Raw genomic sequence first — 72089 nt, 5'->3', positions numbered from 1 at the left:
TAACAAATCATCCTCAAATGCATGAACTTAACCATTTTACCTCCAAAATGCAACCCATACAACTAGTCAGAAACTCTATTTCATATTTATGAAACTGGCAACCTTAACCTTTTATGACAAAACACCTTTTGCTTTTAGCTGTGTATTGAAAAAGTACTATTTTACTCTCTCTCTGCCTCCATCCACCTTCCCTTAAGCCAATTTTCGGTAATTCAAGTGGAAAATTTCTGATCTGAACATATGGGAACAGTGTACTATTTTCATGGTTAGATAACTCAAAAAAAGCTTGAATCTTTCTTTGAGCAGAGGTTAAGCAAGGAAAAATTCACTCCAAGAAAGTCAGAAGAAAATGAAAAAAAAGACCCTACCAAAATCTAGGATAGAAGGTGCAAATCAGTACAGTTTAGTTCTTACAGCAAACAGCATATGTAGGTGATAAAAACCTTGGCCTTATGGAAGTCAGCAGCAGAGCTTCCATTAACTTTGGTGGGGTAGAAATCTTATTGAACTTTCCGTTTGTAAACCTTCTGTACAAATAGTAATGACAACTTCCTATATTTCTGAAAGCAAAGCAGGTAGTTTTACCTCCTGTTTTGTACATGGAGAAACACAGAAGGATTAAGAGTGTATCTACCTGCCACAATACAGATAGTGGCAAATTAGCTGCTGGGTAGTACCATGCTGAGGAATTAACTTGAGCCCTGGGAACAGCAACCATATCCCTGTGCTGATACAGCCCTGCTGCCTCTCAGGTCGAAGGACCAGGCAGTTGTGATACAGCAACTTGGGTTATGGTCATACATTACTACTTCTGAATTAGTTGCAGGATCCCTGCTGTGTTTTGCTCACCCAGTGATGTGTTGATCACTGATCACAGAAACACTCCACAGAAAAACTCAGAGTGCATCCAAGAGCAGTCAGGACAGTCCCCATTTCCCACTGCCTCACTATACTGAACCATTTCTGTGAGACTGTAACCTAGTCATGACCTAACTTTTCATGAGGTTTTACCTTTGTTTTTCAATATGGATGAAGCTGTGTTGTGAATAAAGAAGGGCTAATGAGAATGGAGGCGTGGAAGTGAAAATTACTTCTGAGGTAAACTCATACTCAGTTCTTTAACTGAATGCACTGGAATAGGGTAATTATTGTCCCTGAATGTTAAAACACTTCATGCATTAAAGCACAACTCCAGTAGCAAATGTATTCTATGAACTTGTGACAATGACTTCTGCCTTTTAACTGTACACTTTTTAAGGGTCAAAAAAATTCATATTGATTTTGTTTTAAACCTGCTTCCTGACAATTGAATGAGCACTCACTACTCTTTATGTTAGCATGTGGTGGGTTGACCTTCGTTGGCTGCCAGGTGCCCATCAAGCCACTCTATCACTCCCCCTCTTCAACAGGACGAGGAGAAAATACAATGAAAACTTCATGGGTTGAGATAAGGGCAGGAAGATTGCTTACCAATTACCGCCACAGGCAAAACAGACTTGACTTGGAGAAATTAATTTAATTTATTGCCAATTAATTGTAACAGAGGAGGATGGTGAGAAATAAGAACAAAACTAAGACCACCTCCCCCCCACCCCTCCCTTCTTCCCAGGCTCAACTTCACTCCTAACTCTTCTACACCCTACTCCCGAGTGGCACAGGGGCGTGGGGAGTTGGGTTACAGTCAGTTCATAACCCTTCATCTCTGCCTCTCCTTCCTATTCATGCTTTTCCCCTGCTCCACCATGGGGTCCACCCATGGGATACAGTCCTTCATGAACTTCTCCAACATGGGTCCTTCCCATGGGCTGCAGTTCTTCAAGAACTGCTCCAGCATGGATGCTTTCCACGGGGTGCAGTCCTTCAGGAAGGGACTGCTCCAGTGGGGGTCCCCCACAGGGTCGCAGGTCCTGCCAGAAAACCTGCACCTGCATGGGCTCCTCTCCATGAGCTGCAGCTCCTGCCAGGCAGGAGCTTCCTTCAGGGCATATCTGCCTGCTGCAGTGTGGGTCCTCCATGGGCTGCAGTGTGGGTATCTGCTCCACTGTGGTCATCCATGGACTGCAGGGGGACAACCTGCGTCACCATGGTCTTCACCATGGGCTGCAGGGGAATCTCTGCTCCGGCACCTGGAGCACCTCCTCCCCTCCTTCTTCACTGACCTTGGTGTCTGTAGAGCTTCTTCTCTCACATTGTCTCACTCCTGTCTCACAGCTGCTGCACAGCATTTTTTACCCTTAAATATGTTATCACAGAGATGCTACCAATGTCATTGATTGGCTCAGCTTTGGCCAGCAGTGGGTCAGTCTTGGAGCTGGCTGAAACTGGCTTTGCACAACTTGGGGGCAGTTTCTGTTTTCTTCTTACAGAAGCCCCCTTACAGCCTCCCCCACTAGCAAAACCTTGCCACATAAATTCAATACATAGGAGAAAGAGTGAATAATCGTTTCTTATTCAGCGTCTCCATTACTTTCATGATTTTATAGACAGGTAGCATACTTTCCTATCTGCTGACTTTTTTCCAAGATAAAGGGTTACAAGCTAATTAATGTCTCCTTGTATGGAGACCAGTTTTCCTTTGAGCATTGTTTTCACTATTTGCTGGGCTTTCCTAGTTCTGATGGTTTCTGTTTTAGATGGAATGACCTGAACCATATGTTGTATTTTAAATGTGAATTTATATAGTAGCAGAGTCATAGTGAGTTCTAATTTATTCTCAATTCTCTGCTGTTTCCTAGTATTTTGTATGACATTTTAGATGTTGTTAAGGCTTGAATTGACCATTTCAGAGAACTACTATACTCTTTTCTGATTAATAATAAGGTGTCATTTTCTTAGTATGTTTAGGCTTATTTTTTCCATGTAAATTACTTTGCATTGACAAAGACTTTGTCTTGACAAATAACTTCAACATAGTCATTCACCGTTGTAAGATCCTTCTGCAACTCTTCACAGTCAACTTTCATTTGGGTTATCTTATTTATCAGCAAATTTTGTAACTTTACCATTGACCTTCTCTCCTACATTAGTTTTGAATACAATCTACTATCACAAATCCCCATAACTGCCATTATTCTTCTGTGAACACTGGCATGTTGAATATTCAAAGAATGTTTTAGATTGTGAAAATCTTATTATTTTTTCCCCCAGTAGTGTATAATAATCCAGATGATCAAATTCTTTACCATAGTAGGAATCGTACTGCTACTTTGCTCACTGCAGAGGTCAGAAATAAAGGGTCGTAGTTCTCTGGAACTTTCATAGATCCTTTTCTGAAAATTGATGTCACACTTTGTTTACTTTCTGTTCTTTTGGTATAGACATTAATGGTAGTGGTGGGTTCCACATCATAGCAATTTAGGATTTTTGTTCCTCTGGAACACTTGAGTGAAAATACCATCTCATTATTGCAATTTGTTACTGTTCATTTAACCGGTTTATTATAAATTCTATTATACTGACATTTTAATATGAACCCATCCCTTGTCCTCTGTGAACAATAGCTCTGTCAGGAAACTTCTGTAAGAAATTTTGTAGTAGATACTGACACAAAAAAAAAATATTTGGCTTTTCTGCTATGGATCAATATTCTTTGATATTCCCTCTACACCTTAATCACATATTGGCCTGATCAACTCTGTGGCATGTGTTTGAAAATACTGCCTTTTATTAGCTTTCATGGTTTTAGCAGGTTGAGGTTCAGAATAATTTTTGGCTTTTCTGATTGTGACTTAACATTTTCCCTACCAGGCTATATGTTCTTGTCTTTTCTTTGTTGGGAACTGGCTTCTCTTGTTTAAAGGATGCCTCTTTGCTTCCAGTAGTCTCCTTTTCCCTTCAGCTTAACTTATGCCAGCCTTTCTGTAAGGTCCACTTAAAGTCTTTACTGATCTCTCTGGACTTCAGTAAAGCATTTCATACACATGGGAAATTATTAACCAAACTCGAGGATGATCAATAGAGAATTCAAAAGTGGATAAGAAAGTTGCTGAAAGGATATCTGTCATGGTGAAAAGAGGGTATGTGGTAGTTCCTCAAGAATTAACCTTAAGACCAACAGTATTGCATATTTTAATGACAAAAGAAAGGCAAACTGACCTATCTCATACAGAGAGTTGGAACACTTGTTTGCCTGTAAACTCATAGTTTATCATAGCATGCCAACCACTCTTCGTTATTTACATTACACTGCTCCTTATCTAGACATTCTTAGTGTTCACTGAGAGGGAAATGGCTAAGTGGAGGACCGTTTTCAAAGTTTAACTTACCACTCTTCAGAGTGAGTAAGCTGTCTCACAATAAAATACCCTTACTGAAATAGAAATTATCACAGAGAGTTATTGTAAAATAGCTGTAATAATATAAATTTTTATCCTAGCTCACTGTGCGGTAACTTTGCTGGGTAAACGAACATTAAAAGTATTGCGTATTTAGCCTTGTGTTTTAGCTGAGGCTAAAGCACTGTCCTAGTTTCAGCTATTAATGGTTAGCTTGTAGTATATTTAACTAAAGCCAAACTGTTAGGCTTTTGTAGAATTACCATTGATATTAGTGGGCTCAATGTTACACCTGCACAGCAGCTGAAACTACTGTAACCCACTAGAGTTCTACCACTTGGGCACAAAGCTGTGCTTGGTTAGAGTGATTCAGAACACCTAAATCAGATCTGTGCTCTGAATTGCTTTCTGAATAGCTTTCTTTTCACTGGCTGTTGATAGTCTATTTCCTGTGAGGGCTAAGGAGAAACAGAGCTTCATCTCCTCCTCCATTGCCATAGAGTGTGTGCAACTCATACCTAAGCATGTGCTCTCTGTCTAAACTCCAAAACTCATACCAAAACATGGACTTTTCTCTAAACAATTTGATTGAGGGACAAGTTGATAATCTGTAGGAAAAAAACCTTACTTCATAAATCATACAAAAGTTCCCAGTTGCCGCAGAAGAATCATATCAACATCAGCTGCCAGTCACCCAGCTGCATGTCATTCTTGGTTGCACATAAGGACAAGGTCTACAAGTTATTTCTGCCACATTCATCTTTGGTTCTCAAGCTATAAAACCTGAATGCTAATACTTAGCATTATGGAGGTGAAGCTATTGATCATTCTGAGACTTTCACATGCTATAGAGTTAGTGGCCATTTAGGTGTTTAAATGGATAACAGAAGGATGGAGTGTCATGCACTGCATACATAACATTTTCTGTAAAATGACGTTCAGTGGTAACCTGATTTAACGCATGCAATCACTGTTACTCTGTACACATTAGGTGGCTGTACATACACAACTAGATAGACACTTTCACAGAAACCTTGAGCCTTATAGTTACAAAGCAGTCCTTGAGGCTTCCTATATCATAGTAAAGTGAATATGTGTATCTTCTAAGAAAAAATTGCCAGGGATTTTGATTCAGATAAAACATGCATAGATGAGAATTTTCATTTTAATTTTTAAAGAATGCAATAGTAATAGGTTCAGAACATAACCCTCTACCCATGTTACCCTTATTAGTTGTAAAACACATGAAAGCAGGAAAATCCGTTTCAGTCTGTTGGACTCTCAAAAATAGCTTTGTTTCAGACTATACAATTGCACTGTACAAATACTTTTGTAACAGTTTAGGACTTGTGTAAAGTACTGAAATAATCATTTAAATGATATTAAATGTGTTTGTAGGCCTGCTTGAGGCTGATTTGATTGAAATATTTTTAGCCTCACAGAATTTCAGATGTACCAAGCTTTGATACAGAAGACCAACTATGCAGAGGAAAAAATAAAGCTCTTTGTAAACTTTTTATCTCAGTTAGGTCACCTGTTTATTTTTCTGTTCAAACACCTGGGTTTTCAGAACAGCTGGCCAGTATTGCAAATGAAAGTCCAATAGTAAAACAACAGCCCTTCCAAGTTAGCAGCATTAAAGGAAGGAATGCATCAGGGTGATCCACACCATCAAATTGATTTATTAGTACAGCTGGTAAAAAGGACCAGCCAAAGCACCATATTCAACTTGACTGTTTATTTCACTGCTAGACCCTCAGCTATTTCAGGAAACTGACTGAAGAAGCTCTGCCAAAATTCTTTAATAGCTTTTCTGAAGATAAACTTTAAGGACCATCATAAAAACAGTGGAGTAAAATCCAAAGTAATAAACAAATGAACATACCATAATAAGTTGTCCCAAGAAATGTCCTTACTTTTGTTTTTTACTATTGATATTGTCTATGTGGTCTTTCATGATACTAAGTATCTACCATTAAAAATTGGAATTTTGCAATAACTATGTTGAAACCTTCACCTTATTCCAAGCATGTGCTTCACTTCCTGTATATGAATAGCTCTAATGACTTCAGTAAGAATACACTCAAATATTTAGAGTGTAATCATGGCCCCAAAAGTCATCCTATAGGGAATTGCTACAAATGCACTTTTGTTTTTAAATGCACAGGAAGCCTAGCAAGAAGTATTTACATGTACTGAAAAAGGTTATAGTTACTAAAAGTATGAGCTATTTGGTTGTTAACAAAACAGGGTTTTTTTATGGATTTTGAAATGATACAAAACACTTTACAACATTTTTCAGTTTCATACAGTTTTATCATAGAATCATAGAATAATTTGGGTTGGAAGGGACCTTGGTCATCTAGTCCAACCCCCCTGCCGTGGGCAGGGACATCTTCAACTTGATCAGGTTGCTCAGAGCCCCGTCCTGGGGGAATGTTTCCAGGGATGGGGCATCCACCACCTCTCTGGGCAACCTGTTCCACTGTTTCACCACCCTCAACGTAAAAAATTCCTTCCTCTAGTCTAAATCTACCCCCCTTTATTTTGAAGCCATTCCCCCTTGTCCTGTCGCAACAGGCCCTGCTAAAAAGTCTGTCCCCATCTTTTTCACAAGCCCCCTTGAAGTACTGATAGACTGCAATAAGGTCTTCCCAAAGCCTTCTCTTCTTTATACAATATAATACCTACTTTATATAATATATTATTAAGCCTTCTTTATATATTTCCCTGTTCTTAGTAGATATATTAATTTGTGTTAGTGACATTCTCATTCTACTTAAGTCAGAGGAAAAAAGTAATTTAACTTGATTGCTTAGTGACTGTTTTCTGACTTATAGCTATGTATGTATATTTGAATACCCTTTCCTTTTCCATTTCCATTTTTACTGACTGACAAATAGAGATGCCATGACCCTCATTCACCCACAAAAATTTTATTTCACAGAATCACAGAATCATAGAATAGTTTAGGTTGGAAAGACCTTTACAATCATTAAGTCCAACCGTTAACCTAGCACTGCCAAGTCCACCACTAAACCATGTCCCTAAGTATCACATTTACAGGTCTTTTAAATACCCCCAGGGATGGGGACTCAACCATTTCCCTGGGCAGCCTGTTCCAATGCTTGACAACCCTTTCCATGAAGAAATTTTTCCTAATATCCAATCTAAACCTACCCTGGTGCAAGTTGAGGTCATTTCTTCTCGTCCTATCACTTGTTACTTGGGAAAAGAGACTGACACCCACCTTGCTACAACCTCCTTTCAGGTAGTTGTAGAGCGCGATGAGCCTCAGCCTCCTTTTCTCCAGGCTAAACAGTCCCAGTTCCCTCAGCTGCTCCTCATAAGACTTGTTCTCCAGACCCTTCACCAGCTTCGTTGCCCTTCTCTGGACACGCTCCAGCACCTCAATGTCTTTCTTGTAGTGAGGGGCCCAAAACTGAACACAGTATTCGAGGTACGGCCTCACCAGTGTCGAGTACAGGGGGACAATCACTTCCCTACTCCTGCTGGCCACACTATTTCTGATACAAGCCAGGATGCTTTTGGCCTTCTTGGCCGCCTGGGCACACTGCCGGCTCACGTTCAGCTGGCTGTCAACCAGCACCCCCAGGTCCTTTTCCTCTCAGCAGCTTTCCAGCCACTCTTCTCCAAGCCTGTGACATTGCATGGAGTTGTTGTGATGCAGGTGTAGGACCTGGCACTTGGCCTTGTTGAACCTCGTACAACTGGCCTTGTCCCATTGATCCAGCCTGTCCAGACCCCTCTGTAGAGCCTTCCTACCCTCAAGCAGATCAACACTCCTGCCCATCTTGGTGTCATCTGCAAACTTACTGAGGGTGCACTCGATCCCCTCGTCCAGATCATTGATAAAGATATTAAACAGAACTGGCCCCAATACTGAGCCCTGGTGAACACCACTTGTGACCAGCCACCAACTGGATTTAACTCCATTTCATATCTGAAGAAATTTTTGATAACATATAAAGATTAGGAAGATGCTGACTCAGCAAGGCTTCTGAACATGTACGCAGCTTTAGTAAGTTTATAACATACAGGCAGTTCCCTTGGGTCCCCTTGATCTTAACCTACATACCTGTTTGATTGCTTGATAAATCAGGACCTAGTTAAACCCTGGGCTTCTGAACAGACATGACAAAGTCAAAAAATGATATTTTAACCATTTCTTCTTGCAGAAGGTTAATTATCAAAATAGGGGGCAGAAATAATGTTTTTACTTTTCAAAAATAGGAGGAATATTTAATTCAGAGGTAACAATTTATTATTGATTGTAGAGAAAAACTACCATTTTTCATAATGGAAATAATGCCATGTATTCTTTGAGATCTGTAGGGTGGTTGCTAAGGCGGACTTGCTCATGTTTGAAAGTCTCTGGTACTACACGATAAAGTATCTGTTTCCTGAAAAATAAGCAGCAGGAAGAATCATGTCTGTGTTTCACAGCCTTAGCTAAATTCACCCCACTACTACACAGAAAAAGAAACACACTGATGTGTCTTCCTACTCTATGTCAATATAGAGCAAAAGGGGGGGAACAGTCAATCTAAATTTTAGTTCTTTCCTGCCAAGAGAAGGTCATAGTTGTCAGATTTTTTTCCCCTGTAAGGCTCATTGTTTTTCAAAAGGGCCAGGTATGAGGCTCTGAATAATCAGCATAAAGATTGCAGACATGTCCCTTTTGCAGCTAAGTCCCTGATGCTGCAGGAGAAAATGTCACATTAAATGATTTAGCCAAACAGTAGCACCCAAAACTGAATTATATATTGGCTTGATAGGTGTAGTGAAATAGCCCCAACCAGTACATTCTGGTTCTGGCTACCTCAGAGAAGTCAGCTGTAAAACTTTGTAACATCCTTACCACACACTGATTTTTATTTTTAGATGAGTTGTCAGTCAAAGGAGTCAAGCTTTTAAATGGGGTTTGATTTTAGTGTGATCCAGAGAGCAAGGTTCCTGCATAGCTGTTGTATGTTTTGTTAAGGGAACCTTTTCTTCAGCATGAAAACGATGTTTTCAGTAGTTTGTTTTTGCAGTCCCGTTCTTATTGGGAGGTGAGGAGAAGGGAAAAGGGTTTCAGTTTAGCATTAAAAAAATAAACATGATCTGTCCTCTTTCTGGATTATATTTTTCATCTTCTTGGGGATTATGGAGATTTCAGGTGTTGGGAAAATCTGCATTTTGGTCACTGGTTTGATAAAGATAACAAGTATCTACCTTCACTAAACTTAATTATTTTTGCTCCCACCATTAGAAAAAAAGTCATAAAAGTATGGTAATAGATATAAAAATTATGGCCAGTTCCAAGGATTATAAATAGTGTTCTCCTGTATGGGAATCAGGAGAGGCAGTAAAACAATTTGTGGCAGCAGTTTGAGGCAGCAAAAAATTTGAACTGTTTCTTTCCTGAAGGTACAGCTGGTGGAATACATCTAAGCCCAGTGAAACTTCCTTACATAGATCTCTGACCCTGGACAAGAAAGTGGGCTTCATATTCTCTATTCAGTGTTGAACCATGTATATTTATTCATTAGAAATGACTGAGAAATATAATTCATTAGGTTTGAAGTAATAGATGAAGGAGAATTTGCTTTCAATTAACTTGAGTAGTCTGACAAAAAGAATTTAGCCCTAGGTTAAAGGTGACAAGAAAATAAAAAGTGAAAAAGGATGTATATTGTTTAACTGTATGCTTTGTTTCAAAATCCTGGGTTCAGTTTTCTGGTTTGGTGCCCTCAGTGGACATATACTTGACATAGTGCATTTAAGTGTATCCCAAGAGCCAAGTGTACCTCAAGAGTCAAGAAATGAACAGGATATCTTCAGTGCTTGTTGATATTCTGAGAGACTTTAAACAAGTCAGGAAAAGCAGATGGGACTAGTAATATTACCTTATCCTGCTCAAAATTCTTATCTAGCACTGTACTTCATTTACTTCTAAAACAAAAAATACACTGGTGAAGGGAACCTTCATAATTCATCAGTAGGTAGCTAAGATGATCCGATGCAATATGCTGATTAAGAAAATATTGACTATACTATTTTGTCAGTGACATCCTTATTAATATGCTTTATTATATCTAATACCAAAAGTATTAGATACATTCTTTAACCAATACTTAGTTATTTGACAGTTTATTTTAAAGACAAGATTTGGCCACGTTTCTCTCAATAAGAGCAGGGACTGTGGATGTTCACTGCAGGAAAACAATAGAATAGCTAATTTTAGCCAAACAGGAATAAAAAAAATAAATAGCTGCATGTGAATGCAAATTTGTATGTGGCATATGATTCCTTTTATTAAAAATGTTTGAGACATAACTATGCTAATGTAATCAATTTTCCTGTTGTAAATACTTTAGGCTAAAAATGATGCCGTTCCCCACTAACTAGGTATAAATATCCAAACGTACTGAGTTTCTGATCCTGTTCTCTGTCAGGTTCCACAGCTGTAATGAGACTTGAGTTCATCAACATTTCTCAGAAACAAACTGTTTGAAGAAGTCTAATTTTTGTTTATTTAATTTCTTATTCCTTTGAACAGCTTAGACCGTTTTGACCATCTGGGTAGGAAAAAGAACTGAAAGGCATACACAGTGATATTGAACTAATTACTCATATTGACTGAAGTTATGGATGTTAATAATAGCTTGACATGTTAAACTGGTTAAATCTTTTTGCTTAGTAAACAGGAAAAAATGCAGCTCTCAAATTATTTCTTTTGATGTGCATAATGAACCAATCTCAAGAACTGTTGCTGTACGTTCTTTAGATAGTAGTCTGTGTGATACAGATTGCAAATCTGTCCTGCTACCAAAACATATGTGGGGGAATGAAGTGATCTGAGTGGTCAAGAGATTTGCCCTCTGGGCTTAATGACTCTAGTTTATTTGTAAATAAAGACAGGAAATGAATCTATTTACTTGTTGACATAAATGATAGAAGTTATACAAAATTCATGTGGGTTCTGTTTTGTCCAAAGTTGAGTTCCTGTGTTCAGATTCTCTGTCTTTGCACCTTTACAACTCCTGGTAGTTTTATGACATGTATGGAATATATTCCTATACAGAAAACTTCTTAAGCAGCTTCAAAGCATTATTCAAAAGTTTAAGCTATTGTTGCCACACATCTGAACAAGCAGTTCATGTTTATTTTTGGAATAGCTGGACACATACTCATGTCCATGTGAGGGATTTTTTTTTTTTTTTTAGACAGAGCTTAGATGCATAAAACTCCCATTTTCCTCCCTTAACAAGAATTCCTGGTTAAACTACATCTCTCTTGTCATGGTACTCCCATGGGGCTGTTGCAACAGTTCAGTTCAGAGGAGACATGACAAAGCATAAGGAGAGCAGTAGTACCTCCAAGAAACTTAGCTTAAATGTTTGCAGCTTCTGGTAGTTAACACATCAGTATCGGTAAAGCAAACCCTTTTAATAGATCTATCACATACATTCTACATCACTCATAATGTTCCATTACATGCTTTATACACTCCATGTTCAGCTCATTGATGCTACTTTTTAGTCACAACTATTCATTATGTCTTCAATGTTAATTATAGTTGCAGCATTCATTATTGTTATTTTTTACAATTTTCTCTCACATGAGGAAAGGCTGAGAGAGGTGGGACTATTTAGACCAGAGAAGAGAAGGCTCAGGGAGGAATCTCATCAGAGTATATAAATACCTTAAGGGACAGGGCAAAGAAGACAGAGCCAGGCTCTTTTCAGTGGTGCTCAGTTACAGGACAAGAAGCGATGGACATAAACTGAAACACAGGAGGCCTCCTGAACATAAGGAGACACTTTTTTTTTACTGTGAAGGTGACTTAGCACTGCAACAGATTGCCCAGAGAGGTGGTGAACTCTCTGTCCTTGTAGATCTTCAAAAGCTGTCTGGACATGGTCCTGGGCAACCTGCTCTATGTGAGCCTGCTTGAGCAGGGGGGTTAGACCAGATGGCCTCCAATGGTCCCTTCTAATCTCAATCATTCTGTTATTCTACAATTCTGCAATGTAAGAAGATCTTTCTTATCAAACAATATCTGAACGTCTCCCTTTGCCTAATCTCTTGTCACTCACTTCCTTTATCCAGAAGTATACACAATATATTTTGCAATGCGTCTGATTGCTTTTCTTGAGAACAGTCATATGCATTCTTCTCTCTCCCTATCTTTGTGACGAATTACTCTTCTTTCTTTTCTCAACTCCTTTAACCAACTGCCTATCATTTGGGGGCAATGTTTTTGCTTTTTTCTTTCTCTTTTTCTTTCACCACCTTTACACCAAAGGTTTTCTTTTACTAAATCTCAACTAGGATCACCCTTTCTGAAGTCTGAAAACCTATATCTTCACCTTTTCCCTTGGTTTTCTTTTGTCCTTGATGTGACTGCTTCCTGCCTGAAGTTCTTTCTGCGTTATTATTCTAAGTAACATTTTTGTCTTTTGCACATCCTTCTCTCAAATGAAGCTGTATACCTCCTTCTCTACATTTAATTAATGGTCAGCTCTCTCTTCTATTATTTCTTCTATGCTGAAAACTCTGAAGTAATGCACTTATATTAGTGGCTTTTTGTTTGGCTCAGTCCTTGGAAGTATTATCTGTAGTAAGCTCAGTGTATTAAAACAGAGATCATCTTTCTTTTCCTCCTTTTTTTTTTGTTTTTCTTTTCTCTGCCCTTGGTAGTAGTATTTGCATATTGTTGCTAGAGAGCTAGAAGCTGGGAATGCAGAACCAGAAAACTATTACGGAATTTCTGTAATGTTATATACTCTTTCCATGGCATCTACTACTGGTTATTCTTCTGAATGATCCATCAGAAAGGACAGCTGAAATCCAATTTGGAAAAAAACCCACAAAAAACCCACCGCAAAAAAAGCTTCTTTGGAAAATAAGGGGGTAATAAGGAATAAATAAGGGGAAGTAACATCTGTTTTCAAACTGACTACAGGCCTAGCTGGATGAAGAATCTAGTTAAGTATTGTTGTTTGCATACCTCGTATTTGGTCTCCTTTTAAAACAAGGCTTTTAACAACTGAAGAAAATATGTTCAAGCATAGCCAGAATAAGTATTCAACTGTAAAGATGAAAGGAAAACCTGATCTCTTTTTCTGTGAATTATCTGGCATATATCTTCTATTAGACCTTTAAATTGTTTGGTGCAACAGGGCTTCCTTACAGACAGCAGTTAAAAAGGAAAATTTTGTTCTATTTCTAGTTTATTTTCTCCTAAATTTTTCTCTTTTTTTTTTTTTTTTTTCCCCTTCCCCCTAAATAAGTTGTGCCCATGTGCATATACACATACACAGAGCATCTTTGGATTTTATTGCATCATATTCTCTTCACCCAAGTGGTTTTACCCAACACATCTTTGATATCAGTATCATCTTTGGAGACCACCAGTTTCTCATCCTAGGGAAATAACTGCCTCAGTTAGAATGATCTATGTAGAGTACCTTGCTCCACAGTCTTGTTCTTTATCGAAATATAATGATCATCAAACATCTTTTTAGGAGAAATAAATACATGTTTTTGTCAGTGGCAACAATGGCAACTATGCTGACACATCCTGAGTACTGAGATGTTTGCTAATACAGCTTACAACAGCCATGTGATTAAAACGATCAAAGAAAGTAATACCTTTTTAATGTCTTAATGCCTTTGCATCTCAGTTCTCACGCATCTGTCTCAGGTCCTACTTTTGTCACTTTTGCTGAACTTAGATTTAGAAAATATGAGAAATTCTTGAGGAAAAAGCAAAAAAACTAAAAGAAAAAATAGATTGGTCTGAACACAGCTGTATCTACTTTAAGGGATACTTAGTGTGGGCCTGCTTTTAGGCTAGCCAAACCTAGTACCATACAATGCACTGAGAGCATGAAAGCAGCTGAAACAATGTGGGCAAAGAAAGACCTTGCTGTTGAATTTAATTCCTCACCTCTCTCGGAGCACTGCGTATTGCAAAAGTTGTCTTTCACTGTTCAGGGAGAAGAGAATGACTGTGTGTGACAGTGAGTGAGTGAGTGAATGAGTGTGTGAGTGAGTATGTGTCCCTCTGAGACAGCACAGACTGTTGTATACCCTAGGGAAATAACGTTTTCTCCAGCAGCCACATGACATTGTTAGCTCCCGCTGTCCTGCAGTGCATTCTTTCTGTTGTGTTCATTTTTTGTAGAGAAAAATGCACGTGAAATAGCTATATTAAGTGATTTGTATTCAGATTACAGAAGTGCTCAACTGTTAGAAAACACTAACAACACCTAACTATGATCTTTGTGACCTTACTTCTCCTTGTGCCCATGCATGCCCAAGTCTTTGATTACAGAATTTATGTTCTCTTCCTGTCCATTCACACAATTTTTGTTTCTTTCAGAGCTCAACATATATATGTACATTGTCTAACATGAGAAAAGAAGTTTTAATAGGCAATCACAAATCTAGTATTTGTTAGCTTTTGAATATTTGGCTCTTGACACCAGTCTTATCTTTTTAAACATGTTTTAATTATGTAACTTTATATCCACTAAAATATGGAGGTCTTCGTCTTTCATGGAAAAGTGTAGGATTGCAAAGGATTAGGGCTATGGGATTATATGAATGGCTTCAGTTAACCCTATGTAAGTTGTTCACTGACTTTTAAACTACAGTTTGTGTTCCATCTGCATAGGTCCATCGTGACCCTGATATATACTCTTTGAAATGGAAATCGCTAGTTATTACCTCTAGACAGCTTCAAAGGCTTGACTGCCCACTCTGAATTCCTTTGAAATACTTAATTTGAATCATAAACTATCCCTGTAAACAGTCTCATTATCTTGTTAGGCGTCATGTCTCTTTTGAAATGGGTTTCTGTCCATAGGCCTCTTTGATGTGTTGCTTAAGTATGAGGAATTCCTTAGAACTTTTAACTTTTACAGCTGGTAAAACTTAATCCTTTAAAACTTAAACTTAGTATGTAATGATTTAGTAACTCATTAAAATAAATTTAGTTCTGCAGTAATATCCATGGATTTACAATAGAGTATCTTTCTCCATTGTTTTGTCTACACATATGTTTTTCTTGAAATTTCTGCCAAATCACAGAATCATAGAATGGTTGAGGTTGAAAGGGACATCTGGAGGTCATCTTGTCCAACTCCCTGCTCAAGCAGGGCCATGACTGGTACATAATAATATTCCCATATTTGCCATGCTAAACATTAATTAGCTAGTTAGTTAGTCAGTTGGTTAGTTAGTTAGTATGAAATTTCACCACAGAGAAGACACAGCCTAAATATAATGTAGGAAAAAATAAAATTTCCAATTTCCAGCTGGTTCTTCCAGACTCAGGAAAGCTACTTTATAATCCAGTGAATCACTGTGAGCTGGGACACTTCCTTTACCTGTAGCTAGAGGCTGACTTAAAACACTCAACCTACAAAAGGTACTGACAAAATTTAGAATATCTGCTTTGGATTTCTAGGTTTCTCAGCAAGTGGCTTCCTCAGGTATATGGCTTTGCCAACTGAAGCCTAGGATAAAGGCTGTTGCAGCCAAAGCATTAAAATGGCTCTTTTAGGACTTTGAATTGTTATTATAAATACTAGATAAAAAATAAAAATACTGATTAAAATTACACAAAACAGTTTCCACTATTGCACTTTGTTCTTGTGCTGGTTTTGGCTGGGATAGAGTTTATTTTCTTCATAGTAGCTAGTATGGGGCTATGTTTTGGATTTGTGCTGAAAACAGTGTTGATAACACAGGGATGTTTTTGTTACTGCTGAGCAGTGCTGACACAGAGTCAAGGCCTTTTCTGCCTCTCACACCACCCCACCAGTGAGTAGGCTGGGGGTGCACAAGAAGCTGGGAAGGGACACAGCCGGGACAGCTGACCCCAACTGACCACAGGGATATTCCATACCATATGATGTCATGCTCAGCATATAAAGCTGGGGGAAGAAGAAGGGGGGGACGTTCGGAGTGACGGCGTTTGTCTTCCCAAGTAACCGTTACACATGATGGAGCCCTGCTTTCCTGGAGATGGTTGAACACCTGCCTGCCGATGGGAAGTGGTGAATGAATTCCTTGTTTTGCTTTGCTTGCGTGTGTGGCTTTTGCTTTACCTGTTCAACTGTCTTTATCTCAACCCACGAGTTTTCTCACTTTTAATCTTCCAATTCTCTCCCCCGTCCCACTGCGGGGGAGTGAGCAAGCGGCTGTGTGGTGCTTATTTGCTGGCTGGGGTTAAACCACAACAGTTCTGTTGGAAAATATCAGTCACTTAAAATGAAAATATTTCTGAAAAGGATGTAGATTTTAGTAATTCTTCTGATTTGTTCAATCAGCTTGAGACACAGGATATCAGTCCTTCCAAAATCCATGATCATTTAGTCCACTGGTCTGCCTTATTTCATGTGTAGATATTTCAAGAGTTTCACAGAAAATTCTGAAAACCTAGCAGCATGCCACACTGTAGAAAGAGTACTATTTACTTCAACTGGCAATGATTAGGTATAGGATAGGAAAAAAAGAAAAAGTATTCCTGCAGTTTTTCTCTGACACAATTCCGTTATTATGGACAAGTTGCATAGCTCTTTACTACAGACCCTTAGCTTTAAAAAGTTCATGTTGAGGCCATCATGCCAAATGCACTTTATTTGCAGCCATGTTTATTAAAACCTGTAATAAACATTCCATACAAGAAAACATATTTGAAGTTATTGTAAAGGGAATATTTGTTACCAAGGTAACAAATAAAATCTGTACTACTATTGTGTATTTTATTTTCAATGAAGAATTGAATCCTTTTCAATTATTGGGTGGGATGGGAAAGCAGTAAACAAGGTTATAAATCTCTGGAATTCGTTTCATGGTAATAGTACATTAAACAGGCAACTGGTATTCTCCATGCATTGAAGTAGAATTCTATGACCCACTACTTTATAATTATGTGAGGATTATTAACACAACAGGAGAAGGAAATTGGCTACTCAGCACAAGTACCACTCTGTGTCTTAGATAATTGCATATATCCTAGGTTAGCTGAGCTAGGCAGATCTCCCATTGTGCTTGGAATTGACAGACATACATAAAAATGGTAATAATTTACAAGGTAAAGTTGGTGTTGAAAATGATAAAGGTTCTCAGAGGATTATTTAAATTGTTTGATATTTCTTTTTTTTTTTTTTAGTTTAAATATCAACATAGCAATCAAAATTGAAAAAAAAAAACAACACCTTAACACTCCATAAGATTTAACTGAAATTTTATGTCTTATCACTATTATGTATCTTGGGTGGCAAGTAAGTTTAACTCTGTCAAGTTGAATGAAGACGCAAACCTGAATTATTAATATACCTGTATCTCTCCTGAGTAGTTACTAAAATCTTGCATGGTCACAGTGAGATGACTGCTTGCAAACAGAAATACACTTTTTAGTGTGTGTGTGCATGAATGTCTATATAAAATAAATATAAAAATGTGTTTGTGTGTGTAAATATATATTGCTTCTGATAAGAATGTTTATATCTTTTGCTGTGGTTTTAGGGAAGCAACGTTAATATGAAAAATATTTCACAGATTAGGAAGGTGTAAGCGATAGCAATGCAATGGTATTTAATGAACTATGCCACTAAATGCTGTGAACTCCAGCTCTGCTTCTGGAAACACCTGTGTGTGAAAAACTTCCTTTATTGAGTAGTTCATGAAATAACTCCCCGGAATAATGTATACACGTGCATAAGAGTCTGATCTTATGAACCTTTATGCAGTGGTTTACCTGTGGGAACACAAGTAGTCCTACTGGTTTTAATGACTTCACGTACAAATGACCAATTTAAGGATCAATTTGGCTGTGACTGTATAGATTTTATGAGATCAATTAATATGCTAGTATCATAGGAATAAATTTTCTGGCAAGCAGTTTTATCTAAATCCTGCAAAGAGCTCAATTGAAGGGCTAGGTATTTAAAGGAGTACTGTAGGATCAAGTGTCTTTATCTCAATTGTAATCACAACTGGAAATCAAAATTGTTGTACTGTTCACTGGTTAACTAAATTTAGTATAATAAACATGTCAAGAAAAGTAAATAAAAGCATATATTTTGTGTGTGTGTGCTCGTGTACATTTTCACTTTCATCTTTGCTTTTAGTAGCAAAATATAAAATACCCATCCCAAACACCTTGTTGGTAGAATATCAGCAGTGGTCTATGTACACAGCCAAATCCAGAGCATTTCCATCAACAGCATCAAAAAAGACAGCAAAACATCACAAATACATGGTAATGTTCTGATTTTTATAAAAATAATCTGTTGGTTTTACTCTCCATCTTACCAGTTTCCTTCTCTATTATTGGGTACCTAAAGGTGTAGAATAAAAACACCTAACATTATATATGAAAACATAAAAATAAATATTTTTTTGACATAACTATCCTATATAAAGAATGAAATACATTTGGCAAAATCTGCTTTGAGGAACTTAGCTGTGCTGGTTTTGTGTGGGTTGTAGTTAATTTTCCTCAGAGCAGCCTATATGGTGTTGTGTTCTGAATTTGTAGATAACACAGGATGTTTTAGTTATTGCAGAGCAGTGCTTGTACAGGGTCAAGGTCTTTTCTGCTCCTCACGCTGCCCCACTAGTAAGTGGGCTGGGGGTGCACAAGAATTTGGGAGGGGACACAGCTGAGACACATGACTCTGGTTGTTTGGGGTCAGTATAGCCATGCCATATGGAGTCACGCTCAGCAGCAAAAACTGAGGGAAAGAAGGAGGAAGAGAGGGACATTCGGAGTGATGGTGTTTGTCTTCCCAAGTAACCGTTACATGTGATGGAGCCCTGTTTTCCTGGAGATGGCTGAACACCTGCCTCCTGCTGGGAAGCAGTGAATGAATTCCTTATTTTGCTTTGCTTGTGCACACAGCTTTTGCTTTACCTACTAAATGGTCATTATCTTAACCCAAGAGTTTTCTCGCTTTTTGCCTTCTGATTCTCTCCCCCATCCCACTGTGGCAGAGTGAGCGAGCAGCTGTGTGGGGCTCAGCTGCCAACTGGGTTTAACCCACAACATTAACCTAGATGTATTTTCTCTTTGGCACAATTTTACTACATTATAACTGAGTTTCTTGGATAATTCCTTAGAATCTGCTAGCGTAAATTCCTTCAGAGCCCTTATTATTCAGAATAGATGAAATACATATATGGCTTGTGGATGGTCGAGCATTTCTGTTAAATACCATTGTTGATGGCATTAGATAAGTGTTTCTGTTTTTTGAAATGTAATTGGAAAAGAGGTTTTACCATTTCATTGCTGTTTCAGAATCCCATTTTAGTCATTTCGGACTGAGAGTGCCTCATTTTCTTTCTGGGAATTAGTGAAATTGGACCATTAAGCGAGAGTATCTTCATTTTTCCATCCTAATACAACATAGGTTATTATTAAAATTAGGAAATACTTTAAGGTAGAACTTTGTTATACACATCTTTATAAAAATCTGATTTAATCTTTCTGGTTCTACTTTCAGATATGATTGTTGGTTAATTTATCAAATTGAATATTCATTTTACTCTAAATAAAAATGACATAATATGGAAGTTCAGAATTCAGTTTCTGAACTAATAAAGTTATTAATGTTTGAAAATGCTGCTCTGAAGACTGATGGCAAATTGAAGGTAGAAAACACTCCAGAAAAAGTAAAAAAAAAATTCAATTGTTAAGTTTAGGTTTTGAATCCCTTGAGAGGACTTCAGAATGTCAGCTTTTTGACTCATTTTTTTCAAGCAACTTTCACCAATCTTATTACAGCCAAGGGACTATGGAAGTCAAATAAAGTGGGTTGTCAGTGTCTCATTTCTAGTCACAGCCACTCAGTTTTGACATCTACACTACAAAGGAAAACCAGGCAACATTATAATGGAAAGCAAAACAGGACTTGAAATAAGATACAAACATGGATCTGGAAGACAAGTATTTTGCACTGAAATAAAGGGACCGACTTTTCTACTTGGTAAATGGGGAAATAAGAGAAAACCACTTTTCCTATGTACAGGTTTTGAAAAAAAAGTCCATTTGTATCTTTTTGAAAGCTACATATGCCAAGAATATCAGTTTTGAAAAGAACAAAACTGACATTTATTTGGGAGAGAATCCAGAACTACATTGTTTTGTCATGATGGAACATTGTTTTCCTATGATTGTTGACTGCTTTCTTTAGTTTCAATAAAGAAATATGATTTGGAAAAAAAACCCACAAAACCTGGGAATATTTCAAAGAATATGACCTATCAAATAGCTAAAGACAGCCATCCCAGATTATAACAGATTGTCACCACATGGTAATTGTTTGTTGCGTGTTGCAAGGGCAGTTCAACCATCTTCAAATTGCAGTAAAGGTGGCTATCTTCACTCCATTCCCCCTACCCCTTGAACCAACCAGGTCCGTAACTATGTCCTTTTTATACCCCCTGTCACGCTGGATATCATCATTTGATGGCAAGGAAATGTGATGACAACAATTTTCAGAGCAGGAGAATTGCCAGTTCTGCTTGATTATGGGTTTAATTCTTTTTTATGCTCATCTAGATTTGCCCAACAATGAATTTCAACAGTATGAAGAGCCTGAGGCAGTGGCAGGTTTGCTATTAACAAAAAATGGCATAAAAAGGGAAGGAGATTAACAATTTCTCAAAGGTCATTTGTCTAACAAGCTATATTTTATAGACTAAGTAATTCTACATTTTTTTTTCTTTAATGACAATGTGTATATTATGATTTTTAGAAATGCAGTTTTTCATACTAAAAAAACCTCCCACAAGAAAACTTCAAGACCTATAAAAGACCCTGAATTTGCCTTCTAAAATTAAAATTGAAGTCAGATTGAAGAATAATAATAAGAAAAAAATAATTAATTTCCCTGTGTAACTAATACATCTAATGGGCATTTACAATGTATGGTTTTTTTATATAGAACAAGATAATACTCCTTTGTTTGACAAACTCTAGTTTTAGAAATCTGTATTTTGAAAAATAAAATGTATAGCATCCAGAATTTTGAACCTCTTTCTGTTGTCAATAATAAAAGGCAGAAGTGAAAAAAAAATAGCATTTCATTGAAATAGTTTTACAGTATTTTTGACAATCTTTTATTCTTTTCCCTTAAAAAAAAAGCACACCCAATTTGTTTTCCATGAAGTTACTCTCCAGACTCTTCAAATGTATTTCTTTCAGAGCTGTTCTCTTAGAGCAGTAATTTTGTCCTGAAAGTAGCATTCATCTGATTTTGCCTCTGCAATCATTGTTCCAGATGAGCGTATTCCCACAGTCAAATTTAAAAGCACTAATGCAGCTTTATCTGTTTGAAGTGGCCTCCTCTGTTATCAACATTCACTGAGCATGAGGACCCAAGATGTAGTGTTTTTCAGTAAGTACCACCAAGTTTTATTCAGCTCTCACAAGAGTGCTACACTTCTGGCCCTCAACAATATCTCAGAAGATGCTTCTGGTCAGTCAAAAAAAAAAAAAAAAAAAGGGCTCTAGCCTGCAGCCAAAAAAAACAACAATGTATTTTTATTTGCATACATCTCTGAACAGATCGTGCAAAAGAGTCATCACAGAAAAAAGCTTCTTAAGAGTTTGCAGAACTCTTTCAGGCTCTGCCGTGCTTTGCTTACAGCTGAGAATGCAATGGGTATTGGGTGTTAGAAAACAGTTTTTAGAGAGGAGTTTATAGCTGAAGCTAATGTTTTTGTCTGGTTTATTGTAAACCTAAGACTGGTCCCACAGTTCTAAAGGGCGGGGATAAATTAGAAGAGTCCCTTTACCTTCTGAGAGGTTGTTGGGTTCATCTGTTATCACCAATAAGAAATAAGTCTTTAACTTCAGTGTAGTTAAGAAGGAAATGAGAGGTGTTTTATAACTCTTTCCTCTACTGAGCCCTTCTTTCTGAAAGCTCTGGTTGGACTGGTCTGTTGGATTTTATGTTTAATTCAATTTGCCTGTTCTTTGTGTTTCACAGTTCTTTTCTATTTTGTTTATTTGTATTCTATTTCTCCCTTAGGTCCTTTCTGCAATGTACCTTTCTTGTTATTTATCTCATGTGCTTCTTATTTTGGGCAACAGTTCTACTTTGTAAGCAATGCCTTTTATTAAGAAGATAAGACCAGCCATACTTGTTCAAGACAAAGTCTTGACTCCAGCTATGGCCATGACTATCTGATCATGTAGGGAAGAGTTTGACTATGGCTGGCTTATATGTTTCTTTCCCCTAAGACGCTTCTTTCATCTCCAGCCCAGTGAAGCACTTAAGCACAATGTGGGAGATGCATTTAGAACTGACCAAAATCATGCACGCTATTCGAAGGGAAGCAAAAACTTGTATGATGGTATAGTGATGTTTTCTGATTTTTTTCACTGTTGCTTTACTAATGATTGCCTGATTTGCTTTTTTTGGCTGCTGTTGCTTTCAAGGAGTTATCTTTTATAACCTCAAGGTCTTGCTCTTAAGTGATAACTGTCAGTTCAGAATCCATCACTTTCTATGTGAAGCTATGATTGGTTTTGCCTATGCGCATCACCTATGTTAGGGGTAGAGTATTCAGCTCGAGGTCAGGAGACCATGACTTCTAACAAAGTTACAATTCCTTGATTATCTCTGTATTGTCACAGGAGAAATGTGAATAATGTCTCCACGAGAATTTATCAATGTCAGAAAAAAAATTGCAATGAACATTTGCTATTAGATAAAATATCTTTTCTAAAAATGTCCAGCATTTATTTGCTATATACATCTATTTAATATATAGGTTTATATAGCATCTGTATACATGAGTAGAGTCCTTTTCCTGACTAGTTCAAGCCCTTTCCTGATAGTCATGGGATAGTTGAGCACTTATCATTTTCCAACTTCTTCTAATGCATTGCCAATCTGTCTTCCACTCCCTTTCCAGAAAAGAATCTTTTTAGATTTCTTTTTGAGCTCTCTCTATGGAAATGGCATATAAGAGGTGGAGGAAAGAAGAGAGGGAGGGGTGAAGTTAATTTCATGATCCTCATTCTTATGTGGTTGGTTTGCATTTTTTTCCCAAACACCAAATCCAGTTAAAGTTGCTCTCTCACCCCAACCTTCCATTCCTATGCCTGCATTGGCTTCTTAAATACATAAATGTCATTTTTGGGTGAGGATATTATAAATAAGATTAGTGAAGTAGATTTATAATCCTTTCTTTCCACTTTTTATTTATTTGCTTATTTATTTAATCTAATTGTTTTATTTTTCTGTTGTACTTGTGATCCCACAAACTTGCACAACAGAGGAAAGGGTGAACTGTAGTGCAGAAATGAGAAAGAGGGATCAATGAACAGGAGATGGTTAAATAGATTTTCTTAAACAGCATTTATCACACAGAAACATAATGTTTCAGTTAACTGAGAGGATCCACTGTACAAGCGTTCCTGAGTTTTGCCTCTTGACCCAAAACAAGACTTGTATTCACTTGTTCTCCTTACAGGTAGCTTACTGAAAAGTTCAGTATTAGGTCATGCACAGTAAACACAGAGCTATAAAAAATAATCTCACTTTCCCCATACTGGAAAGCAAACAGAATGTATTAGTTACATCTTTTTACAAATGTCTCAACAGCAAATTAGCAGATGACAGCAGAACAGAACAACAGTGCTGCATACTCAATACATTTCTCACACAAATGTATGAACTCTCATAAGTGGTTCAATTTTAACATGCAGTTTAGAACAAAGAAAGTTGTGTTCAGATATTAAAGCTCACATTTAATTATGCTTTTCTTAAAAATAATTTTACTGAGAAATCTGCTTTGCTTGTTGCCATTGTTTTCCTTTTATCTGTCCAATACAAATTTCTCTCTTGCACAAGAATCTTGCATGTTCCAAATTAATTTTGCTGGCTTGTTCAAATAAATATTAGGAAATCATTTAATAGGGAAAGGAGGCCTGGTCACTTCCTCTGTGTAATTGTATTTAAAAGGGTAACAAAAGTGATGATCCTATAAAATTAAAATCAAGCTCATGGGCCTGAATTGTAAAGTTAGCAACCCTTTAATGAGTTGTAGTCTGCATGCTGCCCTTTAGCTGTTGCAGCTGAACAGGTTATTATACATCATTGAGAAGTATGGGATGAAGATCCTGGAACCAGCAATTTTAATATAAACTCTGAAAATATAGGAAGCATTAGATTGATAAGCTGTTAACATTTAGATGACACAGTGGCAACCACCCTCCCTTTCTCCTCTTTTTTTGATGACTTCTTTGTAATCTTGGCCCTCTCACCATCAGCAGAATAAGGACAATTTCACTGCTAAGTAAGGAAATCCTTCGCCTATTTTAAATCTATGTTTAAGTTTTCCAGGAGCGATAACAATAGTGCTTTTCTTGCCTTCCTCAGCCTGAAATCTTTAGGACTTGCTACTGTGCTGAACAAGGTAAGATGCTGTTCCAACAGGATCTTGATATTTCTGCTTGGTGAGTTTCTATTCTCTGTTGCACTGCTTGCTAATTTTTTTGCTTTCTGTTTCTGTCTGACAGCTATAAACATACATGACCCAAGAAACAAAGAAGCTGGATTTTTCCTTGAAAAATGAGAATGAGAGATGCACCTGCACAGGATGAAATCTATTTGTTGCCTCATGAGGGAAATGATTCAAATAGCTCTGTATTGACTCAATCACCCTCTGTTGACAAGTGTAATGGAACAACTTTCCTCTGTTACTTTATTACTGACTTAGTTATGTGTCATAAAACTTAGGAGCTGAGTAAACATCTACCAGAGCAGGATCATCTATGTGAGCAGGAGATAATATTCGTATATAGTCCACCACCTGGAGTTCTCACTCTACAATGATAAACAGCACATGGAGTCCTGTTCAGTTCAGCATGCTTCTGCAGACAGGGATTGCAGTAGTTGATCTGGTACCATCCATACAGACTGACAAAGGCTCCTGCCCGCAAACCCTGCTTCATCTTGCTGCTGTCCCTCTTTGGTGTGCTCTGCTGCCTGCTCATCAGGGCTTCCTTCTCCAGCTTTGCCTCTCAGCTGACTTAGGTTGTGACCAAGAGCTTCAATCCAACCCAGTCTTATTTGGGCCATGGTTATTCCAGCAGGACATCATTGCCTGCAGGAATGTGACACAGTCATTCACATCCTATTGCACATCAAATAGTATTTTATTGGTAAGAAATGTTTGCCCCTTTGATGTTTATACCCTTCTAATGCCCTTACTCTAAAGCTCCATCTTGCTCCTAATAATGTTAACTGACATTGATTTAAATAATACTAAAGACAAAAATCTCCTAATAGAAGTGTCTGGAGTATTTTGTAGCTTGTATATCATCTGTGTGTCTCATTCTGATGCTGTTACATGTCTGCCTATATGCGTGCCAGCATTTTTCATTTCTTTGTACAGTTAGTATACATATTGAGAAAAGTCACACAGCAGAAGTGTAAAGAAAAGTAGAAGGATACTTAAACATATGTCTATTTTTAAACATATGAGTAATTTTAAATAAGACTGGAACTATTTATATGCTTAAAGTTATGCATAGTTTAACACTGAATTAGAACCTGTGAACTTCTGGAAGATCAGTATTATATATGACATTATATATGATGTAAAGCATTATTATGTTTTCATACATCTTCAAATATTTTCTTGGTATCTTGACACCACCTTATGCCTTATTGTAAGGAATAAGGAATATAAACAGGTATTTTCAATCCTAATTTTAAGGAATTACAACTCATGGAGAACAACATATTTTCTTAAGCAAACAAATAAACCAATCAAACAAAACCGAAACAAACAAAACAAAACATGAGGCAGAATCCTATAGAAAACCCTACAAAGCAAGCTTTATTATTCAGAGATCTATGCACAACCTGTGCTGCAGTCATTCTTTCCCTAACCTGAGCAATATCATGTTGAGTAGGATTGCAAACTGACAGGAGGGTACAGTCAAATTTGTTTATTAAGCAAAAAAGGTCTTACTAAACTTGATAGAAAAGACTCAGTTTTTGTTGTAGTTTTATTTCTTCCCTGCCTCTTGAGGCTGGGTGCCAGCTCTAGAGGAAATTATTCATCTGTGGTTTTTTGTTTAAAATCTGATCTACAAAACTGGGGAACAAACAGCTGGACCTGATCAGAGCCGGCCAGTGAGTTTTCAGGCTTGCATCATGAATGTAAAGGCCCACACATCAGACTCTTGGCTAAAGCAGTACAACATTTTTGTAAAATTACTAGCAGCTTTATCAAGTTACAAGTGATTTATCACTGTTAATGGGATCCAAAACCAATGGGACTCTTGTATTTTTAATGAAAAAAAAATCAACTTCCATAAGTGCGTTTGGAAGAGCAAATGAATGTAAGAGATCCACACAGGCATAGAATCATAGAATCATAGAATCATTAAGGTTGGAAGAGACCTCCAAGGTCATCAAGTCCAACCATCAACCCAACACCACCATGCCCACTAAACCATGTCCCTAAGCGCCTCATCTACATGTCTTTTAAATACCTCCAGGGATGGGGACTCAACCACTTCCCTGGGCAGCCTGTTCCAATGTTTCACCACTCTTTCAGTAAAGAAATTTTTCCTCACGTCCAATCTAAACCTCCCCTGCCGCAACTTGAGGCCATTTCCTCTCGTCCTATCGCTAGTTACTTGGGAGAAGAGACCGACACCCACCTCGCTACAACCTCCTTTCAGGTAGTTGTAGAGCGTGATAAGGTCTCCCCTCAGCCTCCTTTTCTCCAGGCTAAACAGTCCCAGTTCCCTCAGCTGCTCCTCATAAGACTTGTTCTCCAGACCCCTCACCAGCCTCGTTGCCCTTCTCTGGACACGCTCCAGCACCTCAATGTCCTTCTTGTAGTGAGGGGTCCAAAACTGAACACAGTATTCGAGGTGCGGCCTCACCAGGGCCAAGTAGAGGGGCACGATCACTTCCCTACTCCTGCTGGCCACACTATTTCTGATACAGGCCAGGATGCCATTGGCCTTCTTGGCCGCCTGGGCACACTGCCGGCTCATGTTCAGCTGGCTGTCAGCCAACATCCCCAGGTCCTTTTCCACCAGGCAGCTTTCCAGCCACTCTTCCCCAAGCCTGTAGCGCTGCATGGGGTTGTTGTGGCCGAAGTGCAGGACCTGGCACTTAGCCTTGTTGAATCTCATACAGTTGGCCTGGGCCCATCGATCCAGCCTGTCCAGGTCCCTCTGCAGAGCCTTCCTACCCTCGAGCAGATCAACACTCCCGCCCAACTTGGTGTCGTCTGCAAACTGACTGAGGGAGCACTTGATCCCCTCGTCCAGATCATCGATAAAGATAGTAAACAGAACTGGCCCCAGTACTGAGCCCTGGGGAACACCGCTCATGACCGGCTGCCAACTGGATTGAACTCCATTCACCACAACTCTCTGGGCCCGGCCGTCCAGCCAGTTTTTTACCCAGCGAAGAGTACACAAAGTATACTTGTCTGCCTACAATCCTCCTCTCTTGTGAAGGACTGATACTGCAAGTCAGAAACCGCCCAGAAGCGGACTCTGGGATCCCTAATGGAAAAAGAAATGTTTTCACTTGCCCTTAAAACAATGGAAATATATTGTTCACATTTGGACAGGCACTTTCCATTTTTAAATGGCCGAATGGGCAAACATAAAAAAATTGATTCCATCCCATTTCTTTTGCTCCAATCCCTTGGATTGCAAGGGCTAGCAAAGTAGTATAATAACAGAAATAGTAAGAGCAAAATAAATTTAATTCATCCTTTGTATCAGAGCCAAAGCAAAACTTCAATAGTACGCAACAAGGAATAGCAGATGGCCAACTTTCCTTTAGGAAGGTGCAGCCATAAACACTCACATTACCTCAGAGGTTAGCTGAGTATAAGCTGCAATATAAGTGGCTGCATGTTGGTGCATTTATATACAGGAATCCTAAGCCCATGCTAGAATCATGGAGACTGAACACTGGACAAAACTGATCACTAAAATTAGATTTTATACATGTTTTTTTCCTTGATGGTTACTTTTCAAGTGTTATTCTCATGTTTTCACAGGGACCTGTGCCACATGAATGTATATTTTTAATTGTTACCCGTTACTCTGAATTTTGAATTCACACTTCTTTGCACAGGCCTGGAGGGTATCAGAGCCCATTTTTCAAAGAGGGAATTCATGGGAAGCTCAGGAACTTGCTAAGATCTCTACACATCTGGTGATGGGAAATTTTCATACCTGGGGGGACTACAGGAATGATGGAAGGACCTAGCGGCTCAGGAAAGGATTTTTGGTAAGTGCTGTTAAGTGACTGTGGGACTAAAGCGTCCAGACCTAACCATCTGTCAAGCCTGTACTGGGGGAGGTGCTGGCTTTGTTTCCCCAACACACCTGATTCTGCTCAAGTACCTAAATTATCTGTTGTCATACATTTAGGACTGACCCTGATCTTTTACTTACTCTTTCAGTCTTGTGTTGCCTTGATTTTTTTTCTCTGTAGGAGCCTGGGATGTTTGTGGAAAGAACTCTAGTTTACTGTCCTATATAACCACTGCCAAATCACTGAACACACCAGTGAATACCCCAAGCCCTAGTGAAAAAACACAGAACTGCTTGCATCAAAATGCACAAAAAATGCAGCTTTTAGTGTTAGCTCTGCTCTGAAGCAGATTTCCTTTTGCTGTCATACCAGCATCAGCTTTTTCCCTCCCTCCCCACCCGCAGCCCATGGTGTTTGTTGCCTGTGACTAGAGTTCAAGATTGTGTAAAAACAAAAACAGTAATGGCATGCAGGAGGTGGGGAGAACCCCTAAGCATAATTGGATAAAAATGGTTCTGTGATCCCTAAAGGGGAAGAAACACTTCAGTTGTTGCTGATTGGCACCAGAAACAAACCTTTACCCTGAAAAAAGAATTGAACCCAGCTGCCTGATAGACATATTCATTTCCTTCTCAGGAGAAAAGTAAATGGATTACCCAGGAGTTTTATGCTTATAAAGCAACTAAGGCAGCCTAAAACTTTTTGTTTTCCCATTTCTATTTACATGTGATCAAGGTTAGAAACACATTTATATAACAAAAGCATTTGTAAATTCTGCATTTTCAAAGCAGATGCTTCTTTCTGTGTCTTCTATTGCCAAGTCATCTGTAAAGTAGGTATTAACAAATTGCCTGTAGGGTTATATTTTTAGTGCTATATTTTTAGTGCAGCATTAAAATTACGCTTTAGATTTTTGTAGCTGCAGGGATTTTCATTCCCATCTAGTCCCCCAAATAGTTTACCATCACATTTACTAGTTATTAAATCTGGTATAGCTAAAGACATTCAAATTCTTCTGAATTATAACCACCTTAATTTTAAAATTTTTGCAGCTTTATTATTAGGCAGATGATTAGAGTCTTACTTAAGTGTAGATATACAGGAGTTTCTTCTTCTTGAAAATGAAGTCCATTAGTTAGCTATTTGCATCTTTTACTACTTTTTCCAGAGGAAAAAAAACACAACAAAAAAGCCAAAAAACCTTATAAGAAACTACTCACATCAAGTAATACAGATAAGAAACCATTGCTGTGGATGTTTCCTCTACTGTTAGTTTGTGAACATCTGATGCTACAGAATAAGCACAAGCGCTCTTATAAACGACCACAGAAACTTCTTTCAGTGAGACATAGATTCCCCACAGCTTGTTTTGCAGAGGATAACCTACCTGCTTTGTACAAAAGAATACTGCTCTCTAGTGGAATATGGGAAAAGATTCCATGACCTCACCACTTACCTTCCTCTGCATTCTTAGATGTTTGCAGATGAAAGGCAGCTTAGCTTTGGCCTAGAGTTATGACATGTTATGATATATGGCTGCAATTACTGTGAGATTATACTGTGAAGTGGCTTTGCTTTTGTAATCAAGTAAAAGAATATTATTTTTCTTTTTTTTTCTTCAAAACTCCTTTGTAAATTGAACCAGTGGTTTTTACCATATCCTTTTTTTTCAGAATGTTGCTGTCTATATCAAGAGTGTGGAACTAATAACTACTTAATTTACACAGGAACTCATAATAATTAAGCTGGCATAAGGTTAATTTGGGAGTGATTAATAGCTGCATTTATACAGCTGGAAATTTTAATAATGTCTCTCTCTGGAATTTACAGTGCTAATATTTTATATTCAGGATTTGCTTTCTGTTGTGGTCATTGCCTCCTTTGGAGTGGGAAAGGTTTGCTGAAACAGGGATCGAGTTGTACAAATTGTTCAATATATTCTGTCAGTCTCAGCGGGTGGGACACTATGAAAACACATACGCATGCACAAAATGTGGTGCTTTCAGTTTCCTTCCTCCAGGGCTAGTTGTAGATCTGTCATCTGTTTGGCTAGACTTGATGGGATCAGGGCTCCTTTGACAGCTTTAATCGCTATCACTACTCACAGCAAGCCTGCGAGCTAGTGAATTGACATGCTGGACATACTTAAAATGGGCATGTAGTGCAGGACTGAAATGAACCTAGCCTGGAATGTGTTGTAAGTGTGCATTCAAAGCAGGCATGCATTGCTTTGAGGTATTACAATGTTAAACCTGGAGCCAGCTGTTTTCTGGAGATTTATTTTCAATATGCCCTGTCCCTTAGGCATTGGAAAGTAACTTAAAACATCATCTGCAAAAAAGCTGGTTAGTCTGTGCCCAGAGTGCCTGGTTCTTGTTTTGTTTTCTGGAAATGGAGGTGGTCATGCTAGGCTAATGCCGAATTTTCTGAATAGCACCTGACTGAATAGCTGTTTAAGGCACTTACTTACTTTTCAGATTGTGAATAGAGGTGTCTGGAAAGATCTGTAACTAAATATGATATTTTTTTCCTTAAAAAAAAGTAAATGGCAACAGTAATCCAAAAAACCACAGTAAACAAAAAGGACCCTCTTGAGTGTTAGAGGCAAGGAAAGTAAGCATAGGATGGTACAAGAGGATAGTCGGCCTCAGAGGTTTTCCTCCTTTCTTTTCTGCAGAATATCCTCACCATCCATGTGAGGATTAGAAATTTCTAAATTTCAGTTTAGAAATTTGGGGGATGCTGCAATTCAGTAGTAATTATACTGAAACCAACATATTAGAAGAATAGCTCCTCTTTTGAGGACCTCAAAGCACTTGAAACTTTTGCTGTTTTATACTGTTGGTTAGGCATTAACAATTCTGGAAAGTTTTCTGTAGTCTCACGTCTTCTGCATAGGAACAATTTCCACCTACATTTTTTTCAGTAATGTGGTATATTTCACCAAGAAAAATCTGCTGTGTTGCCACCACATCACAATGGATTTTCTTCTCTTTTTTTGGCAAATATAAGCTGCTTTCCGTTACGATGCTTCTCTACTGCCCCATCTATGCTGAAAATTCATTCCTAGACTAGAATCAGCCTTAAAAACATTGATGAGTATATCCTCGAAACATAGGGGAGGTCAGGATGAAAAAATTATTGTCCTCTTTTACTGTCAAGGAAATTAACATAGAAAGAGGTGAAGATGAAGTGTTAAAATTACATAAGATTTATACTGGTGCTGGAAATAGAACCCAGATCTCTTGCCTCCTACTCCTGTGCATTAACCAAAGTATTGTGCTTCCTTCCCTGGAGTATTTACAGTCTTTCATTTCTACTGGTAATGGAAAGTTTTCCTGGGGGTGGGAGGAAAAACTATAAAAGGAGAGTACAAATAAAACCATCTGGAATAGAGGAAAATAGAAGACTAAATCATCTGCAAAATCTGGTAACATGATATAGAACAAATAATGAACGACGGCTAAAATGCAATAGTTTTAATGCATATTGAAGCGCATAAGGCAGAGTGGTCCTTGTTAGTTCTCAGATGTCTTTAGCACTCAAAATGCAGGGATCCATTCATGTGGCGTGACCACAATGGTATTCAAGTTATATCTTAAGGTTGCATTGTGCAATGTACAGAGATAACACAGAGAGAACATGGGTTTCTCCTGAACAAGCTTCGCACAGCAGGTATTGCTACTGGAAATGTGGTCTCTGCTAGTGTGACAGAAATTTGTTTCCTTCAGACCTGAATACAAAATATTGACATTTTCTTATTGGCTCAGTAATTATCATTAATTAATTAGGATGGATGTTTGTGAAGCACATTAAACATAGCGAGCACTACTTAAGTGCTGAGTAATATTGTTATTGATTTACAGCACATTTTGCAAACATCAGGGCTTTACAGAATAAGAAAAACAATAACTAGTAGTACAACACATGTTGTTTTTGTTTTTTAAAGTTTAATTATATGGGTAAATGACAAAATAATTAGAGTGAAAAAAACTTTCAAGCCATCATTCAAAGGAAGTCAGGGAATTAGCTGTTCAGCTTTTATCTTAGAGAGTGCAATAAAATCAGAAACAGATGAGAAAAGCCACATTCCCTAGAACAACACATAGCAAAGTTGATAGACAAGGTTATACATCAGAAATCTGAGCATATGTTGAAGACGAGCTTTCAAATTTCTGCAAGTAAAGATGAGTGGACTCAAAATGGCCTTCATCCACATATCTCCTAGTTTTCTGGGGCACAAACCCTAGATACGCACATGAAAACATTCCTTTGCATATGAACGTGTCCCGTGTCTTAATCCATAATTTCCATGGCAGAAGCAGTGAGTATGTGTCTCAACTGCACGTACTGGGAAAAAAGACATGGAGCTTGTGCTACTAGCCCTGGAGACAGGGCTTCAGGACACATAAAGACCCTCTGACGAGATGCAACCATTGCTCATTTCTTACTTGTTTTCTCTTTTACTTCTTCATTCTGCCATCTATCAGCCATCCTAAAATACTGCTGTATCAACCTTAAGAACATCACCAAATGCATGGGAATTTTCCTTCTCAGAGATTTACATCCTGTAGGAAGTAATTATGCATGTTTAACTGTAAACTTTATCTGGAGCTATAAACTTCAAAAACACGTGGATACAGCAAAGACTTTGATCTTACATCTGTCTTCTATGGCCTCTCCTACTATTTCATCACAATATTTAATATACTATTCTTACAGACCATCTTGAGTATAAGGGTGACCTTAGGCAATGAAATTTAAAGAATGAAAGAGGACTGGGTACTACACAGTTATCAGACTGGGTCTTTTATCCAGAATTATATCTCCAAGGATCCTTGAGTCCACATTAGTATTTTCAATTTTGGGCAAATTGTGTGATTTCAACTGGTATTGTTCTCAAAGTTCCTGAAAGTTCATAACAAGTTGGAGCCATGTGCTAAATTAAATGGAAACAGCAGTTCCATTATCAAAGGAGGCAGCTCCTGTCTGTCCCTTCATGATAGTATTATAATAACTTTCTTCTTATCAATAAATCAGTATCTCCCGTCCAACTTCTAAATACCATTTCTCAGAAGGGGAAAAGAAGTAGAAAAATACACAGGGAAAGGTGAAAGGAATAGAATAAAGGAAGTGTTAAAAATAATACAGAAATTAGCTTGGAATCCCCAGAGTTCGTTGACCCTTGACTGTCTGGTTAAAGCTGTCAGAAGAGCATTTGGAGTTAATATTGTGGTTCACACAGCATTTAGAAGTCATGCTGACTTGCTGTATTGATTGTAAGCTGTACAAGATAAAGCATTTGCAACTGTACAATGGAGATGGTATTTAGATTACATTTCTGTGTTGGTTTATAATCTCCTGTTGATAGGAAATGCAACTCAGTAATTTTAGGTCCTTCAGATGTCTGTATCTGTGACCATGAGAAACAGCAGACATGGCTGTGATAGGTAGGAGAGATGGACTACTATTTCATAAGTCCGTCAGAGTCCATTTCACAGATGTTATTTAGGGTGACAAGGACCTCCTCTGATTTTTTTAACTCAACTTCTTTATGGATTCAGAGAGGGAAGTAGTGGGATGGCATGTTGCCAGTGTCCATATGAACCTATCTGCTATGAGTGTTAATCTTCTGAACCTCACTGCTATAAATGCAAAACAGGGATTCAACTTGGGTGAAGCTGAAAATAAGACAGATGATTGGAGGTAGGTGGACCTCCAATGAGGAAATAAGGAACTAATTAAAGATAATCTGGTGGTCTTTTTGTGATTTGTAATTTGGTGACCTCTTGGAGCCACAGTTGCATTGGAAGGTTCATAGACCAGGACTCATAAGTGCCGCAGCTGTTTTCTAATGTAATTTTTGACCCAACCCAAATGTCTTTGCTGGATGTTATTTGTCATTGGTTACAATTATACCTGAATGAACAAACTGTTCATGTTCCTGCATGTTGGTTTTGACCTTTAAAACCCTTCATAATCCAGATCTCTCCATGTACTGAAGAGATATCAAACAGTTGAGAAATAATACCACCTCACATAAGGACAGTGTCCGGCTAATCCCTGTCCCTTTGGACCGGAGGCGGATGCAGTGAAGAACTTTGGACTGGAGCATTTGTCAAAATTCTACTACAATGTTTTCTATTGAACAAGCTGTCTCATTATAAAAAAGAAAATAATTTCATAAACAATCCAGTGGTATTTTGGAAGTCTGTCATTTGGGAGATCATCTATATGTTTATTCTAGTCTGTAATATTTCTACATGATCTCAAGATGCAGTGTAGTTTTATCTGTGTTGTTGAGCACACTGCCTTAAATGGCTTGCATAATCTGGTAGAAGAGAAGCTCACAGAAGAAGACCAGGGCTGTTTGGAATAGTTTTGAGCAGCAGGTTTCTAAATCTCTACGTTTTAGAATGAGAAACAATAAAGCAAAAAAGTAAAGTTGCTGGCTGTTGTGATGCAGTACTAATCTTGAATATTTAAGCAGTAACTTACACTTCATTCAAAGCAATGAATGAGCCACAAGTTGAGCCACAGATTGCTATGTTTGTTTAAAGGCAGTGTAGATGACAGACATTATATTACACACATGAAGGAAATGAAAGAAGCAGAGGAGTATCAGGGATTGTTTTTAATGTCACTGTCAACACCGCGAGAGACAATAGTTTCAGATACAAACTTTGGTACTCCTGACATTGTGTGACAGGAAACACATGGAGATACACATCCTGATTAGTTGTTTGGAATGCTACTTTGTAATTTTTATGTGAGAAGTAATTTTGGGAGGTATAAGATTAAAAAGAAGAATGAATTGGACTGGCTAATTTTAAGTGTGATAAAAGCTTTGGATGCTTTTGTCTGTTACCACGTGTGCCCCCTCCACTTATTGGGAAATGTTATATCCCCTTTAAAGGTAGTGAATATTTGAGTTTAGTTCTTGCAATAAGGAATTATTAATATTTTGTTACTTCTAAGCATCCTTTTCCTAAAAAGAAACTTTTAAAAATATCTTTCTGTGGATTTTTTTTAACTGTTTGGGCTTCACTTCTAAGAGGGGCTTAACTGTGTTGCTCAAGCTTTTTTTCCAAGAACTAGTTTTCAGACATCTGATATAGATTACCTGTGCAATGAAAGGGTTGGCTGAGCCTTTAGGATCCAGATGATAAATTTACTTGTTGGCTCCAAAGTATAAGCTTCCAGGAAAAAAAAAAAAAGAAACCAGAAAACCAAAGACAGACATAGACCTGTTCGAGCAGGTCTGGAGGAGGGCCACGAAGATGATCAGGGGGCTGGAGCACCTCCTTTATGAGGATAGGCTGAGAGAGCTGGGGTTGTTTAGCTTAGAGAAGAGAAGGCTCTGGGGAGAAAGTTACATTGAGAGTAAAGAGTTATTTACATATATTTATTTTGGTTTCTGTTAATAAAACAAATTGGCAGAGGGACAATCTTGTTGAGATCAGGATAGAGATATGTACTGAAAATTTCATGGTCTTTTTCCTGCAATTGCAGAAAGTATGTTAGTAGCAATCCCTTGATTGTGATCTTGGGGAAAGGTAATATCAGATACCAACATTTTATAGTGTTTCTATGTCCTGTTCATTTCTGCACTGACTTTAAGTTGATCATTGACTCAAAAAGCACACTTTGTTTAATCTCAAAATGTCAATTTCCATTCATGAGACAAGGCTTGTCAAACAGTACTCAAACAAGAATGGAGGCAAGCTCTGGTAACATTCATAACAAAAGGACAAAATATCAGGTCTGCTAATGGTCTTTCCTGACCTGGATGGCAACAGATTACCAGCCTTCTGGAAATCCCTTTTCTATTACTTCTCTCAACCACAATAATCAAATCTGGATTAATACAAAAGAAAACGGAGAAGGAAAATACTAAGCAGAAAGAGCAGAAATTGGAGAAGGTGACAAGTTTCTTTACCAACTGGCTATCTATCTTCTGTGTATCTGACCTTCACATTACATTAAGTTTTCCTGTGATTTGCTTTACATTATTATGATAAGGCTCTTTAAAAAGCCTGGGAAAAGTACTTAATTTTTTACCTTAAATCTTTTGGATGAAATTCTTCAATTTTACACCACTATAACTGTTGCAGTTGCAATGGTTTAAAGTCAGTATGCAACAGCATACATGACAATATAACCCCTTTATACTAGGTTGTTAGTTTGAATGTATCTATGAGGTTCTAGGTGTGGTATTTCTAAAGAAAGAAAGATTCTGATGTTATTATGAACTTATAAATATCTCTCACTGATCTCCAGATAAGGGTCCTTGCTTTACACCACAACTAAGCTAAAGTAAAACCACTGAGTTCAAAAGAGTTGCAGCTAAGTAAACTTAGTCTATTAGAGGCAAATAGAAGCCAAACTTTATTCCTAAACATTTTTACAACATTCACTATTAAGCCTGCCTATTATGAAAAATTAATTGAAAATCCCTTGATCTCCTGAGGAAAGCCATCTCTACGTAATGCCTGAACAATTCATAGGTAGTTCTGGAAGTCAAATTTCAGATCTCAGACTGTGTTATAAGTTAAAAAAAGGTCTTTAAGTTTCCTGGTGAAAATTAACACTCCAAAATTCCTTTTTTACCTTATTAATAAAAGATCAATGTTCTTCTCTGAAAAAGGTTATGAAAACTGTATAGGTGATAAACAGCCATCTATGGAGGCCAGTAAAGCTACTTCTGCAGACATGTCACATATCCATTACCACTTTTTCTGTTAAACTAACAAAACCATAAATAGACACATTTTTGGGGCATACATTTTAGAAAATGTGGTGTGTGCTGACTGATATCAGAGCACCTTAGTAAACTTAACTGTTTTCCATATTTCGGTCCACAGTGTGATGATATTACATAATAGGCAAGATATTTCCTTCATACTTTGCAAATTTTGGAAAATTTTACAAAAGCAGTGCAAACATTTTTAACCAGTAATTTCTTGTTCCTGTGACCACGTAATTGTTCTCTTTTTTTCCTGCTTGGAGGCCTTCTTCAAATTCTAAAAAGTGAGTATGTTTTAGTGTTTAATTTCTATGAATTCTTGAAGATATGCAAGACCTATTAACCTTAATAGTCTGGCCCATATTTACAGACAAAATTTTAATCCTGATCCACTCTGAAGTTCCCATAATATAATGGGAAAAATATGCATAATTAACACAGAATTTATTTGCTGGGTGCATCTGAATCATCCTGCTTAACAGATGTTCTCAAAGTTTGTGAAGAGAGTTGTATGGATTTCTTGCATGTAACTTTCTCCTCTGTACATGTTACCAGAGTATATTTGTACGTGTTCAGTTTGCTGTTTCTTTGCAAGTGCCCCTTCCCAGCTCTGCCAAGTGCACTCCAATGTTGAGTATATAGTTAATATTGATGGATGTCATGATTCAAAATCTTTGCAAAATGGCCAGACCCACAGCTTGGGTAAATCAGCACAACAGCAGTTTTATGAATATTGATATTTTCAGCTTAATGCTTATGTTTTTTTTCTTTGCTTTGCTTGTTTTTGCTTGTTTGGATAATTGTGTGACTTTGTTGAAGATGACTCAAATTTGTCACTCATAGAATCATAGAATCATAGAATCATTGAGGTTGGAAAAGACCTCTAAGATCATTGAGTCCAACCGTCAACCCAACACCACCATGCCCACTAAACCATGTCCCTAAGCGCCTCATCTACTCGTCTTTTAAATACCTCCAGGGATGGGGACTCAACCACTTCCCTGGGCAGCCTGTTCCAATGTTTAACCACTCTTTCAGTAAAGAAATTTTTCCTCACATCCAATCTAAACCTCCCCTGCCGCAACTTGAGGCCATTTCCTCTCGTCCTATCGCTAGTTACTTGGGAGAAGAGACCGACACCCACCTCGCTACAACCTCCTTTCAGGTAGTTGTAGAGCGCGATGAGGTCTCCCCTCAGCCTCCTTTTCTCCAGGCTAAACAGTCCCAGTTCCCTCAGCCGCTCCTCATAAGACTTGTTCTCCAGACCCCTCACCAGCCTCGTTGCCCTTCTCTGGACACGCTCCAGCACCTCGACGTCCTTCTTGTAGTGGGGGGCCCAAAACTGAACACAGTATTCAAGGTGCGGCCTCACCAGTGCCGAATCCAGGGGCACGATCACTTCCCTACTCCTGCTGGCCACACGGTTTCTGATACAGGCCAGGATGCCATTGACCTTCTTGGCCGCCTGGGCACACTGCCAGCTCATGTTCAGCCGGCTGTCGACCAGCACCCCCAGGTCCTTTTCCGACAGGCAGCTTTCCAGCCACTCTTCCCCAAGCCTGTAGCGCTGCATGGGGTTGAAGTGCAGGACCTGGCACTTGGCCTTGTTGAATCTCATACAGTTGGCCTGGGCCCATCGATCCAGCCTGTCCAGGTCCCTCTGCAGAGCTTCCCTACCCTCAAGCAGATCAACACTCCCGCCCAACTTGGTGTCGTCTGCAAAGTGACTGAGGGTGCACTCGATCCCCTCGTCCAGATCATTGATAAAGATATTAAACAAGACCGGCCCCAGTACTGAGCGGTGGGGAACACCGCTCGTGACCGGCCGCCAACTGGATGTAACTCCATTCACCAATTCTAATATGTCTAAAATCCTATAGGTAAGACCATAAAGGTAGAAATATATGTGAGTTGAAAAATGTGTTGTCTGTATTTCTGAGCTATTTTAACATCTTGATGTATGACCTGCACTGCTGACATTGTAATATGCTTTACATAATTTTATTAAGTGAAGAGTATAAGATTGAGATCTCTGAAATGCTCAAAATGAATTTATCTAGGATGTACTGTGATGATCATGATGTTGTTTAATCTATACACAGCTATAACAACATCATAATTTCCAGTTAGCTTTAATCCTAATCCAGTCCTGTTCTAGGTACTTTTACCCAGTGTTGCTCAGTACTGAGAAAATAAGAATCTCGGAAACAAACAGACATATTTCAGGAAGCAGCTGTTTGCTGGTAGAGAAGTAACTTCAAAGAACTGCAAAGAAAAAACGTTGTTTCATGTTTGTCTTTGATATTCCACATTTGATGCTTTGATAAGTAACTAATCTGTGTCCAAGGCTAGAAATGGGATTATTGTCTCAAACCTAACTTCTGGAGGATTGTTGTATTTCTAAATAATGTTAATCTGCTCAGGTACTACAATGCTGAGAATGCAATAATAACAATGAGAGTAAGATACAGGTAAAAGAGTTCTTTTTGTGTACAAAGTCCAGGGACAAGCAGAATATTCTAGTATATAGGACACTGGTTTGGAAATAAGAACAAGAATCCTCCTGGATTTGCCAGCAATTTACAAACATTGAGCAAATTACTGAACCATCAGCACTTCCCATCTATGAAATTTGAATATTTGTCTTCTGTAGCTTACTTTGAGATCTATGAATGTAAAGAGCAATATAGCATATAGGGATTCATATTATACAGTTATTTCAGGTCAAATGGAATATGTGTTACCCAGGACACTACATTACAATAGACTGATTTAAAAGTACCTTCTATTTTGAAAATTTTTCTTTCTGTGCAAAACATACCTCTTCCCCTCTCTGCCCCTTAAAAACAAGTTCTGCTATTCTGTAAACTTATTGCCTAATTACAAGTTAACAAAAACATATTTTCCTTTAGAAAATCTCTTAAGCTAAGCTTGATGTTGAAATGCTTTTTCTACTCTATTTCCAAATGCCAATTCCAGATATATGTAGTAATTCATTAGTTAATTAAGAATTCACTTCTGCTTAATCTTTTACCAGTGTCAAACAAGGAGCACAAGAGGAAAGAGGACTTGTTTCACAGTGATTCTTTCTTTCTCCTCAGAGCACTGCATCTTATTGAAGTTCAGATGCTGCTTACAATTATGCTAAAAATATCAAAGCTTGATCACAGTTGCTTAGTCTAAGTGTATATAGAGGGAACTATTAGAAGTGAGGTTTGGACCAGGCTTGTTTATCTCATTGCCAGGTGTAAGAAGAGAGGAAAGGGAGATGTTGAAGAAAATAAATGTCTTCATATGGTGGAAGTTGGAAGAGTCATCTATGAAGGATTTGAGCTCATGTTCAGGTGATGCTACATTTCGGTGTTGGGAAAGGAAAGTGGGCACAGCCTCTGTCCCTTAGACAATGAAGGTCTTCTAAAACATGTGAGAAAGTTCTCCCTTGCACCTGACTGCTTATTGCCAAATCATGTCCTGTCTTACAGACGGAGCTTGTGCCTCCTTGTCTATGTCTTGTTTTTTCAGCCATGGCCCCATACAATGCTGTACAAGAAAGGCTGCATGTCTTCTGTGCTTCCTGGGGTCTGCCCTTCAGTGCAGATGCAGGAATCTGGTAAAAATGAGTTGGCTGGTATCCTGAAGTGTTTAGGTGACACTACTGTACTCAGAATTGATTGGGCCTGGCTTCATGATGACCTGGAAAATCTCGGCTTTGTCTGTGTCATGACACAAGCATATCCTAGCTGGAGTGTGGACCACAACTTCCAGCTCTCTGAAAATTTCTATTAGAAAAGCTTTGGGATACATATATTGTATGTATCTCTGATAGCAGAGACTGGTAACAGAGTACTCAAATGCATTGTTAAGAACTAATCTAATTTGTGTTTTAACCACTAAATCTTTTCATCTGCTTTCATAGTGAAGAATGAGACAGAGCAACAGAGTTACTGCAGCTCTATGAGTAAAACTGCCAGAGCTGTTCTAGTCCTGTTTGGTTTTTTTTCCCTCTCTGTTTATAACAGTGTAAAGCAGTTACTTTGGTGCTAAATTTATAATGCTTAATCTCAATCAAAAAGAAAAACATTTTTGGAAGAGTTAATAATTGTATTCCAGACTCCCATTGCATTGGATTTCTGGTAGGGTTGTGAGTCCAACACACAAACTTACTAGAACTGCAGTTATGTCTCTGGTTAGAAGTCACTCTACTTGGCTAGATGTGTGCTTCTTGCTAAATTTTGTCTAACGTGAAAGGAAAGTAATAATTGAGGTTTTGTTTTGTTTTGTTTTTAAATACGTGCAAAAAAGGTCTAGAAGACTGTTATTTTTATATTCTTTTTTCTGTCCTGTTTATTAGAAAAGTAGATCATGTCTAGATTTTTAAGACTCTGGTGACTGGAGGCTAATGAAGTGGCAATATATGATACATGTTAGAACATCTATAGCAGGACAGACCATAGGCCTCTCTAGCTTCTGGTTTCTCGTCTGTAGTGGATCATAAGGGAATAACATAGGAACTGGGCACATGCAGTAGACTTCCCCTACTTTGCCCTCCTAGCTTCCAGCAACCAAGGTATAGGGACTTCCTGAGTTGGATTTTGTGCTTAGACTGATCACCTAGGTGATGGCATCAGAAGAGCTTCTGAGAGAGAAAACTGTGAAACCGGCTTGCAATAGCTAACTAGTAGGAGAGGCACTTTCATGCAGGTGCTGTCTTTCCTTTCCCCAGCACTGGAAGCTTGCTGGGGGTGGATAGCAGTGCAGGAGGAGAACAAACCCATAGTTCTGAAGTACTGTACTGTGTTTAGGGGAAGAGGAAAGTTTGCATAACTGCAAGCAAAAACTGAGGATAGAAGCTGACTTTTTGATTATGCTGAAAAAAAGAAACAGAAAAGCAGTTGAAATAAAATTAATGTGAAAAATATTATCCCAAATATAATAAAATAACTGATGTTCTGTAGCATTTATGGAAATGTGCAAAAAGGTACTTGAGTACATGCTAAATGCCATGCTATTGAGCTTTTTAAGTGCTACAGTCAGTCTAGTCACATTAAAAATTGCTCCTGAAACACTAGTTGGAGCTTAACATTTGGAGTCAGTCTATAGGCTAAAGCACCCATGTTTGTCATTGGTGTCTCCTTCAGCATCCTTTTTTTGACCTTCAGATAAGGAAGACACTGTCAGTCTGGATAAGTGTTTTCCCAGCTAAAACATACAGTGCATCGGGAGGAACTGAAAGTCTACAAGTTCCAAATTTCCGCCTACTGTTTGCAAATTAAATACAAATGTGAACAGCAGGAGGCTGACTTTTAAAACAAGCAAGTGTTGCCACACATTTATAGGATGGCTCCTCTTCAAATCTCTATATTGGCTTCCCTTCACATTCTGCATCTAATTTAAATTTCTACCTCCTGATTTATTGTTGCCCTATGGCCTCTGCAGCATGGCACAGAGAGGAGACTTATGGACATATTTTGGAGGCGGCAACACAGAGAAAGTGTGAGAGACTAGAAAGCGTATAGTTAGAATCACTAGTCTGGTTTAAAGAGACCATTGAAAACTGTGTGGTGGCCTCTGGAAGTGAACAAGTCAGGCAAAACAGGAGTTCCTCTTTGCTTTTTTACTGAAAATTTTACCACATCAGGAGTGGCTCAGGACATCCCCCCTCCCTTCCAGACTTCTGCAGATTAGCTGTCTGTGTAGTATACATTTGACTATTTATGGCTTTTTATTTTTCTCCTTACTTCCTACCCTACAGTCTCCTAATTCACATCCTTTTTTAACACACTGCCTATGATACTATCTCAGTCTTTCCTCTGTTGTTCGTAACAATCTTCTTTACCTGATCTACTTGAGCTAGCCCCCTGTTCCTTCTTTCATTTTTTCTACCAACCTTTCCCAACTTTCTCTGTAAGTATATTTGCTGCCATTTATCTGTAGTTCCTAAAACTTTGTATTTCTATCAATTTTCTTAAGGTACTACTCTTCTATACTTCCATTTGCACAAGCGAGTCATGATCTGAACTTCACCATTTTCTCTTTCTTCTTGCTATCACTCATCTTTCATCTGTGTCAGTACAATCTCCATCTAGCTCGAAGATCACTTCATGGTTATTCTTGTAATCTTGTGAATGTAGCAAGGACATTTTTCTCTAGGTATAGTTGGCCCATAGCGTGGAAGGATTATTCTTGCTGACTTTTATGTGTGAAGATAGAACTATAGTATGGAGAAAAGTTATGAAGGTGTGAGATCTAATCCTAGTTTGAAGATATGTTTTGTTTTCAGAGAGCAGAGGGAGACTGGTTCAGAGGCTTGTGGGAATACACTGTGGATTTCTATCAAAAACCATGTACTTCCCAAAAACTTTTAAAGTCCTTGATGCTATTCCCACTTCCTCTTGAAGTTTCTTTCTTCAGAAAGAAAGGTTGGTTTGCAGAGCTTACTTACAGAAACCTTTATTCAGGAAGTAACAACTAGCATCTTTTCCAGCAAGGACTGGATTTTCAGCACTGTATTTTTCAAATCAGGTCAACATCTCCTAGTATCAGTTTATGGAAGCTGTGAATCTAATCTGCCACGACTGCTACTGGATGGATGGATGGTTGAATGTACAACTCATCCAATAGATTCATTCATGCCTGCTTCTTAATAGGGATTATGTGGGGAAAAAGGAAAGGTGCGTGATATAATGTAAAAAATAATTTGTTGTCTCTATTTGTACACCGACAAGACACCTAGCAGTCCATGTATTATAATATCTAGCTACTGGCTATTGAAAAGACAAAGAGCAAGAAGCTGTCATTTATAAAACATTGACTTCTCTGGGAGGTAAGTTCCTGGTAGCTGGGAAAATCTGAACCTCCCTGTTTTGTCTCCTGGTTCTCACTTCAGTGGTCTCAGTTTCCAGACACATGAATGAAGCAGTTCACGATCCTTCACCAGGTCAGGTGGTTGTACGTACTTAGTCTGCAGTGGTACCGATTCTTAGATCTCAAAGTCTCCTTGACAATGTCAGAAGTATGGGATCATTTTTAGTAATGGATGTGGGCCTGAATGAAAGTAAAAATTCTGACTTCTGGTGAGAGTAGCTTGTACTTCAGAGGTGTACATTTTCTTTTGTATTTCAGCAGGTTTTTCAGTTCTTTTACAGAAGGGGTTTTATCTGGATTAAAAACCTCTGGTAGCATTCACTTATGTGCTTGGATTGGCTCTTCAGCTGTAAGAAATGTGATTAAAAGAGGTTCTGCTTCAAGAATGGCTCTTGAACTTGGGCCAATCCACTTCTGGCAAATCAGAGTATGAAGGATATGTGTATGTGCAAGCATGTGTGTCTTTTATTCTGCTTCTTTAAGGTCTGTCTGATTTTGGAAAAAAATATAACAATGAAACATACAGTAGCTAGGATTATGGAAGAACTATCTGCTAAAGAACCATTAGCTGTATCACCCAATCTGCTTGACAGTATAGCTCGTGGTTAAGGAGACATTAATTTGAGGCCAGTTTAGATTCCATGGGCTTATTTGACAAGAAAAAAAAATGGCATAAGGTTATAAAATGACATTTCAGAGGAAACTGCAGAAGAATCTGGATACAAGAGTGTGGCAATCTCACTGGTGATCCTTGAACTCTCAGACAAACTGTACTTTGGATTGTAGTATAATCCTTAAACTTTTGAGTATTGAGTTGTCTTGCAAGAAAGTAAAACTAATTGTATCCCTGTTCATACTCCCCTGCATGCTGTTAAAGACTTTGACATGTCATTATGCTTGTTTTGCTATGCTGGAAAAATATGAGTGTGTCTCCTTATTCCTCCCTCTCATGCATGTGTGCGTGCACACACACACATGCACACCCTCCACAAGTCTGGGAACCATGGAAACTGGTTTACAAATTGTATACCCATTAGAAACACAGAAGATGGTTTTTAAAGGTGTTTGGGGACGTCAGTAAATGTGTGTTAGGCATAGGCTTAATAGACGTTAGGTGCTTAAATACCTTTTAAAAATACCTGGTCTACTATGTTTCCTTATGAGTGTTCATTTTGTCAGTTGGGCTTTAAGGTTTCCAGAGTTTCACAGTATAAATTGGCAGTGTGAGGCTGACATGGTATCTTATGCTTTTTTTATTTTTAGACATATAGCTGGTCATTAGAGCTATATATTTGCCAGGCTGTTTTGGAATTCACAACATGTAATCAGAAATACCAATGTACGCACAGATAGAGTATTATGTGGTATGGAATTGTATAGGCTTAGCTTGGAATGTCTCTGGGGGGGAGAGGGGTGGGGAGGAGGAAGTCTTGGCTTTTTTGGAGGCAAAGGTAGATAATGGATTGATTCAGCCTCAGTCCAGGTCAGAGCTTCTCCCTGTTTACTCAATGACTTCTCTCTAAAATCTTTGGCTTCTTCAGCCAAAGCCAAATATCCACCTTTTAAATAATTATTCTGATTTATTACAATCTGTCCTGGTTTCGGCAGGGATAGAGTTAATTTCCTTTCTAGTAGCTGGTACAGTGTTTTGGATTTAGGATGAGAACAAAGTTGATAACGCACCCATGTTTTAGTTGTTGCTAGGTAATGCTTACACTAGCCAAGGACTTTTCAGCTTCCCATGCTCTACTGACTGAGAAGGCTGGGGGTGCACAAGAAGCTGGGAGGGGGCACAGCCAAACTGGCCAAAGGGACATTCCATACCATGTGACGTCATGCTCAGTACATAAACTGGGGAAGCTGGCCGGGGGGGCCGCTGCTCGGGGACTGGCTGGGCATCGGTCGGCAGGTGGTGAGCAATTGTACTGTGCATCACTTGCTTTGTGTATTATTATTATTATTATCATCATATTATTATTATCATTTTATTTCAATTATTAAACTGTTTTTATCTCAACCCACGAGTTTTTCTCACTTGCGCTCTTCCAATTCTCTCCCCCATCCCACCGGGTTGGGGGGAGTGAACGAGCGGCTGCGTGGTGCTTAGTTGCCGACTGAGGTTAAACCACGACACAATCCTTTGTGCTTTCAGTTCCTATGCCTTCCCTCAATGGAAAAACCTATGTGAGCTCCTTTGAATCCTATCAGGTAAAATGAGATTAAATAATTTAACCCACCAATGAAGGAGGCTTGAGCTAACCCTGATCAATCTTCTAAAGCAGATTAGGGCTCACTCACATGATATTTGGCATTAGCAGTTACAGAAGAGTAATGAGCAACCAGAATTAAAACATCTTTACTGGCACAAATAGAGCTAGAAGAAGACACATCTATGGTTTTAGAAATCTCCTTGACTGTGCACAAATTAAGGTCAAGAGTAGAACTCTAGTAAATTTTCAGTGACAAAACATTGGCCCAGCAGCTTTCTTGTATGACTCATGCAGTACACAAATAGAAGGGAAACACTTAAACCTGTAGTGCTTCTAAGCTGAAAGCTACATATTATTAATGCATAAATATCTCTTGGAATAAATCTTGCTATAGTTCACAATGAGTAAAAGACAGATATTGGGTGTTTGTGCATGGCTAACAGCACTACAAGGTTGAGTGTTGGTGCCTGTAGACACATTCTATCAGAGCAGGTTAAAGGGCACATCCATTTCATTCAAGTCCAATAGTGGCAATCATTGGTTTTGGTTGAAGGAGAGGTTGAGCCCACAGACAGCTTTTCCTTTTGTAATTTCAAAAAAAGATGCTTCAAATGGAAAGCTTTTGCTTTAATGCCCTAAGAGGAGGTTAATTAAAAGAACTTGTCAAAATATTTGTTGCAAAAACTTTTCCTGTTAAATTTTTTTGAGCTTAGGTTTCCAACGCTTTCTTCAGTGTTACAGAAATGCTGCATACCTTAACTTGGCATTCCCTGGTCCTTGGTGTGTGAAATTCCTCGTAGAAGGGATAAAGCAAATTTTTAAGAAGCTTGTCTTTATTAAAGAGACCATCATCAAAGAGCATGTAGAAAGAAGCAAAGACAGAAAGCTGATACTATTTATGTTATCCACAGGGTGCCTCTCAGACTTATTCACATGGCCAAGTAATTTACTTCCTGGTAAATTTGAATTTGCTTCACAGCAAATGTGAGTTTATTGCCTACGTTACTGGAAAATATGCATCTTGTTGAATAAAAGAACCAGAATTTGCTCCAAAGTAATAATTATGAAATGCCATCTAAGTACCATTTTATAAGGCTGGTGAGTGGGAAGAGTAGGATCAGATCTCTGTAATTTTCTAGCTTTGCCATAAGTTCTCCGGCAGGACTTTTTAGTTCAGTTGATTGCTTACTAGAAATTATTCATATGACAATATTACATAGTCGAGAACGATGATACTCCTGACATAAATACTAGGACAGGCTTTTTCACAAGAAGGGTGGAACAGCCCTGGAACTGATTACCCCAAAAATTTGTGGGTAACCAACAATTCCACAAAAAATTCCAAAGTTGTGGAATCTCCATCCTTCAATATTTTCAAAACTTAATTAGAAAAAGCCATGGCTGATCTGATCAAATGCTGGCGATAGCAGGAGGTGGCACTGGGTGATCTCTGTTCTAAGCAACATTTCTGAGACTGTGTGAAATCTCACAGTTGAAGGACACAAAGTGGGAAGGTAAGCAATTTAGAGGGGAAAACTTTGCAGGAGGTTTCAAGAAATTCTTCCTTTAATCAGTTTATTTTTTGTCAAGAGGTAATGTGCTGAACAAAGGAATCAGGCCTTGATTGTACAACTAGTCCTGAGTCGTTGAACCCTGCACAGAGGCAGGGATCCACTCTTCTCAGTCAAATATCCTGTAAGACTAGAGGTCTTCCCATGTCACCAGTCTGTTTAGTTAACTACTCAAAGAAGCAGGAAAAGCAGCATCTGTGAGAATCCTTCTTATTTATTTATATTTCATTTTACTTAGTTAGATTTAAATAATACCTTTTTAAATTTTTTCCTGTCCCTGCCATTAGTGCCCTATCACACTGCTAATACAGTAAATATGTCTCAGCTTTTCTAACCAATTCAATGGGGATGCAACCAGACACTTATCATGTCCCTCTTCTGTCCACTGTTATAATTATAGGAGTGCCTTTTTGTAAAAATAGTAGACAAGTATAAGGACAAAACACGTTACACATAAATTTGACTGCAGATTGATAATGATTTTGTACATTATCTGGGCTGCACAGATTTCCTTCATACCAGTAAGCAACCATGTTCTCCTAATGCCCATGCAGAGAACTGAGAACATCTAACCAATAATACAGCCTTCTTGTTTTGCTCATTCTTCACCAGGAATGCCACCTCCAGGGAATTCTGAATGAATGGAAAGGCCAAAGCAAATTCAAGCAGGAACCTCCTTAAGCCTATCTCTTCTGAATCATATCCCTTGATGAATATTTCAATCAGTTAGCTGGCAGTTTATTTTGTCCACATTTTTCACAAACCCTACTGAGTTTTAGCTGGCTGCCCAGATGGAACACACCTGTCAGCAAGGACTAACTCAATTAACCTAATTCAGAGCTACTGCAGATTTCTAGAATTGAGAAACCACCACAGTGGAGTCACTCCTCCCTTCTTTGTAAGAAAGCAGGGGAAAGGACAGCATCTGGGAGATCTCACTGGCTGCTTGGAACAGGTTTATGTCTTGAGTCTTAAGACTGGTTTACTAATATACCTTTACTGGTAACACCTTTTTACCTTATCATCACACCTATGGCTTAAATCTGTGTGTGATGTGTTTAGGAAGGGCAGTCTGGTTTGTTCATTAGCCCTCATCAAGATGAAAAGGTACATTTAGGTGGAGCTAAAGAATTAAAGATGGCAACCCACATTCTTCAGATTTCTTCAAGTTTCTTCATTGATCCTTGTCTGTTGATAGGATCCAAGCATCCATTCATTTGCACTTTTGTCATATTAACCTTTCTTTAAAAATATATTATAAAACTCTGCAGAATTGGGATGCCCTTTACATTCCTTTTGCAGAAGTGTGAGTAGGAAGTTTACCATTCTGCATGGTCATTTTCTGAAACATATTAGCTTGTTGCATTTCTTCCTGAACTTGAGACTGTAGGCTAGCAATACAGTAAGACAAACCAGTTTTATGGCTTCTACTATTCCTTTTCCTTCCTACGGTCAAACCTGAATAATGCAGTGGTATACATAGATGACATGGATCACATTTGTACTGTATGGTGATCCACAATAATTATTAATAGTAAAAATGATCCAGAAACCTTATTAGTGTTATTGGAAATAGAGGTAATGGTGGTTTATTGGAAAATGCTAGTGGTTATTTTGGGGAGAAATGAGCTTGTCATTTCCCCTAAATGTCCTTAAAAATTAAAAAGTTTTGGTTTCACCCTATGTGAAATAAAAATGAGCACCAGCTCTCTGAATTGTAGTAACCGATTCCCTGCCTATTAGGTAACTCACAGGTTTTGTTGTCAGTTTTGTACCAACAAAAGAATCCTGTAGTGAAAGTCTGCAAAGGTTTTAGGCCACTTTGCTGTGCTTACATGGCTGAAGGTGGCCTTTAGTATATGAAGGGCTTCAGTCTATGATTTCCAAAAGTACAGTGGCAGTGACAGCACAAGTTTTGGAGACTGTTAGCCATGACTAACAACTGTGGTTCAGCAAAATGACTGAACACTTAGACTTCTATTAAAGAGCCCCTATATATTAGTGGATTTAATATTAGAGAGTTAGCTCTCTCAAGTTCATCCAATTTGACAGAGACTAAAACCAAAAATATAACACTCATGTTTGACCACGTGTCACACTGAAATTTCCAGGAAGAATGTAAGCATCTCTGTGATTCACTTCACAGAATGAATTGTAGGGAAACTTTATTACAAGGCCAAATACAAATTACTTCTGGGTACAAGGCAAAGTTGAGGTGATCATAACTGGAGGCAAAATGATGATATCATGCACATTAAGCTTTTCTGTGTAGGTACAGAGGTGAATTTACTAGAAGAGCATCAACTCCAGATATTGACACATATGACATGGTGTAGTCACTTGGCCTCAGATTGGCACTGTATGTCTGCATGACATAGGAATAAAGTACTATACACTACTTACACTGTAGAGGTATCTCCAGTTAAGCCTTACAGTAAAGTCAAATGCTTAGAGGTTAAAAAAAAGGACATATATATTTGTAAACAATCATGTTACGTAAATTTGTGAGCAAAATAAGCAACGTGGTTTTTTAAATAAGTTATTCTGCTTATTTGTCCTTGTAACTTACATACTTAAATTATTAAAGGTTGTATGTCAAGAGCTTCAGAAAGATAATGCAAAATTCAAATTTTCAAGATAACTGGAAAATAAACAAAACTATAAATCAGTGTATAAAGGTAATTACATTCCAAATCTGAGCCACATGATTGTAAAGTAGTATGTCAAAAGGCAAAATTTTATGAGAAGCAAAAAATCTTCAGTCAAGATGTAAGGCTTTAACTTTCATTTTTCTTCTTTTTTTGAAAAAATAACTATTCAAAACATTGTCAATCAGAATTTTAAAGTGAAGTCAGAAAAGAATTGTGACTTACAATAAGGCTCAAAATGCTGGTGCATTTTGGGAAGGTATTCGGAAATATTTCCGCCACTACAGCAGGCTTGTGATGTGATACGAACTTACAAACAAAGGATTTTTCAGTAACTTCAAGGACCAATGTATGGAATTTCATAAGCATAAAATTTGTTAGGCAAATCCGTAGTACACCACATCTTTTCCTTCATTTATTAGGATGCTTTAGCTTAATTCAAATAAAAATTATGTGTGTGTGTCACAGTTAAAATTACAACTGATCCTCATGATAATGAGTAAAAACTGTACTATACAAGTGTGCTTTTATATGGTATCTGTTCCTCCTCCTTTGCTCTGAAGTTGAGAACCATGCCAAAACCTAGTAAAGGTCCCAATTCAAACTGTTTTCCATTCACATCTTAAGAGGAAAGTTGTCAGTAATATTGCCATCAACTCTTTAGTTTACATTGAAGTGAAAACAAGCCCCAGGAGACATAACAGTTAGATTGTAAACAGTTCTACCTTGCGGTAATTCCTACTGGAATCTATTTTTCCCGGTAGGAACTGGGTCCTAAAAATATGGTGATATTCTCAGTGAAGTCAGTGGAATGATTCAGCTTCAGTCTCTTATGGAAAACTGCTCTTAACAGATAATTCATTTCATTACATTGCATAGCAGTAGCCAAGTTTGCATCAACAAAAACATTCTAGTGTTGTTGTTGGCAGAGAATTACTGTGTCTGCCCATGAAAACATAAAGGCCTCATGATATTTTAAAAATTAAATCACTATTCTGATAAAAGTTGATACATTTTATAGTAGAGTTCATATCTTTCATTATTTACCAAAATCTCAGTCTTCAGTGCAAAAGGGACCTCTTTCTTTTCAAACACCTGCAGTACATGCAGACTAAATAGGAACATGACATGCTCCAAAGCACAAAATAAATACTCACTTTAGCAGAATATAGTAATTTTGAGGAAGTGGTAGTTCAAGCTGCCAGAAGTCAGCTCACTCATGTACTGGGGTAGCTCATCTTGATTTTGGATGACCTTTTAGATGAGTGATCCTAATTTTCAGTTCATTGAAAAATGAGTATTTGACATTAACATTTTTATCTCACAGCTGACTTCTTCATACTCCAAAGCTAATCCTAAAATGGTCATGGCAACAAGTCTTCGTGAAACAGGATGATAAAGGCAATCTGCACAATATACAATTCCAGTTGGAGATTATGAACATTTAGTTCAACAATCTGTGAATTTAGCTTTACTAATGAGGATGGTCTGCATCCTCTGTTATCTTTTATCTGGAAGCATAAGTCTCATAATTGTGAACTCCAAGACTGATGGATAATTCATTGTTCTTTGATGATCTTTCTTTCTACTGGAAGCTGTCCTTAACAAAGTAGATTGTAGACCAGCAAAATTGGTCTACCGATTAGATAAATAAATAGGTAATAGAGTCAGATAATGCCACAGATAAATGCCAGATCAAGGAGCATTTTGATAATTTCATTTGAAGGGATACTCCAGGTGGAGGGGAATCATCAGGAATTACTTCCATCAGTCGTTTCAGAGAGGAAGATGGGAAACATGTAAAAACCAGACCACAAGTCTGAGAAGTTATTCTGTATTTGAGGAGTCATGTGGTTAAGGAAGGGAAGAAGAAGATGATCAGAAAGGATCAAGGAGCTCCAGAAAGCTCTTATATAAGACTGAAGGAAGCACAAACCCTGTGAGGAAACTGAGACAAAGAAGTGTATTCAATTGTTTTTTTGCTTTGCTAAGATCTACTTATCCTTTGTACTTTCCAAAGTAAAGAACATGGCCTAGATTCATTCTGCTTAATTAACACGCCTGAAATGGGAGTCCAATCTCCCAATAGTCAGCAGAGCACTGTGAAAAAAATGCTAATGCTACAATCAGTCTGGTCTTTGATAAACTGAAGTGTCCACTCATAATCCTCATCTTGGTAGAGAAATTGTCTAGGGACAGTACTCTTAGAACTTAGTCACCTCAGATACACACTTGCGTGTATGTGACGAAAATCCAGTCCTCACTGTTTCAGAATTCCTGTTTACAAAACCTGTGTGCTACATATTTATTTCAGTTGCCACATGTCTCTAGAGCAGCAAATGGTAAGCTACTGTCTCTTTGGATAATACTTTTTGGAAAGGGTGTAAAGAAATATGACTCTGTGTTGAGATCTTCAACTCTACAGCTTGTTTTTTGGTAGTATAGCACTGGTTGCCAAGAGTGAGAACTTCCTTTGTCCTGGCGCATACACTCCTATGACTCAAATTTACTTTTACAGGTTGGTGGGAAACATATTGCAATTTCTAAAAATCCCCAAATTCTATCGGATTGCAGACATCCTAAGAGCTATTTTTGTTAGTGTTCCCCAGTATGAATTCACTCAGTAGTGAATGCAGTATTTGATCTCATTACTTTGGGAGTCACCTTTGTGACTATAGTCCATTAAGTGAAAGCAAGTTTTATTCTAATGAAGGTAAGTGTTGAAAAGTTGATTACAAACTTGGAAAGGAAATTACAGAAGGAAATACAAAACAATGGCAAACAAATCTCCGACATTCTTAACACTGAAGAATTTTCTTAGATATTCCAAGGTAGGAGCCTCACTGGCCTGCCAAATTGTTCCTTCCCTCCTTTTAAACTCTTTCAGACTTGCATAGCTGTTTTTCTGAGTTCCTTTTTTTTTTTCTTTTTTCCTTCACATTGGGATCTATTTTCCTCTCACTCCTCTCACTCCTCTCAGAACAGCCCTGATTCTTTTCTGTAGGAAGGATTCAGCTTTTGTAACACAGAGATTTTTACCAAGTCAGGCCCTTGATTTTTGGACTGCAGTTTCTCTTTTTTACTATCACCTTTTAACGTAAAAGCAGACTTCAATTCCTGGCCACTGGACCAAGGTGGAATGCAGATCTGAGGTTCATTTCAGTGTTGTAGAAATACCATCTTATTCACATAAAAAATCTCCAGTGCAAATGTGATGTATATTCATCATCATGTTTTAAAACAAGACAAATTAAGTGCCTTGGATTTTCTTTTGATTTTTTTCTTCTGCTATTTATACACTGTTTTTCTGAGCATCTTAATGAATAAACAAATGAAAAATATTCATTTAGGAATCAACTTAAATATTGATATCTTCTCTGGTTATCATAAGCAGATAGAGACACGATAGAATTATACCTATTATATAGTAGAGAAAACAATCTATCTGCCGTTTTACAGAATGTATTCAGTGTTTACAGTAATTGAGAAACTTGATCAGGAATTTACCATTGAAGGAAAATCTAAATTAGATAAAGGTAAATTTCTTAATCTAAGCTGAGAGCCAGTAAAACTTGTAAGATATTATCAAGTGACTTAAAAATGCGCTTATATCCTACATTTTATCTAGGTAGGGATTTGTTTGATTGAAAAGAAGCATTCTACTGAAACTGCAATTACACTTTGATATTGAAGATATTGCTATTTGCATTTTTTATGAATAGAGAATGTGTTATGAGCAGAAAAAACTGATTCACAATATGCAAAAATTATATGTAAGTAGAATATCATATACAATTTAATTCTAAAATTTTAATAAACACTTAAAGAAAATAAAATTCCTTGGAAAGCAATTGTTAGTTTGCGATTATCTATGGAAAACATCTCCAGGAATACAGTGACTGTGATTTTGTTGGAATCAAATAAGATAAAGTTTCAGGATTTCTCTTTCAGGAATTTTTAAGCCCCAAATTTAAAAACCCTGAAATATGAAAATTGGAATCTCTGGCCTTAAAGCAGTCCAGGTAGCAGATTTTCTCCAGAGTGTTTGTTCCCAATTAACTCACAAGACAACTAAGAGATGTGATAGGGTACTCCTGTCATATCCCATGCCTGGAAATGGAAAAAAAAAAAAATCAACTTACCTAAACCAGTTGGTTCTAAAACTGGATTATTTTTCCTCATGTTCAAAGAAGAATATTTTATAAAATAGCCAGGAACTCTGCAGAGGTACTTGAAGCATAATTGGTTTTGTTCCCTATTTCTCTATAGAATGTGTTTTTGTCAGGCATAATGACTTCTGACAGCTTTCTGATTTCTAAAAGATGGGTGTCTTCCCCTCAACTCATCACCATGTGGTACCACGACTGCAGCGGCTCTGGCTTACTCACTTCATACTTTTGTGAACCTCTTCAGCTTATTAAACTCACAAAAAAATTAATTCTCTTTCCAAAAAAATTAATTTAAACATTTTCACCTGCTCATAATGTACTATGTAATCACACAACAATAGCTTACTAAAACAGTTGTCAATATGAATGTGGCTCTGTAGAGTTTGGCAAATTTATCCAAGGTGTTGCCCTGTAGGTAAAATGAAGGCTAATTTCAAAGCATTTGTAAAACCCAGACTCTGACCAAAGAAATTTTTGACAGCCAGAAACACACTAAAACTGGACCATCTGTACTACTTGAATCATCTTCCTTTTCCTTCCAGAAATCAAAAGAAACAGTAGCACAAAATGGCAGTCAGTTTCTTAGAAGCACAAGGGTATTTTTAAAAAAAGATTTCAAGTTTTTTATGGTTTCAGCTTTGTCAGAGTCTCTGAGAAGGGTACCTCATGTTTTATTACAGCACATCCATTGGAAGGGATCAGGTAGAGAGAGACATAATAATAGCACAAAAAGCAGATTGTGTAAAAGATATTAACACAAAAAATAATTTGAATTCATCAGAACTATTAAAGGATCTGGATTAAATTTTATTTTGTAACAATTTTGTTATTCCAAACTATACTTTCAGGTTACTTCATAACAGCTGTAGCCAAACTCAAACCTATGTATCTATAATCTCCCTTCTGTTACTGAATTTAAAAAGATGTATTTAAGAAATGACAGAGTAGAAGTTATCCTGATGTTTCTGATGTAGCAGCTATTTTGCTGTATTGTGAGAAATGTGTATGTATTTAAATTTCAGCTATTAACTTTCTTTGCATTGGAAAGAGTATAAAATGGCTTAGAAAAATTTTTAATTTTTCTTTTGATAGACTATATTCCGTTCTTAATCTCAGAATCTCAATGCCATAGTCCTATGCTTTGTTTTCTGACTACATTCTTTCTATGAATATTTTCTAAGCAGAAAATAAACCTTCACCTTCTTGAGATAGGACATCAGTTTGTTAACCTTCAGATATGTATCCCTGTGTTGATGTTTTAACTTCCTAAAACATCTAGATGAGGGCATCAATCAAACTAAGATTTTTATCAGAGTCCTAGATATAGCTTAATGAAAACTTTGAAAAAAAACCCCAAAATGTGTGTAGGTGTGGTGATGTCTTTTGGAAAGAAGCAAGAATGAAAAAGTAAGGAAAAAGAAAAAAAGGTGTTATGACATTTCTCAGCCTCTTGAATTTTCTTTAAAAGATAAAACTGTGGACTGTAGGATTTTATCAGGCCGGATTTCTTGAAGTTTTGAAAGAAATCTAATCTTTCATTATTAGTTAAATTGAACTTGATTTTTTTTTTTTTTTTTTACATCAGGGAGCTTCCATTCACATTTTTGGTGTTCATATTATGCTGATGCATTAAGTTGTTCAACAAACTGTATGTTTTCATTTGTTTTCAGTTGTTTAGGTACTGGACCATCAAGAGTCCAGTCATTGTCCTTACACTATATGCATATTTTCCTGTTTTCATTTACCAAATAGCAATGTCATTTGAAATTGAACCTTTTCCAGTTTGTAGGAGTAATAAAGTACTTGAGAGGGGTGGATTAATTTCATTAGATCTAATGGCTTATTTTACTTAAGCTGTGACACCATTCTGTATTTTTTGTCTTCTGAACACTTACCAGTCTCAAGCCAACAGAATTCCTACGTCTACTTCCAGATGTGATCAAGCTCACATTACTTTGTTTTGTCAGTTATGGCAGGAGTAACATAGACCAATAAGGCCAAATTCTTTGCTGGCATAAGTCTGCTAGCTCACTGGAGTTATTCCAGCAAATAACTTGTCTCACAGCTATTTAAAGGAAAAATAATGAGGTATCAAATTCTTTAGCCTTGCAGCTATAACTTAAGTTTGTATTATAATCCGGTGGATAATGTGGGATACATTACTAGACAACATCAGACTCCAGAAAAGAAAGCTAGAGCATTATTAACTAACATTATATTCTCTTTGTCTATGCCTTGTCAAGGGTTGATGTGTGATATAAAATCCAAACCCCTCAAGTGTGTTTTTTTAAAGGCCAGGTGATTTTTTTTTAAGAACCTACATAATTTCTCTTGTATATGTTAAATGATTGTTGCTTTAAAGCCATCACGACCTATCACTGATTACAGCCTACAACTGTAATCCTCACTTTGCAAGATTGGAGATGACCTTCAATCTCTGCAGTCGCAGCCACATCTTGGCAGGTGTGCAATATTTATCTTCTTCCTGGAGATGACGAATACAAAAGTTAACAATGGAAAGCACTATACAGCAATGTGCCCAATATCTTACTTTTCAAGAAACCATGGAAAACAGTCAGATTTGTGAGTAATTTGATTCTGTTCACCAAACTCTTGCTGTGAATGTTACTTTCATGTGGAATACCTCTCAGTGCATAGTGCAGGATATCAGCTCTTCTGACCTGGAGGCATAAAAGTAACAGGAGTAAAACACCTTTAATGAATGGACTCCTGCAGCAATAGGTCTGCTATCTAAGAAGAGTGAAAAAACTTGTTAGTGTTTAACGAGCTCTGAAAACATTTTGGGTTTTTTGCTTCAGTGTTTTCTTTTTCTTTTGATTTTTTATAAGTAGAAACGTCTTGTAGTGGCTGTCCCTCTAATGAGTATTTCTACGAAAATCGTATTTTTTCTCCTTTGAGAAAGGTGAGGCAGGGGGAAGCAGGGTAGAAAGGAAACTGACTTTTCACAGGGAAACATGTTTCTTTCAAAAAAGAGTGTTTTAATTCTATTTTGAAAATGGTTAACTGAAGTGGTGAATTAGCTACACAGTTTGTCCATCAAGATATACTGGTAGGAACACTAAAGGTTTGGAAGATCTGGTGATGGTTGAGGGAGTATATATTGTGGCCAAAAGCAATGGATGTTGCACATCTAGGCAAAGGGTGCTTACTTTCATCTGGAAAACAGAAAGTTCCATCCAGTACTTAGTGAGGTCAGTGGAAATCTTCCAGCTGGCTCTAATGAGAATTGCACTGGGTCCCTAGGCTTCCGTAAAATGACTGTAGAAGTGAAGAGAAACTATAATCGAGACAATCTTTCCAAAAGCAATTTTGAGCACTTTCCCTGCTAAAAGCGTAAAGAAACTGAGAAAGAAGAATAAAGGAGGGCATAGCTCAAACTCTAAAGTAGCTCCTAGATCTTTCTTTTTTTTTTTTCCCCGTAGAAAATAGTACAAGAAAACATGCTTAATGCACCTATATTTTGAAATGAAGAGCTATATACATATTTTCCTGTTTTCCCTTCAAGTTGACACAAGATATGAAGACTTAGGACATGTGTTATGCTCTTGTCATGGAAAAAAATCATTCATAAAATATGGAAGTCAAATTACTGTTTGAGATATTCTTTCTGAAAATAAGTACAGCAATAATTCAGAAATTTCCCTTTATCCTTTTAAACTGTCCTTACATTTCAGTTTATAAGAAAAGGTGATCTCAGATTCCATTCCTCTTTTGGTTCAGTACAAAATTGTGTTTAAAGTTTCTATCTGAAAAGAAAAAAAAAGTTTAAATAAATAAAAAAATCAAAACAATATGAGGGTTTGAAAATTGAAAGTGCTCTCATGTCAAACAAGGTATAAAATATGAAAGTGTCCAATCTCACTTTCAATCGGTAAGGAACTGCTGCTGCATGATGTGTAAGAAAAAAATCAGAACCACAAATCACAATCTCCTGATAATTATTTTTAAGATACATTAGAGAGACTTATTTACAGATTTTTAAAATTTTTGCTGTTTTCAGCAGAGGACCTAAGGGACTATGATGGTTGTCTGTCTTGTGTCTAGCTAGGTAAGTCTTGTGACACAATTACTCCATGTGAACATAACTTTACTCCATAAACACAAATAACTTTTTAATTAATTTTTGGCAGGATGTAAGCATCTTTGTAACCTCAGTATACACAGCAACTGTGCTCTGAGAGAGTAAAGAAAATTCGTTAAGGGACATTGCAAGATTAGCTCTTTTATCTCCCTTTTTGGAATACTTTTTTCTTAATCCTTCTGCAGTCACACAGAATTTGGATATTATGTCCATCCATGCCAACCTACTGCTCAGCACTATCTTCTGAGATGATAAGAGTAGTGCAGGTAGCTAACTCCCTGTGCATACTGTCTTCTGCAACATTTTTGCTAATCCATGTCTACAATCTGATTTTGAAAGCCACGCCTTGCAAGTCACCTGTTCACATATAGTAAAAGCAGAGATACATACCTTACAGTTTTGCAAAAGTAATGACTTTCAATTTAGATAATAAAAAGTGTATGTTCCAGACAATAGAAAAACACCATTCCCTGACACACTTTCCTGTTCTTTAGGAGTTATGGCTGCCTACGCTTCTAAATCAGGCCCCCTTTTTTAAAAAAAAAATCATGTAAAATTCTCTCTCTTTCTCCCTCTTGCTGGCAACCTGTGTCCTTGACTGCTGACACAAGTAAAAACACTCTTCTTCTTATATCTGGTTCTTCATATCGTCTCTTGTGAGTTCCTCCTGAGTCTTTAGGTTTTATAGAATAATAGAATAGTTTGGGTTGGAAGGGACCTTTAAAGGTCATCTAGTCCAACCCCCCTGCCATGAGCAGGGACATCTTCAACTAGATCAGGTTGCTCAGAGCCCCGTCCAACCTGACCTGGAATGGTTCCAGGGATGGGGTATCCACCACCTCTCTGGGCAACCTGTTCCACTGTTTCACCACCTTCAGCATAAAAAAATTTTTCCTTATATCTAGTCTAAATCTACCCCCCCTTTAGTTTAAAGCCATTCCCCCTTGTCCTGTCACAACAGGCCCTGCTAAGAAGTCTGTCCCCATCTTTTTTATAAGCCCCCTTGAAGTACTGATAGGCTGCAAGAAGGTCTCCCCAAAGCCTTCTCTTCTCTAGGCTGAACAACCCCAACTCTCTCAGCCTTCCCTCATAGGAGAGGTGTTCCATCCCCCTGATCATTTTTGTGGCCCTCCTCTGGACCCGATCCAACAGGTCCGTGTGTTTCTTATGCTGAGGGCTCCAGAGCTGGATGCAGTACTCCAGGTGGGGTCTCACCAGAGCAGAGTAGAGGGGCAGAATCACCTCCCTCAACCTGCTGGCCACGCTTTTGATGCAACCCAGGATATGACTGGCCTTCTGGGCTGCGAGCGCACACTGCTGGCTCATGTCCAGCTTTTCATCCACCAGTACCCCCAAGTCCTTCTTGGCAGGGCTGCTCTCAATCCCTTCATCCCCCAGCCTGTGTTGATACCGGGGGTTGCCCCGACCCCGGTGCAGGACCTTGCACTTGGCCTTGTTAAACCTCATGAAGTTCACATGGGCTCAACTTTTCTTGTTTCTTAAGATGCATTACATGTTGCTTGATCATTTTATTTTGCTTGTGAAAAAAATTTTTCTCCTTCATACCACAGTTTCCAAACAGAAGTTAAAGGAAATTGGTACCAGCCAGTTCTCTTTAGATATCTCTGTACAAATAGAAAAATACCAGGACTTAATATTTTTGAGACACAAAGACATAGCAAATGTTGAATGCTATAAGCACAGAGGCATCTGGAAGTACAGGACTTTCCAAAAATCAGCAAAATGAATAAATTGTAAATGGGGTTCCCCAAGTTATTTAATCACATTTTCTCTTAATTGGTCATATATGTAGGGTTAAAGATTTCATATTTAAGCCTTGGAGGAGCAATATGTTTAATGCTTCTCATAAGTGAACTACTTGTCAAATTACAAGTTAAATGAGACATGAAAAATCCTCATCCTCACTAATACTGTTTTTTTCCTTGGTCAGGATTACTAATCTTAAATATTTGGAGCTACTGTGGCCCACCATATTATAATCTCACCCTCTTTAATCTAGTCGCATTCACTATTTTATTAACAGCAATTTTTCACTTAAAAATGATTCTTCATATCATAAAGGATGATGTGACATCCTCATTTTGTATTGAACTTGTTCCTGCCATTTGGTTTTTATGTCCTTTGTATAGTTAGTTATCTGGCTGCTTGGGATGCCAAGATAAGTGAATAACATCATTTCAGAGATGTGCACTCAGTTTGACATAGTAAGGGCCAGGTAACACTATATACATAAATATTCTTAGCAAGAAGTTATTGTGCCTTTCATTGGCATTCTAGGTAAATACACAAGGAAAAATTGCTTCTCAATAACTGAGCTCTTCAGCAGGGTTCTTGTAACTAGCTGTTAGGTCAGGAAAAAAGGAAAGAAGTGATAATGCAGGTTGTTTGCTACATTGTTTTAAAGAACATCCAAGCTCTACTTGATGCTCAACTCTGTCAAAATCTGCTTTTTTATACCAATTGGCAAATCTTCAAATTGCAAAAACATATACTCTCTCTCCTAAGTGGAGTAGTGTTGTGAGCTCACATTCTTTTGAGTTAGTAATGACCAGGTACATAACAAATATATATAACAATTGTTTTTATGAGATGGCTGGATGTTTGAGCTCTGCTGGTAAAGCATATCTCCAACCCAGACTTGATTTTAGCATTGAGAACTATAAATGTGTACCTGTGTTTTTACAAATTCTCATAAGGTTATCAAGCCTCTTGCAACATTTGATGTGTTCTTAAAGCTTTTATTCCTGAGTGCAGCAAACTGCAAGGAAAAAAAAAAATCCATCCTTATCTTTTTGAGTGAAAGTTTCTATTCCTCATGATTCTGGATGGAAGACTGAAAAAATTACCAGGTACATGGTGAAGGATTAAAATTAGGCTGTGTTGAAAAATGTTCACGCTAATTGTTGATCAAGGGGGAGGTGTTTTACCTTTTGTTCTCTATGGACATGACTTGACTTTATTAAAAGTTTCTAATACATGTTGAGAAACAAGAAATCATTCTTTTTTATTCTACCTCTTTTGAGCCTTTATATTGAGAGTTTGGAATATAAATAAATGGAAACTTAATGGAAATGTATTCTTCCTTAATATCATGTTTTTCATATCATCATTGTATAGTCAGTACACAACATTGTGTAATGATAAAGGGTAATATTCTTTTTAAGGAAAAAGAAAAAAAGTAACAACAAAAAAAACCCAAACCCAAAACCCAAAAACCGACAAAAATCCAAAACACCCAAATCAAACCTACTCCCAAGCTCTAAAGTGTTTCTGAAAGCGTCAGCCATTTTCAGTTTGGTCACTGTTGATTAAATTCACCCCCATTGTACGTAGGGTACTGGCTGATGTAACATCAGAGACAGTGGTAATGGCCATTGAGAACTTATGGAATTGGATAAAGTTCATTAAAAACAAATAAAAGGCATCCATGCTTAGAAGTGATGGAGGAAAAATGAGCCAGAGAATTATAACTCTGTTTTTTATGAATGATGAGCAAATAAACAATCTGTTTATGATAACCCTGCATTACAACTTCATGAGTAACAGTCAGCATGGATTTGTCGAAAATAAATCATGCTGAAACAACCTGCTAGCTTTCCATGAGGCTCTAACAGGCTTTCTGGAAAGAAGGGATGCCCTGACTGCAGTGGGGGTTTCGATGGTATCTGCGACTTTCTGGAAGAGAAAATTGAGAAAATGAGAATTATGAGAATTCAGGAAGAGTGTGACCACTGTGGAACTCTCTGTGAGGAGCTGCATCAGTTCTTGGTGCCCCTCAAAGTAAGCATGAATCCTGTGGCTTCCCAGTGGGTGTCCTACCTCTAAGTCTATCATACTCCTCTCCACCTCTCTCTCTTAACTTCTCTATACTGGAAGTATGAAACAAACAGTCCTTCACCGCACCTTTTGATCTGAAACTTTTACCCACAGAGTGGGATGCTAACCCTATCTGTTTGTGACTGAAGGCACTCCTCATCTCACTTATCCCTTGCCTTTCCCTTTCCCCTACCTTCTGAGGTGTAGGTGTGTCTGAAGGATTCAAGTATGGCTGTCTAGGTCAGGGGAACAATCTGGGTAAAACCTGAATTTTTAAAAGTTTAAAAAATTTTTAAGTTATCCCACCAAAAATAAAGACTATTTCTAGTCTGAATTAATTCTTTCACCCAGTTGATTGTTTTGACCCTCAGTGTTTATGGCAGTATGACTGTAGGATCAGGTAAATAGGAAAGGGCTGGGAGGGCAGAATCGCTTGTTAGCACCATCAAAAGTCTTTGTGGAACTATACTGCCAGGTTTTGAGAAGAAGGTGGGTCAAAAGTTTAGGGAAATCAGAGAAGGAGAGGTTCATTCCATTAATGATATTTAATAGGAGTTTTTTTGGATCTGTATTTTTTTTAAAGTAAACCATTTGCTTTGTAAGTTTGACTCTGCGAGTGTGTAAATAGCCAAATATTTTCAGTGGTAGTACTGAACTGGGAGTGGTTACCTTTGTTCGTAAGCATTTTCAGAATCTAAAGGCTTATTCTGTCTTCTAGGTCCTGATGGCAGGTAATTTCAGGAAGGAAGAAGAAAAGGAAAAAAGCTGAAACAAGTACAATGAATGTGGTTTGTACTGAATCAACATTATTTATCTCCCTTATATTTCCAAAATTTTTGCAGTTCCATACACATTTGAATGTAATCTACTACAGCAAATTCCCATGGCCATCTTTTGCACTTGTTGAGATCAAGTCCATTGATGCCTGATGAGCAATATGATTTACCACATTGCACATTAAAAGAGGAATCTTCAATCAGAGAAACGTCATTTCCAGGGTTGAATTAGTGGGAAACAAATACATGCTTATTGTAGTTTAAGTTAACTCTGCGCTGGGTCAAAAACTGGCTGGACGGCCGGGCCCAGAGAGTTGTGGTGAATGGAGTTACATCCAGTTGGCGTCCGGTCACGAGCGGTGTTCCCCACCGCTCAGTACTGGGGCCGGTCTTGTTTAATATCTTTATTGATGATCTGGATGAGGGGATTGAGTGCACCCTCAGTCAGTTTGCAGACGACACCAAGCTGGGTGGGAGTGTTGATCTGCTCGAGGGTAGGAAGGCTCTGCAGAGGGACCTGGACAGGCTGGATCAATGGGCCCAGGCCAACTGTATGAGGTTCAACAAGGACAAGTGCCGGGTCCTGCACTTCGGCCACAACAACCCCATGCAGCGCTACAGGCTTGGGGAAGAGTGGCTGGAAAGCTGCCCAGCAGAGAAGGACCTGAGGGTGTTGGTCGACAGCCGGCTGAACATGAGCCGGCAGTGTGCCTAGGCAGCCAAGAAGGCCAATGGCATCCTGGCCTGTATCAGAAATAGTGTGGCCAGCAGGAGTAGGGAAGTGATCGTGCCCGTGTACTCGGCACTGGTGAGGCCGCACCTCGAATACTGTGTTCAGTTTTGGGCCCCTCACTACAAGAAGGACGTTGAGGTGCTGGAGCGTGTCCAGAGAAGGGCAACGAGGCTGGTGAGGGGTCTGGAGAACAAGTCTTATGAGGAGCGGCTGAGGGAACTGGGGTTGTTCAGCCTGGAGAAAAGGAGGCTGAGGGGAGACCTCATCACTCTCTACAACTACCTGAAAGGAGGTTGTAGCGAGGTGGGTGTTGGTCTTTTCTCCGAAGTAACAAGTGATAGGACGAGAGGAAATGGCCTCAAGTTGCAGCAGGGGAGGTTTAGATTGGACATGAGGAAAAATTTCTTTACTGAAAGAGTGGTGAAACATTGGAACAGGCTGCCCAGGGAAGTGGTTGAGTCCCCATCCCTGGAGGTATTTAAAAGACGTGTAGATGCGGTGCTTAGGGACATGGTTTAGTGGGCATGGTGGTGTTGGGTTGATGGTTGGACTCGATGATCTTAGAGGTCTTTTCCAACCTCAATGATTCTATGATTCTATGATTCTATAATTTACTGTAATGATAATTTCAAACAAAAAAGTGTGAGTGAGAGTAAGAGTCAACCTTGAAGAAAGAATAGGGTTTTTTTAGAACAGAGTTTATAAAATTTCTCTCTTCTATGTTAACATTGAGTACATAGTTTCCCTAGATGATAAGAAACTGGCTGAGATTTCTACTCTTATAGAAGAAATACAGTTTTATGCTGAACATCCTATATGCCAAAATGTAAATGCAATGTGCTATGTCTCACTCCTTTTTTTCCTTCTCTCACTCTCCCCCATAGGCCAAAATTGTGCAGAGACCTTGCCTGAGTACACAAGAAATGAATGGAAAATTGCAAGAAAATGAAGAAAATGTAATATAAAATCCCAGATGTCCTGGTTCTACTGCCTGTGAGTAATTCCCACTTCTTCTTCAAAAAGACTTTTAAAATGCTCAGAAAATGAACATCAATGGTTCAATAAAAGGAGGTACAAAGATATATTTTTCAGGACTAAATATGTACTTCTGAAGAATCAGTAGTGAGGAAAAAAAGAAAAAACCTATTAAGTGCTTTAGAATATACAGTATGAAACATTTACTGATAATCAGATATTTAACAAGTCTTCACCTCTTGTGGAAGAAAATGCTCCAATCAATGATCTTTTAAAGTTTATATCTAATATGGGTGTTTGAGTTATGGGAAAAGAATCTAACAACTCTTTTCTCTCTCCTAACCACTCATTTGTGCCTGCTGTACTAGCCAGAAAGTGAAGTGTTGGTGCTGTGATGCGACATTTTTTACTTTGAGATGTTCTCACAGGAACAGAGAAGCAGACTTTGGAGCTGAGTTTGCCAGAATCAGGCTCTGGAGAGAACAAAAAATGGAGTGTGATATCTGAGGATCATTATATTCCTTGTAGGCACTGTTAAAGTCTTAGCAGCATTCACTGGTGTGAGTGATACCATGTCTCATTTTGTTTAACACAGCATCTGTGTTGCAAGTAGTGCAGCTTAGCTTTGCTAATGGTAGCAGCAGTAGCATCCAGGCATGATAGCTATTCTGTTATATACACTTGCCTTAGGTTAATCACATGCTGAAATTCACTGTTCCTGTGACTCTGAACACAGCTCCTTTTTTCAGCATTTACCCAAGGTATATCAGTACAGAGCCCATGTATTTTTTTATGAATGTAAAACTACCAGGTAGCTGGTACCTGTTTTAAATGTTCATAAACAGATCGAGCTCTGCCATAGAGGAGGTAGGGACTTTGATCTTATTTAAAAGTTATTTGGGAATTTAATCTTGGTGTTCAGGAATGTTGTACCCGTTTTCCATCCAAATGTATAGATAGTTCACTGTTATGCACTTGCTTTAGTGTCAACTATCTCTTTATGCTCAAACATTTTATTTATTTATACATTAATTTCCTCCTGTTTCTCCCTGTGATGTATTTCTAAATTGAAATCAAATACGCTCTTGACCTGTTTTTTGCTAAATAAACCCAGATCTTCTGGTGTTCACCATGATTATCTGGTAACTCCTTGCTTGTCCTTGTGTCTTTGTATCATTCTTGGACATAACATACTGTTCCACAAGTGCTACCCAGCCCTTATGTGATTACTCTAACACTTCCCATCCCCAAAGGAAGTATCTTGCTGAAGCATCAATTAATAGAACTGCATGAATCCTACACACAGTTTGGATTGTTTTTTTTATTTGGTAGCTGCAGCCCTTGTGTAGCTTTGCTTTCCTTATTTACAGCTTAAATTGTAGAGTAGGTACCTCAGAGCAAAATAAGCTTCTGTCAGTTTTTGTGTCTGCTGTTTACAAAGGAATCATAGCCTAATTACAACTGTATTGGTCCACAAGCCTCAGTTCTGTATTATTCAGTATGAGGCAATAACGCAGAGGCTTTGATGTAGAGCTCTTAACATGAAACAATGCAAATGACATTTACTAGCAATTTTTTTCCCCATTAATGAACAGTACTTCAGGGAGTGTAAAGGCAAGAGGCATATAATTTCTGAACTATTTAAATTGCTAATTAGATCTGTACAGGAGGTGTATTCCTAATGCAGACAATTACAACGGCTCCTAAGTGTTTGCCTTACAGTTGCTAATTACTGCAGAAGCCAATTAATTGCTGTTGACTTTTTGTATTCTTTTGCATATCGCCAGTTAATATTTACATTTATAATGAAGACAAAATTGGCAAACACTGTGTCATTTTGTAATGAACAATTCCAGTGTCTAAACAATGAGCACATTATCTCATTTGTGCCTGAAGAGTACAGCTGATTAGCATATGTTCTGTGCATGCTAGAACAATATTGCTCTTTCTTCTAAAGAGTGAAAACATCATTTAGGTGCAGCAAGTACAGGTGCAGTGCCTCTAAGGTGCTTAGAAGTGCTTGTCTTCATAAACTATTTAACAGCAAAAACAAACACATACGCCCATGTATACCTGAGTAAATGGCTGTAAAAGCCCCAGCCCCTAAGTTAAATATATGCGTCAAAGGACTGCAGACTGTTGCTTTCAAAGTAGGCAGACCCACCTGAGAACAAGTGGCATTTTTGCAAGTCCCTTTTTAGAAAGTAGTAGGGTGAAATAGTCCCCAGTGGCAGGTCACAAAACCAGATGCAGGGGTGAAATCTTACCCCACCTGCTGTAGTTCTGGAGACAGTTTTACAGATGGGATCAGTGGGTCCAGGTTTCACATGGGTTTCTTTGTTATTTACTGCCTCAGGCTCTACAGAAGTTATTACCTGCTGCAAGGGAAAATAAATTTTGTCTGAATGTCCCCATTTTATGACTGTCTTATGGAATTTGATATAAATGATATGTCTGCTCTAGGGTTCCCTAAGAAAAGTATGAAAACCTGATACACTCGTAGAAAAGTATTAAATTCCCTAGTACACATACAGAAGCTAATTGTAACTGTATTTTAATTATATAGGGCTTATGGTCTGTCCTGAAATCTGCCCATTAAATGACAAAAAAAAAATACAGCACTTACAATGGTGCTGCCCTAAGCAGAAATGATTATACCTGTCTTTGGATTACTTAACTTCACTGGTTATCATGTTCAAATGAATAGAGGAAGAGCCAAGGATCCACAAATTGTATGTCCATGCTTTCCTAACCACATGAAAGTAAGAGGACCACAGAGGTAGTGAATAAGAGCCTGGTGTGAATTCTCCTCCCCAGTTTGCCTATAAGCATAGTGTTTATTAATAGGAATAGTACAGATACTGTAAGGGAAAGTGATTAAGACTCTCTTGCCTTGTCTTCTGTGTGCTCTGGATCAGACCACTAGAGAACAAGCAAATCTTATGAACGCAGTTTCCTGGGTAGCAAGAAAACTATTTCTTCCCCTGCTATGTACCAGCATCAGTGCAGAAGGCAGAGAATGCAGAACAGCTGTGGAAACATTATCTTTACCCATGGTGTTAATATATCCCTTATGGGATTAGCATATGGAGAGGATGACTGTCGTAGGTGAAAAGTATTAGCTGATGAAGTCTGTATCAGTATAATTAGAGGATTCCATGAGTCTCTTGGCATAATTCATTAGCTAGATTTTTTTCAGTAAATCCCAGACTGAATTTTTATTTTTCCTCTATCCAAAATGGACTCCACTAATGACTCTGCCCTTTATGTTCAAGGCATATGGAAATCTGCCTCGATTTATTTTCACCAAATCAAATAAACTGAAATTAATCATGGTAAATTTGACAGTTATAATTCTACAATGGTCTGTGAAATACTCTTTGAGTAGCAATTACATCAGAGATAATGATAATACATTATTTTAAATGTCTATCATCATTATTATTAATTTTGTATCTATTGTCAAGGCACTAATGATAATGAGCTCTTTGGAGATTTAGGTGGATATTACATTATTTCCCTAGGTGTTCCCAGTGTAATGCAGACTACAGTAACCATTAGTAATAGGCCCTTGAAGGAATATAAACATGGGATGATTTTTTTGTTTGTTTGTTTTCTATGAATGAACTACAGATAAAGAGTATTCAGTGGTTTTTATTTTACATGAATAAAACAATAGAGGGCAACCAGCAAGATTCCACGAGGCTGCTTTCTGAAAGAGATGGTGTCTGCTCTGAGATCCAAATGTCTGATACCTCTGCTTACATAGATCTTAGAATCGTATCCTGAAAACAAAGATAAGGTAATTTTACATCAATGTTCTCTTATTAATGTGTAATATTTTACACATAAGGGGAGAGTTTGTGACATTCATGTGGACATCCACAACTAAATTCACTATGACTACTACAGCTAAAGAGATGCAAGGAAATAAAAATAATAGGCTGCTTCATTTTTTTTCCCCAAGAAAAAGGCATCTGTAAAGAAAAAACTTCTGATGGCTTGAATTCTGTAGCTTTTCCCACATTAACATTTGATTTTTGTTTTGCCTTGTTTATAAGAACAGTTATGGAATATTTAAGCATGGGAGACACTTGATTCCTTCTTTTTATTGAGCTTACATGTTTCCCAAGTGGAAACACTATTTTCATCTCTTCCTATTTGGTTAGCTCTCCAATGTTGCTTTGCTTGCTTTCCCTGTGTTGTTGATGCTGTTTTTATTTTTTTTAATTATAACGAATCCAGGTAAGAGCCAATGCATACAGGCTGGGAAGTTCAGCCTTAAACTGCTGCTTACAAATATGTGAGGTTTTATCCTAGGCAGCTGCGATTATTTAAAGAAGTTTGGAGTTTGGCTGGGTATTCTTGGTGTGAGGATGTAGCCATAAGTATCTCATGAGAGTCTGAGGCGTCTAAATCAGATGTACCAAGTAAAATAGAGCCTATACTGATTCTGGATGTGTCCTTGTAATCACTACTGGAATGCCAGTAGTGAAATACGGTGTCCATTGAAAGTATCTACATTTGGAGGAAGATGCTGAACAATTGGAGAAGTTCCAGAGACAAATAATTAGAACTGTAAGATGCTCCTTATGGTACAAGACAGAAGTTCAATCTATTTAGCTTAACAAATAGAAGTTTAAGGAACAATTTTTTCTTTGTGTCTGAGTACATAAGAGCTGACAGTTTCAGTGTTGTAAAGAATGATAATTTACAGCTTAGGACATAGGGCCTGGGCTCAGTAGAGCTGAATTTTAGTTTTGCCATGAACTTCTTCTCAGGCCTCAGGCAAATTAGTTAAGCTGTGCATAACCCATTTTTTGCATCGCTTATGTGAAGCTCAGTGCGCTAAAGAGTAATACTGGTCTCAAGGAAAGAAACTTCAAATGTTCTCTTGACTGTCTTAGTCTCTCTAGCAAATCCTGGAAATCAAGTTATTCGATGATTTCAGTGCTTAAGTCTCCCTCACTCCTGGTATTCCTGTGGAAATAATGAAGGGCCTGCTTACACTCATGTGCAACACTTTCTCTCTCTTCTACTGAGCACTTACAAAGCACTGGGTAACAGTGTTCTCTGTAACACTTGGCCATTTATGAAGTAATTGCAATGTGGAGGAGCTTAATGCGTCATATGGAGATTACATAGGGTCTGCAGGGATCCTGTCATATGTATGTTCTACATTATATTTATTTTTTTAACTCACATAAAAGTCTTTGAATAAAATATTATTCCTGTGATTGTATGCATTGTTGGAATTAAAACAAGAAATCCAGAATGATTCTTAATAATTTCTCTCTATTCAATGCTTTCCAATTCTAATTTTTCAAAGTTTAAGAAAGAGGATAACATTTTTCTGCAACTAACAAAACTGAAATAACTGATCCTCTTACTTACTATCTTCTTCATATCCCAACTTTTTATTTTTCATCCTTTAAATGAATGGTGTTTTGGAAAGATTAATCTTTCCACTGCCGCCTTTTTTGTCCAGCACAATGGGATGTGACTGTGACAACACCAAATTAGAGACTTGTGTTTTGCCAAAATTAAAAATAACTGTGATTGCTATTGCTTAGTGCATCAGATTAATTGATTATAGTGCCACGTGCTTATTTTTAACAAGTACTCACCTTCACAAGTGTCCCATTTTTAGTCTGTAAAATATCAGAGCTTTGTTTATTGGGCTAGACTTCTCATCCAACTCTTCTTTGTATGTTTAATTACATGCATTTAAAATGCCAAAACTGTCAGAAGTAATAAGTCTGGAATCATGTTACCTTATGCCTTTTGCAGAGCTGTGTGGAAAAGTGGATTTCTTCCTCCAAGAAGACCACACATGCATCTTTCCTTTGTCAGCTCATTGATGCAAACAGACTGTGACAAATCAACTTCCCCTGTAATCACAGAAACTGGATGTGCAAATATTTTTTTCTCTGTGTGTTTTGTTTCCTTGTTGTTCTTCCTTCATCCCCAGCTATGAAAAAAAGCAGGAACTCTTTACTTATGTATTCTGTTCAGTTCTTGGGCTGCCCTGAACTGCATATGGATCTGGAACTGGGCCGCAGTTCTGGTCTTAATAACAAGGATTTTGCCTTCAAAAGAGAGTCAAACAAAGCAGAAAAACCATGTGAAAGTAGAACTGCTTACCTGTTTGGATAAGACAGTTCAGCTCTGTATGAGAAACCAGGAATAACATTTGGGAAGAAACTGCTGAATGGTGCAGAGGAAGGACTGTACTAATGACCTGCAGGATGTATACTAGAATGGCAGCGCCTACCTTTTATCATCCCATTCTTTGACCTTCCTCCTCTCCGATACTATGAGTAGAAAACAAATGCCCTAATGTGGGAATAAACAAGGGTTGTTTGGCTAATGTTCAGCAATCTAGTTAACAGCTAGGGCAGTGAGTTGGCTCCTACCTTAAATTATGTTCCTTATGGGTTGCTATCTTGGAGTTATGGATCTGTGATAAAGTTTCACATTTTTCTAAGTGCTTTTGGCCTCATCCCCAGTCTAGTAAGCCCCCTGACATTTCATCTGTGATTCATTCTCACATGAAATGTTGTTTTGTTTGGTGTTGCTAGTGACAGATGAAAGTGGCATGAAAAAAAAAAAAAACACAACAACCCAAAGACCTAAAAATCATTCAAATAGACTGAACAAGAGAGGATTAGAAGTGACCAGCTGGCTGAAATTTAATTGGCAGGGTTTGGTCAATGTAAGTAAACTTGCCAAGATTTAGTCTTCTTTAGGTCATCTGTTTCATCCTAACTAAACATATCTTGGATATTTATAGATATAAATGAATTATTATTCCTTACCATCTCCAAAACATGTCATTTC

Source organism: Aptenodytes patagonicus, chromosome Z (genome assembly GCF_965638725.1).
Source record: "Aptenodytes patagonicus chromosome Z, bAptPat1.pri.cur, whole genome shotgun sequence".
Lineage (NCBI taxonomy): Eukaryota > Metazoa > Chordata > Aves > Sphenisciformes > Spheniscidae > Aptenodytes > Aptenodytes patagonicus.
The sequence above is the reverse complement of the archived record's forward strand: the minus strand, read 5'-3'. Positions refer to the sequence as shown.